Raw genomic sequence first — 72,089 nt, 5'->3', positions numbered from 1 at the left:
AAGTTCCTCGATAGCTAAGACCCTTCATTAAAAATCTTTGTGGTTCTACATAGGAGAGTGCATTTCACATAGTAGGGGGTCAGTAAATTTTTAATAAGTAGAAGAATGAGGCACAGACAAGCCCTTCCCGCCAGTGAGTGGAATCTAATTGAGATGTGATTGAATCCTAAAAGCAAACCCTGGCTGGGTTTCTTGGTAAGAAACTGTGATTTTCTCACTGTGGCTCTCTGGAGGGGCCTGCTTCTCAGGGCTCAGTGTGTGGTCTAGAATCATGTGCACCGACATATTGCAACGCGGTATTTTAATGATGCCTTAGGTAGGAGGCAGCGCTGTCACATATGAAATAGATCGAGAAAGAGACGGCTCTTCCTCTTCCCATTTTGAAAGTTATCAGATATTTTGGAGGAAGATGCAAATATCAGATCCTTTTCAGACACACAGACATGGGCAGAGACACATACGCACACGGAAACGTTGTGTCTTTGCTAAATATAAACTTTTGTAGCGACAGTATCTCAATAATTTTAAAGTGAAAAGATAACGAAGGGGAGCCAAGTCTTTCATAATGAATGCGAGCCTATAGCTTTTAAACAGGGCTAACATATGGGCCACTGATGTGAATGTGAATGCAAATTAGGTATTTTTGATTGCTTGAAATAAAGTCAGCAGAATCAAAGCCTCACACAGCAAATGGTGCAGCTTTAACTACGTCGGTGCCAGGTTGGAAACAAGAGCTCTTAACACATCCTTGTTGGGGGGAAGAAAAGGGCTTTCAGGCTGGCATTTTGGATGGAGGCCTTTCTAGGTAGGACAAGGATAGGGAGTGCCCTTCCCTTGATTGCCATTCTGGTTCTTCTTCTATAAGAGTCTTTCATTTTTACCACACAGAACTAGACTAAAGATCAACTTGGATCTCTAACCTTCCTGATTTATTGTAGGTTGTCACAAATCTTGGGGTGATACGGGGTCTTTGGGGGTATTTTATCCAGCTCCCTTTACCTTCAGGTTGGTAAAGTCTTATGCCCACTGTGATAGGCACTGTCCTGACTGCTGGAGAGCCACAGGGGACTGAAACAGTCACTTTGTTCAAGGAGATTTCTACTGTTGGGAGAAATGAGACCTCCTGTCTCACTCTTGTGTTGTGTGATGCTGTGGTGGAATTGTTCCTAGAATGCAATAGGGGAACAGGTGTGGGCCATCTCCAAAGTGTGTGTGTGTGTTTGTGTGTGTGGGGGGGGGGGACATGGAAGGCTTCCTGAAGGAGTGACTACTGAGATAAACCTGGAAGGATAATGAGCAGCCAACCAGTCAGAGGAAGAGGGACTAGCCTGTGCAGAGATACAGAGGTGAAAGAAGGGCCCATGTAGTGGGACACATAGTTCCCTATGAGGTAAAGGATGAGAAGTGCTGAGTAGGCAACCTGTGTCAGGGGAGCTAGCCCTAATCCCAGCACAAGCTACATGACCTGGTTCCCAAGAGCAGTAGGTACGGGGCCAAGGTCAAGATAAAACCGCTAGGGGGTGGATTGCATGAGCTCAGGAGTTCAAGACCAGCTGGGCAACATGGCGAGAACCCGTGTCTACTAAAAATACAAAAAAGTAGCTGCGTGTGGTGGTGCGTGCCTGTAATCCCACCTATTCAGGTGGCTAAGGCACGAGAATTGCTTGAACCCAGGAAGCAGAGGTTGCAGTGAGCTGAGATTGTGCCACTGCACTCCAGAACTCTTGCCCCCTCTAAAGAATGAAGTGACTGTCAACTAGGGTGGCCCATTAGGGTGCCTGCCCAAGCTCAGGTGGTTAAAAGCTGAGAGTCAGAGCTGGTCAAACAGCCCCTGTCCTCTTGTCCTTTATTCCCAGGCCTGAATTGCAGCCCCCAAAGTTTACCACTAAGAGGGACTAACATTGTAAAAGCAGCCCAACACTTCTGTCCCCTTCTATTACAGTAAATGCAAGATTCTCCCCATCCTACCCTCTAACTCAGGGTTTCTCAACCTTGCTACTATAGATGGTCCCTGCCATAACTATGGTTTAACTTAAGATTTTTAGATTTCACAGTGGTACAAAAGTGATATGAATTTGGTAGAAATTGTATTTCAGGCACTTAAACAATCATCATTCTGTTTTTCACTTTCAGTACAGTATTCAATAAATTATGTGAGATATGCAGCATTTTATTATAAGATAGTCTTTGTGTTATATGATTTTCCTCAACTGTAGGCTAGTGTAAGTGTTCTGAGCACATTTAAGGTAGGCTAGGCTAAACTATGACGTTCAGTTGGTTAGGTGTATTAAATGCATTTTTGACTTACAATATTTTCTACTTATTAATGGATTTATCAGGATGTAACCCCATCATAAGTCAAGGAGGCACTTTATTGACATTTTGGACTGCATACTTTTTTGTGGTGGGATGCTATTCTCTATATTATAGGCTGTTTAACAGCACCCCGACCTTGACACACTAGATGCCAGTGGCACACATACCTCTCCCCCACTGATTGTGACAATCAAAAATGTCTCCAGACATTAGCTGATGTACCCTGGGGGTAAATCATCCCCTGTTGAGAACCCTGGCTCTAGCCAATACATACAGATACACTTTTTGGGGGGCAAATCCTTATTTCTCTGTTCCAGCACTCTGATCTTGATGGGGACTTCTGGGCCTCACAGACCTCTCCTCCTATCCCAACTATGCTTGAGGCTGGATTCCTAGTTTGAGCTGTAGCAACCAGAGAACTTCTGAGGTACTCTGTTGGACCAGGGAGGCTCTCAGTTTCTTCCAGGAGCAACTCTGGATGACATGAGCCTGCTGGTGGCCGTGCTACCAGCGACAGCCTTTACTTCTCCAAGGTAGTCAAGTGATGAGGCAGAGATGTCACAGAGTAAAATTCTAGAGGCATTTGAGAACCTGGTTCTAGTTTCCCTAAGACCCACTTATATTCTCTGCTCATCCTGCAGTTTCTCTCCATGAGCACTACTCTCCCCTTTATACTGAGTTAGTTTGAGTTGAGTTTGTGTCATTTACAACCAAAGCAGACCTAAAGAATACACCATGCCAGGATGAGAAAAGTCCAGTCCAAAGAAAGCCAGATAAGTCAACAAGATGAAGTGAAGTGAGAATGAGATTGTGTTTCTTTCCATGTCTAGAGCACAGTGGGTGGCCCATATCAGGCTGGTTTAGGCATGGCTGCTGGCTGGGGTTCATCTTACCTCCCTGGGACGAGCAAAGAGACAGCAGTGAGACAAATAACCAGGAGTCAATTCTTGAGTGGGATCAGATCTTTAACCCTTTTGCTTATCCCAGTGAAAGTTCCTATTCCCAGAACTCTTACCTAATGAAATGTATGATGATTGGAAGTATCCTTGCTCAAGGATCAAGCAGAAAATACCTAGTCTCCCAAGGATAAATCATACTCACACTGCAATGTAAACTGCTAAGAATTGCTCATGTTAACAGGAGTGCGTACTGAATGAGAAAGGAATAAGAGCTGTGCCACTATGGGGCCTGGTCTGGGATGGCATTCACCTCACAGTATTGAGAAATGATGTCCTCTCTGCTTGGGTGGAGCAATCCTACACGATGGCCCTGCAAAAAAGAGTATGTGAGAGGGAAATTCTAGCACCATTTGGAAGTTGGGATGGGACAGAATTATCTTTTAAAATTCCTGAAAATTGTGCTTCCTAAGTGGCCAACTGTATACAACTATCTCCTAGTGGTCATTGTTCCCCCCCCCCAACTTTTTTTCCTTAGCAATAGGAATGTTTTAACTGAGTCTAAGACCTTCCAACTAGAAACTACATTTCCAAGCAACTCCTGATGGAATTAGGCCAACGAGGTTTGAATACAAGTGATCCTGTAACTTCTGGGTTATCTCCTTAAAGAAGCAGCCGCTTGTCCTGGATCTCTTCTCTGGCTATCTGGGAAAGAGTGATGCTTGGGGCAATTGGAAACTATGTGTTGAAGATGGCAAAGGCATGTGAGAGAGTTACTGCATTTTGAAGTCTCTGGTACAGCAGTTTCACATGTGACCTGTCTAAATGACTTCCTTTTCTCTCTATTGCATTCTGATTCCCTGTGATAATACCCACTGCTGTTCACTCTGGCTGAAGCCAAGGACAAGACATGTCAGTCAATTTGTCAGCCATGCTCAGGTTGCCTGGGAGCCCTGGCTTTAACATTTACAGTGTGACCTGGTGTAAGTTACTTAGTTTCTCTCTGTCTCATTTTCCTCTTCTATGAAATGGGGATGATAGTATTATTTTATAGGGTTGTCATATGAAGCAAATGGGATGGTGTATGTAAAGTGTGTGGTGTAGCCTTTGGAACACAGTAAGCATTAAATAAGCGCTAATTATCATTATTATTAGTAGTAGTGGTGGTGCCTTCACAGCTCTTGCTCAAAAAAAACAGCCCAGGCCCGCTATGCATTGCTATTTGCACTAAGATTGAACAAAAGATGAGGCATGGGATATGGCCTATACATGGACTTGACATGGAAATCAGACCTGTATGGCCTGATTCAAAATGATGATCTATGTGCATTATGTACCCTCTTTTGGCATCTGAACAGAATCACCAAATAAAGTTGCTAGTCAGATGGGCAACTTCATCTTATATCCTATAGATGAATCAGAGAGGTTAAGAGGAAGTAGACAGCAGAGGCTAAAGTACATGTCCTGAGAAAATGAGAAAGAGAGAGAGAGAGAGAGAGCAACCTTGCAGCTTCTATTAAAGGTAGTCCAGGTTCCTGGCCATTTTCCAGTCCCCAGCAGTCCTGGCTGTACTATGGATTCTGTCCTTTGATTTCAGTAAGTGTCCTTTGTGTGACTTTATAATAAATGTCCCCATTTTGAAGCTGACTTGAGGGACTTTCCATTCTAGTCATCAAAAAGTTTCCAAATACAAATTAGTTGCAGACATGTCTCTCTCCACCTCTAAACTATAGACTGTGATCATCTTTAAGTAAAGCATGAAATCACTTTTCTATTACTTATAAAATATTTCAAACATAAAGAAAAATGAAAAATAATGAAGGTGCATTTATGAATCCATACTTAGTTTTAATGATTATTAATTTTGCCGTATTTGCCTCACCATTTTTAAAACATAAATGAGACATTTCAGATGAAACCTTTCAGATACTCCTCCTCAATTCTATTCCCCATTCTCTTCAAAAGTAGCCACTATTTTGAATTTGGTATTTATCATTCACATGTGACGTGTGTGTGTATGTGTACACACATTAATATGTACACACACACATACCCACATATACACACACATATATATGATTTTATTTTGCATTATTTGAAATTTGCAAAATGATATAATTCTGTAACTTCATTAGACAGGTTGAGCATCCCTAATCCATAAATCTGAAATCAGAAATGCTGCCAAATCTGAAACTTTTTGAGTGCCAACTTGACACCACAGGTGGGTGATTCCACTGCTGACCTCATGTGATGGGTTGCAATCAAAACAGTCAAAACTTTGTTTCATGCAAAAAATTATTTAAGATTTTATTTAAAAATTTCCATAAAATTATATAAAACTTTCTTCAGGCTGTGTGTATAATGTGTATGTGAAACACAAATGCATTTTTGTTCTTAGACTTGAGTTCTATCCCCAAGATATCTCAACATGTATATGCAAATTTTTAAAAACCAAAAAAAAATCCAAGGGATATTCAACCTGTATTATGTTTTTGAGAATTATCTATGTAGGTATATAAGACTCTATTTCATTGTATGACTAAATCATAATTTGTCTGTTTTCCTGCCAATCATTTGGGCTCTTCCTAGATATTTTTACTATTATAGAAAATGTTTCAATGAATATTATTGCACATATTTTCTCATAAACATTTTGAGGCTTTCCCTAGGATAGTTGCTTAAAGGTGGATATTAAGTTCTTCCATCTATGAACACGGTATACATCTCCAATTTTAAAATCTTCCATGTCTTTCTGAAGTATTTTATTGTTTTTGTAAAGATTTTTCACATTGTGGCAGTATATGGATAGGCTACTAAAAACCATTCAAATACATTTCCTTTCTGGCTTTCCTCTGTCTTAGACAATGAAAACCAGAAATACTTAACTACTCAGTCTCCCTTACCTAAGAATTATCAAAAGACAGAGTTTGGTCCTTGAGCTGAAAAGCCTTTGGAAGTTTTGAAAACCACAGTGGCAGGTCTGTCTCATATTTTTAAAGTATTACTCTGGCTGCTGTGTTGAGAGTAAACTGTATGTAGGGGACAAGGCATAAAACAGGGAGAACACTTCAGAGGCTTTAGCAATAAACCAGAGCAGGAATAAGGGTGCTGGATCAGAGTGGTAGCAATATAGGTGATAAGAGATAGTCAGATACTCAACATATTTTGAATGTACACCTGATAGGATTGCCTTGTTGTATGTGGGATGTGAGCATTTATGAAAGAAGTTAGTGATGGATGCCAAGCTTCATGTCTTGAGTAACCAGATGGCTGGAGTCATCATTTACTAGAATGGGAAAAACTATAAGGAGAGCCAATGTGAAGGGAATTTAGAAGTTCTCTTCTGGACATATGTTTAAGATGTATCTTGGACATCTAAGTGGAAAGGTCAACTCAAAAATGGGTTTATTAGTCTAGAATTTAGAGGGGAGATCCAGAATCAAGATACAAATTTAATATTTATGAACACAATTGGTACTTGAAGCACAATACTGGAATACATCCATAGGGGCATGAGTATAGACCGAGAAGGAAAGAGTTTCTAGAGCTGAATGCTGTGGCACCCCAACATTAAGAAGTTGATGAGATGAGGAAGAACCAGCAAAGAAACTTTGAAGACTTGGCCAGTGAGATGGAAGGAAAAGCAAGAGAACGGTATATCCTGCAGGTAAAGTGAATAAGTGAAGGTCTTCTCAAAGAAGAGGGAGAGACTGTGTCTAAAGCTGTTGCTGGGACAAGCACATTAAGAGTAGAGAATAAACCACTGCACTTAGCAATGAAGAAGTCACTGATGACGTTAAGAAGAGCAACAAGAGAGAATTATTTTTTATGTGGTAGAAATGATAATACGTTGATACGTCAATAGAGATGATCCAGGGAAGAGGGGGGAAGTGATGTTAAAGGATATTGGGAAGGAAGACAATTTATGGGGCAGGAATAATGGGATGGAATCTAGGGCGCAAACAGAGGGATTGGCTTTAGCTGGAAGCATAAACAGAAAAGACAGCCTGAGAGGCAGGTAACACAGCCACTGATGGGCACAGGCGAGAAGATGGGGGTGGCGAAATCTCTCCTTTAATTGCTTCTACTTCCTCTTTGAAATAGGAAGGTCGGTCAGCAATTAAGAGGGTAAGGGATGATGTGTTAGAGCTCATGCCTGTAATCCCAGTACTTTGGGAGGCCGAGGTGGGCGGATCACGAGGTCAAGAGATCGAGACAATCCTGGCCAACATGGTGAAATCTTGTCTCCACTAAAAATACGAAAATTAGCTGGGTGTGGCGGCACATGCCTGTAGTCTCAGCTACTTGGGAGGCTGAGGCAGGAGAATTGCTCAAACCCAGGAGGCAGAGGTTGCAGTGAGCCGAGATCGTGCCATTGCACTCCAGCCTGGGTGACAGAGCGAGACTCCATCTCAAAAAAAAAAAAAAAAAAAAAAAAAGAATTGCTACTCTCTTCTTTTGATCTGATAAGTTTTTGGAAATGGAAGGCCAAAGTGAACCAAGAAGAATGTTCTCACTGTTCTAACATGACCTGTGCTTTAGGATACTGGAAAGCCTAAATCAGTTTCACAGTTAATTGAGAGGAATTATTTTATAGATTTGTATATCCACTATCCCCATAAGGCCATTTTCTATAATCTACCATTCATTTTCCTTGTACAGATTTCACTCACATACAACCATAATTCATCCCTCACACTCTGCAGTAGGTTTTTAAACACACACACACACACACACACACACAATCATTTTATTCCCCATATTTGCCAGCTGGATGAAAGACTCTTTGAGAGGCAATGTATCATTAAGCACGAGCTTTGTAGTTAATAGACCTGAGTTCAAATACCACTACAGCTAATTACTAGGAGTGTGAATTAAAGAAATTTACCCAACTTCAATGAGGCTCAGTTTTCTCATCTATAAAGTGGGGATAATAGCCACCTCATAATGCATCCATTAAAATTAACAATTATGCATGGAAAGATTTGAGCATACTGTCTGACACAAAATAGTTGCAAATCAATAGCAGCTATTATTATTATTGACCTCACTCATTATACCCTTCAAGCCACACAGCCTCTAGTCACACATGACTACTTGCCAGTTTTGAAACATGCTTTTTCGTGACTCTCTGCTTTTAGCTATGCCTTTCCTTGTACTTTAAACAGCATGCCCTCTTCTCCACCTGGTCAACACCATTGCACAAGTTTGGGCTCAAATGTCACCTCTGTAAATGTCTCACTAAACCAAACTCCCAATTCTGCCAGCTAGAGTTAATTTCTTCTTCCTCTATGTTCCCATGATACTTCGTTTAGGCTGCCTCAGTGGTGCTTATCACATGGTATTTAAATTATCTGTTTGTATGTCTGTTTCACAAACTGGACCCTGAGCTGTTCAGGCACAGCTGTCCACAGTGTCTGGCACACAGTGTATGTGAAATGAATACTCATCGAACGAGTAAGGAGTAGGGAGCTATGTTAAAACCCTCCACCAAGCAGGGTTCCTGGAAGAAATGCGCTTAGTCTAAGAGTCATTCTGTCTCTTATTAAAGCATATGTGTAGATTTCAGGTGGTCTTTGTACATACCCATGCGGCATCTAACCAAGAGTTTTGGAGAAAATGAAGCTCCAGGGCATGTGCCCACTGCCCTCATTTTCTCTTTTTTTTGGTGCTTTCAAGACAAAGCTTGGGTTTCTGAGGAAAAGTTCAAGACAAAAGTTCTCATTGGCTGACAACAGATCACGTATGCATCCTATTTCATTTATAATTTTCTTTCAGCAGCACACAAAGAAGAGAGGGAAGACAGCTGTAGTTAAAGTTAGTATGTTTTAGAAACCAGTTATTCAAATAATCAATATTTACTGAGTACCTATTTTGTGTCCCAAACTATGGCAAGACAATGGTAAGAGCTTTCAGCCCCTGGGTGTCCTGTAGGGTGATGTTTGCACTCGCGGGCATTGGACTAAGACAGACGTGGGTCCAAAGACTGTTTCTTGATCTTCAGTAGCTGTGTGATTGTGAACAAGTGCCATAAGTTATCTCTGTGTGAGGTTTCTCTTCTGTGAAATGAAGTATTGTGAGACGTCAACAGCAGAATGTGTGTAAGGAAACTTGCACAGTGAATGACCTAAATAAGTGGTAGAAAAATAAATAAATAAAATTAAAACAGAAAATACTTATAACCCCATTGAAGTTTGAAAGGTAAAAGTGAACTCAGGGTATCGTCATTAAAGGTCAACTGGTTGCCCCAGAATCTTACAAGGTTGCATTCTTACCATAGTGAATTTATATGATCCAGAAATGTGCTTTTATCAGCACAATGAAAAATCTACATTGTGAAGAATTTATATTGTCCCAACTCACAAGAGCCTAAATAAAAATGAATGAAATGTATTAATTTATACTAAGAAACGTATCCATTAGATGGACTTTAATACTTCATATCATCAGTACACGTGATGAATGAAAATTTAAGAGAAACTGAGTTTTACATAACTGTTTTTCAGCTAAACTAGTTTGTAGCATTCTGCTCTGTTATATATTGCCGTGTAACAAATGACCCCAATGCCTTAACGCGACAATCATTTTATTTTATCTCGGAAATTTATGGGTCAAGAATTTGGGCAGGGCTTGGGTGGGTTATTTCTCTGCTCTGAGTGGCATCAGAGGTCAACCAGTGTCCAGATGTGCAGTCTAGAAGGTCCAAAAGGATTTCTCATACACACCCAGTGCCTTGATGTGGATGGCTGTAAGACTGGTCTCCACTAGGGCTTCCAATCAGAAGGCCCTCATGGAGCCTCCCCTAGATGCTGGTCTCAGGATACTTAGACTTCTTACATGGCTTCCACAGAGAGAGTTCCAAAAACCCTGGGTAGAAGTCCCAGACTATTACCTCTGCTGCACTCACTAGGGCCAGTCTAGAAACAATGGGTGAGAAATCAGATGCCAGCCCTCAAGGGAAGAAGTAGCAAATAATTTGTGGCCATTTGTAATCTACCACACACTCTTTCCCAGAACAAGACTTGCTTTTCCAGTGACCCTAGATTATCCAACAGCTCTTGGCATGAACCCCTCTTCCTTGAACAGTACTCTGACAGGCATTTCCTTTAGAACTTAAGTTTTTGTGTCTGTTTCTGGAACTGACCTTCTAGGCAACACAGTCTATCTATACAGCTGTTACACGGCTGTGGTTTTGTCTTGCTTTGGCCTAATAGCCTATCAATTAGTCTCTTTTAGGTGATTTCATTTACCTATAGATTTTCACAAATCCATTTAGCACCTTAATCAATTTATCTCTTCTATGTTGTACTCACCTTGCCTTTTCACTGCTGAATGAATGGAGGGAAAAGGTAATAAAAAGAGACAGAGAGGAAACAATATCCTCTCACATACCTGAAAATGGCAGTAAAAACAAACAAAGGCATATTGATATTCTAAAGTCTACTGAACACATCTCAAAGCATTCTAATGAATGAGATTAAGAAAGAATTGAAAAACTCACAAAGTTCTCATGAAAGATGTAAGACTTCAGCTAAGTTTAAAGGATGGACAAGAATTTAAATAGACCAAATCGAACTTTCAAGAAGGACAAAATGAACTTTAAATCTTGAATTGAGTCATTTTAAATCAGTAGGTGACTAAGTGATCCTTCTAAATGGTAAACCTGTGCTTTTCACTCCTTGCACAAAGTCTTTCAATGACTTGGGGTCTGCTGGCCTGGAATGCACTGTTCAGAACAGCACTCAGAAACTCTGAATATGCTGTATCTAAGTTGCTTTATCACCTGTTCTCTTTTATGTATTCAAATCTGCAGACACATGAAAATGTTCTCTTTCTTTCCTGTCCTCATAATTTTGGTGTAACGCACTAGTGCCTTCCCCACCCGATCTGAATGGTGAGCCTCTCTTCACCTTCCATAGCAATTCTAACATGAGCTCTCAGATGCAGCTTCTTGCGGGGACTTTCTCCTCTCCTCCCACTGCCTCTTGTTTCTACCACCATCAAATTAGTCATCCAAGTATACTGTAATTAACTGTTTGCATGTCTACCTCACTCACTCATAAAGAGATCCTAGAATAAGGGTCAGCCAACTTTTTCTGGGCCATAAAGTCTCTGTCATGACTATGCAGCTCTGCTGTTGTAGTGCACAAGCAGCCATAAACAGTACCTTGCCACATGGACATGCCTGCGTTTTAATAAAATTTTATTCGTCAGCACTGAAATTTGAATTTTATATGATTTTTACATGCCAATAAATATTATTTTTCCTTTATCTTTTTTCAACTATGTAAATATGTCGAAACCATTCTTAGCTCACGAGCTGTACAAAAACAGACAGTGGGCTGGATTTGGCTCACATGTCATAATTTCCCAGCCCTTGTTCCAGAAATCTGAGATCAGGCCTCTTCCGCTTTGCATCTGTTTTGCCCGTCCAAGTGCTGACACATAGTACGTGTTTATCAAACTTTATTTGAATAAATTAATGAAGAAACGAGAAGGGGCAACAGGAGTAAATAAGTATATCTGCTCTCTCTACGCACAAGATATAGGGCCCAAAATGTTCAGCCTGTTGAGTTACTAGAATATAAACAAAGTATACACACAGCCTAGGACCAGCGTCCTCTAGGATTCTCTTCTCAGTGGGGCCACCAAAATCACTGAAACAGGTCAGAATCAGGTTAGCATCCCCAAAGGAGTCAAAACAAGAAGGCAGTGCCTAGACGTGGAGCTTAGCTGGATGGAAAAGGAGGAAAGTTCATGGGGTCCACGAGCGGACTCAGAGCAGCCCTATCGCAGGATTAAGCCTGGGAGGTTAATGTGATGCATCGGTAGCTGTCATGGCCTTTACTTCTCTCCTACAGCTGCAGACAGTGGTGTCCCGAGTCCTTGAGAGAACAGCTTGGGAAATGAGGCTTATGTGAGATGACAGGAAGAGTCATTGCAGCAGAGGGACGGGACAGAGCAAGAAAAATTGTGAGATGGCTGACATGGTGCCAGGTTGGAGGGAATTTTATAAACCAGGCAGAGGGTGTTAGACATGAAATATTATCAGAGAGGCAAAGCCATGAGAGTTTTTTTATTGGGGTGAAGACATGATTGAAGAAAGTTTTGTTGCCACTTATAGGATTGGAGGGGACAGAAGTGAAAAAAAAAAGAACAAACCTAGAAGTTTCTTAAATAAATTCAGGTGTGACATGATAAACGTTGGCAAGGGAAATGAGAAAAAAAGGGTGACTTTAAGAGAGACTTCAAAGGAACAATCTTTAAGACTGTGCATAGCCTCAGTAGGTAGAGAAAGGTAAACCAAAGCTGATACCAAGATTATATGCTTAGCTGACTGAAAAATGCACCATTTCTGGCCAGGCACGGTGACTCACACCTGTAACCCCAGCACTTTGGGAAGCCAAGGCGGGTGGATCATCTGAGGTCAGGAGTTTAAGACCAGCCTGGGCAACATGGTGAAACTCGTCTCTACTAATAATACAAAAATTAGCCCAGTGTGGTGGCGCGTGCCTGTAATCCCAGCTACTCGGGAGGGTGAGGTATGAGAATCACTCAAACCCAGGACGCAGAGGTTGCAGTGTGCCGAGATCGCACCATTTCACTCCAGCCTGGACAACAGAGCAAGACTTCATCTCAAAAAAATAAAAAGAAAAATGTGTCATTTCTTTCTCAAAAGAGACAGAGGGTAGAGAAGGAAAAGGAAACAAATGTGAGACTGAAGTTTTACCTTTTGCCAGTACAGTTTGAGATGGTCATGATACATTCAAATAGTTATGTCTATCAGGCTGAAAGTTAGAACTTGAATGGAGAGAGGTTTACTGGTGTGCTGATAAATGTTTAACAACTGGCTCTCCAGGAAGGAAAGCACCCTGGTTTATATCATTTGCCAATTCTGCGGTGTAAATGCTTCCACCATGGCTAATTTTATGCTGCCAACCTGAAGTCACTGAATGCAGAGTTGGGAAGAACTGCCTGTGGGGACTGATGGGAGCTGACCCCAGAACAGCACTGGAAGATGATAGGGATGGAGACTTGAAAATCAAAGAAAACATAAAGTCAAGTCCTGCATTTTACGATGATGAAACTGAGACTGGAAATGGGACAGAGAAGAGAGCTGAACTCTTGAAAGCAGTAGGATGGTTTACAGGCAGAAGACCGAAGTGTCAGAGATTTAGCAGCTTGGTGCTGCTGCAAAAACAATTCATTTGAAGATCAGGAAGATTATGATATTTAAGGTAAGAGAAATATAATTCCCAATGATTATCAGTAGATAGAAGAAAGATAATGCTCAGAGGGTTGGTTGCAATTTTCTATTCTACCTAAGTTCTGATTTGCCTATTGTCTGTCATCCTTAGCTGCTAGCACAAATGACTTCAGGTACTAAGGCTCTGAGCTTGTATGCACATTCTATTTGGCTTATTTCTGCAGCAGGTCAAAAGAAGGAAATGAGCCTTATGTGTTCTTATCCAGGCATTCTCAGAGAAGGCTACAAACCCATTACCTCTCACATCCATTCAGAGCACTGTGACACCAGGAGCATGGTGAGAGCTCATCTATTGTCTTTGGGGATCTTAGGGATCTTTTCTTACTTCCTCATCATGACTCCTAAAACCTTATTCTAAAGAGCCTGCCTTGGGAACGCTTGCAGCTTTTACTGCCCCCTAGTGGATATCACACATTACTTCATCCTTAATGGCTTTATCTGCTGAGAGGGATGAGAGGTGTCATCAAGCCCTAGGGTTCAAGGAAAGCCCAATAAATAGCTTTCTCCTGATAACTTAAGCTTCAATAATGCGACGGTTCTCAATAATCTTAGCACTCTGAGTATGCCCAGCATTCCTTTTAGGGAAATACAGGTTCATTCAACTTCGTGGTGTGACACTAGATTGTCCCCCAAAAGTCTTATTTAAGTGTTGTTTTAGCCTCGTTTCTTATTCTAAAGCTTTTTAACCAATTGAGAGCATCGAGAACTTGACTTTAAGAAGGAGGAGGATCTCTTGTTCTATGAGTATTCTATGGGTTTCTTTCCATTTTGTGGAAATAAAAATAATCACAATTTTCTCTTTAAGCTTTTGACCTTTGTGAGATTAGACCCTGTAGTCCATTAATAGATCTCAGACACCAAAGTTGATATGGCCTTCAGAAACTTAAAAAGCCCTATTAAAATTTTAAGTGTACAAAGACTACATTGTTCACCGGGCCCTCTTTGACCTTGCTAAGAAAATGTTTATAGGGAAACATCTGCAGTCTTGTGTGCAAATACTTAGGAGCGTAAATCAAATCTACAGATAACGTCTTTGAAACCCACTTGTAACTCACTCATTCTTTATTGTTGGGTGTTCCTCTCAATTGCTTAATCAGCAGAGTCAATTTACTAGTTACAACTATGATTTTACTTTACTTATGCAATCGGAATTAAATTGGCCTTTTGACTATGACTGTAAGGCTTATTTTATCATACACAAAATACCCATCTTCACATCACCCCAACCCCAACACACACACATATATCTACAAAAGCTTTAAAGGAGAATATAGCCCTTTTCTGAAGGTTTTCTTAGAGATGGGTAGGATGTCAAGGAAGTGATTATACCACACTTTAAATAAAAACCATCTTAACTGCATAGCAGGGTTTCCAGTCTCCTTTCATTCTCAAACTTCCCCTGTCCCTCCATCTCCTCTCTGCTCTCTCACGTTGGTCCTTCTGGCCTCCTCTCTGTTTCTTTCCCTCTCTGCCCATCCTTCTTGCTAAGGTGATCAATCTGGTCTGTTCTTGGATCCTCTCAAAACCTTATTCATATAAAGCACATTTGAGAGAAAAGGTCCTAAATATTTTCACTTTAACTTTTTGTCCTACGATAAAAAAACTTCTTTGTGATGATTATTGTGCAAACACGACAGTTTGCCCTTGGACCAAATTACTGATGTCATCCACATGGAAGTGGCAAATGCTGATGCTTCTCCTCCTCCTTATTTCTTCTCCTCCATACAATGTGTCTCTAGACATTCCTCCGGGAGCCAGCAGAGTGGAATCACTGCATTATCTGTGGACTCTTGTACACAGGCCACTTGGGTGTCTACGCTGAGGATAGTCCTGATCTCACTGGAACTTAGACAGGAAGGAATGCTTCTTTTCAAATTGTTCCTAATACCACTACTCTCTTTCCTCTAAATGAAGACAGCTGTACTAGTGTATTTTCAATTATGGGCCATGACCCATTGGGAGATCATAAAATCAACTTAGTGGGTCACATTGGGAGTTTTTAAAAAATGAAATATAATAGAAGAAAATATCAGGGTGCATCACCTAGGAAGGGTGACTACCGTTTTATGCAACTTTTCAGTCTTAACTAATGCATAGCATATCTCCTACTGTGACCTGGAAGTCAAACATATCTGAAAGTTTGAAAGACACTTTTTCCAGATTTTTTTTTATGTGAAAGTTCAAAAATTGTCTCCAAGTAGACGTGGGTGGGGGAAATTAGGCATTGTCCTGATCTGTCCCTTGTGTGCCTTGTATCAAAGTGAAGTGTCCCTCTGGGTCTTTAAGGGAGACAGTTCTCAAATATTCTCCCTGCAGGCTTTCAGAGGGTGTTCCACTGGGTTAGCTATCGTTACAAAACTTTCTTTTCTGCATCCCACAGGCCTCTCCCTTTAAATCCTGCTTCATATAGAGTCCAGTTCTGTCTCCAATTTTGTTAAACTGGGACTCCCCATTTCTCCCTAGAAAATCTACTAAAGCTTAGCCATCATTACAATCTTCAACAGGGTTATATACTTAACAACTTCAAGTATTGGCTATCTCCTTCTCAAGGGTTAATGAGCTCTGGTGTCCCTGAGGGTGTGTGTGTGTGTGCTTGCCTGAAGGGAGAAAACTCTCCCCTATACAGTGCTTCTCAGACTGTAGCGGAGATGTTGTTATAATGCAGGTTCTGAGTCTGTGGGTCTGGGGTGGAGCCTAAGATTCTGCGTTTCTACCATGCTTTCAGGTGGTACTGATGCTGCTGGTCCTTGGACCATGCTTCAAATAGCAAGGCTTATAGCACATAAACACATTTAGCCACCACTAGAATTAACTTCCCACTTACATCCCCTTCTTCTCTAGTATATGTAAGAGATCCACATCTCTTATGTTAAGACAGCTTGATTCTTTCTTAAGAACTAGTACCTTGACTTTATTATGCTAAGAAGATACAGGCACTCTCCCTCTCCTGAGTCATCACTCATGGGACCAGGACATCTCCAATAATTTAACAATGAAAAGCATCATGCCCAGTCCTCTTTTTCCTGCTCCCTAGAGATGGAGGCTGTGGAGAAGTCTGGCTTTGCCATGCCACATCTATGACCGTTGTACCAATTAGTTCTCATAGGTTAGAATGGCTTGTTAGGCTGTCTTTCAAGTCATCATTTATAATACGCACTCTCACACCCACAAACATGTTAGCATCTCTGAAAACTGGGTGTCTTCCAACTATTGTCAACCAGGTGGCAGGCTTAAAATAGTTGAGATTGCCTGTGCATGAGAACGTCTTATTACTGGTGGGATAATCGAGTAACTTCAATTGTTGAAACTTTCAGTCAACAAAGAAAGCATTCAAAGACCATTTGAGGGGGGAATATTAATCTTGGTAGTTTCCTGAAAACATCCAGTTGAAACCTTCTGGTAAAACTAAGAAACTGTCAAGGTCAAAACTTGCATAATGAATGTCAGTAGCTTCAAAAGAAAATGCTAAAACCAAAAGTGGCATGTTCTTTCAAAGAAACATACATCATTAGCATTCTTGATGATGCAGATGATGATGTTGAGTGGAAAAGTGTTAGCTCAACAGTCCTGAGCTAACAACTGATTCAGAAGACTATAACTATGAAGAGTGTTTCATTCTGTTTCGATTTTTCCTTGCTGTGTACCGAAAAAGGATATATGATTGAAGAAAACTGATGTTTAAATAAGTCTAAAAGAGCTCTCCCAGTATATATACAATAAAAATTCCACCTGGATAAAAAAGCATTTTGTCATAGCTTAGTAAGCAGTTTTTATTTTATCTTAGTGGCACATTAAATACGGTTCTTCCTACATTCAACAGCATCTTAAATTGATGAAACATGGATTTACATTTTGAACCCAGTTTCCTCACTTATGAGATGTCCAGGTCACAAAATATGATAAATCCAGGACCATCATTCACATTTCCTAATTCTTGGCCTATTCCATCCACCTACAATATCAATGTTTGTGCTAAACCATCAAATCTTTAGAGGCAGACATCGTCTTTCATTAAATTTCAGCACAGTGGCTAGCATGTAATGTCATTCAACTAGTATTTGTTGAATACTAGTTGAATGGGTAACAGTATGGGTATCTAAGCACTCAAAGCAAAATGATTTTAGCTTTATAAGAAGTAACGGCCAGTAAGTACCAAACTCAACTGCAGAAAAAGGTGACCATCTCCTTTCTTCCACAACAAATAGAATGTGGCCAAAATCTAGGTCTAGAGGCAGTGACTCGTCCTCCATGAATACATCACTGTTTAATGCCATTTGTATAGTAAGAATAAAGAAAAGATTTAGATCCATCTAAATTTCATTAGCATAGCAAAATGAAAGGAACCTTATTTGTGAAGGATTATTTTCTTTCCATGTGGAAGAACACATTTTTCTTTAATCTGTGCCTGGAATGGCTAAAGATGACAGGATGTACAGCCCCAACTCTAGATAAATTCAAACCAGTACCCGAGACACTCTCTGAGCCTTTTAAGAGGCTCATCAGTGATGGAAATTTGTCACTTTTGCCTAAGGCAATGTCATTGCTCAAGAGAAAGTAAAGCACAAGTGTTAGGTCAAGGGAGTTGTAGACACAGAACACCCACGGGCATAAGAGGTTTCTTCAAAGAAAAGTGTAAGGAGAACTAGGAGTGAAAGTATGCAAATTGCCTTGAAAATGAGATGAGAAAGTCTTTGAGAACTATGCGAAGCCCTTGATAAACCCGGAGCCCTGATGCCTCATTTACATGCCAATTAATTAGAGAACCCTTCTAAAGAAGACAGATAGAAATGTTGGTTTGAAAACAAAAATTGTAGCAGTACTTGGGCCCTTAATTGTAAATTATCAATAAATTTTCTGATCGACCCATATTATACCTATGATATTTCAGCTCAGTTTGGAGAAAAAATTCCTTTCATGGGCAAAGAGAAAACAGAAGTCATCAGTTGACCATCAAGAATAAACCAGAATACCTAACTCAAAAGCATGGTCAGGGCCTGACCTCCCACAGAAAATAGTCACCTAGCCATTCACTTAATCAAATTTGAGAACTGTCTTATCCTCCAGTCCTGGAGTAGGGGTGGGGGGTAATTTTTAATCGTTTTATTATACCTCCTTTCCCAAATGGCTAAGTCATCATTCCGGTGGGGGTAAGAGACTGGTGAAGGCTGGGGAGGAGAGGAACAACAGTTCACTGATCTACAGTAAGAAAATGACCTAAGAGAAACTCCACACTCAGCAGCAACAGGGGCTAAGCCCAGGTATCAGACTTCAAGTCCCAAACTGCTACTCTACTGCCTTTTGATTAAGGAGAGCCCTGGGCAGAGAATGTTCCAGGATAAAGAGTCCTGCAGCAAATCACCCACTTTCATTGGTGTGAACAACTGGACAAAGTTGTCAGAAAGTCTAATCCCTCTCCCGGCTCTGTCTTCAACTAAATATGCAACCTGGGAATATGCAGGTCATGTCTTTGAGTCTCAGTTTCTCCATATTTAAAATGAAGTCATGTGAGATTACAAGACCTTACAGATCCATCATGCTACCATCACTCCAGCTCTCAAAGAGTTCTATTTTAGCCAATAGAAAGAAATACAACTACAAAGCAGAAGCACAAGTTAGGAACTGACAAGTTCCAAAAGGGAGGAATAAATAAATTCTGCATGTATTCAGGGGAAGAAGAAATATTTCAGGAAAGAAGTTCACATGGAGTTTATGGCCTGAGTATCATTTTGGATGAGTAGGATCTGGACTTTCAGAGAAATAGGAGAAACTATTTAAGGCAGAAGGTAGTGCAAAAGAAATTATGAAAACAGGAATGATTTCTGTGACATATAGGAAAGAAAGGACAGGATAAAAAGAGAGAAGGAGAAAACTAAGATATATGAATTTTCTCCTGTATAATAGACTGTGTTAAGAACTTTATATATGTTAACTCACTGAATCTATAGAGCCATAAGAAGTAGTTATTATTAAGCATACTTTATAAATGTAGAAATTAAGGGTCAGAAAAATTAATAATATGGCTGAAGTCTCATAGTGAGTAAACAATTATTAGAGTAATGACATGGATTTGTGTCTGCCAGGCTCCAACCTTCAGGGATAAGCTGGGAGCCGAGCAGAATCCTAACGAATACCCAGGAGTGGCATGATTTGAGAGAGATAGGAATTGGCCATGTGGGTAAGATCTCAGTGTTGGAGATGCAGCCACTTCACTGGAGAAGGGCCACATCTGCCTTGCATGACACGCATCTCTGCAAGCAACACAAGTCCCCAGGGCGTCCTGTCACATTAGGGGATGGGGATGTGGAATGAATGGGAAGGTCTCAATGTGGAAAGAATTCATTTTTGCATTCAGGCTGTGCTTACTCACATGTCAAAGGTGCTTGTATTTTTCACCTCACTTCTTTCTGACTCTCTGGGGAGGCAGTTCAGGAGCTATCAGAATCCCTTGATGGAGGGGAGCCTTGATGAGTGGCCACGGCCACTTCCTTAGTTACTGACAAGCTGGGCACTCTCCAGTTTCCTCTCTTCTCCCTCCCACTCTCTCTCAGATCATCCTCTCATGAGTGTTCATGCCTTCTAATTTGTATAGCACTTAGATTACATAGGATTTCATGAAATGAAGTCATTCCAGCAATTTATCCCCACTTTGCATGTGAGAAAACTGAAGTTCAGAGAGGCTAAGCATTTAGTAATAGTAAATGGCATAGAAAACACAATTAGGAGCTGTGGATGAAATGTGGATGGTTTGTTCAGGAGCTTGAAAGGCAGGGTGATGTGGAGTCACAGGTATATTAGTCCATTCTTACATTGCTATAAAGAACTTCCTGAGACTGGGTAGTTTATAGATAAAAGAGGTTTAATTGACTCACAGTTCTGCAGGCCGTACAGGAGGCATGGCTGAGGAGTCCTCGGGAAACTTACAATCATGGTGGAAGGCAAAGGGGAAGCAAGCATGTCTTCAAATGGCTACAGGAGAGAGAGTTCACATGGCTACAGGAGAGAGGGAGTGAAAGGAGAAGTGCTACACAACCAATCATATCTCATGAGAACTCACTATCACAAGAACAGCAAGGGGGAAATCCACCCCCATGACCCAATCACCTCCCACCAGGCCCCTCCTCCAACACTGAAGATCATAATTCAACATGAGATTTAGGTGAGGACACACAGTCAAACTATATCAACAGGTAAAGCTAAAATTCTTGGTTCGCAGCTCTCTTCTAATATTCGAACACTGTCCTATATAAGAAGGAGTAGATTTGCTTACCCCTCTGTCTCTATGGAGGCACAGGAAGCAATGACTTAGATAAGAGGGAGGGAGATTTCAACTCAATGTAAGGAAGAATTTTTTTAATGTTTTCTGCTTATAGAGGAAATACATGATGATTCAAAATGCAATTTTAAAACAAAGAGAAATAATAATTATTCATAATCCTATAACCTACAGGGAACCATTCAAAATATTTTAGCATATTTCTTTCCAGCAATTTTCAATGAGTATGTATGAGTAAATAATTGAGATGATCCTGTATATAAAATTTTGCATGCTATTTTTTCACTCAACATTATATCATCCTATAAGCATTTTTTAGCTCATTAAAAGCTCTTCATAAACATAATTTAATGACTGCATAATTTTCAATTGTATGGCTGTTTATCACAATTTATTTAACCAATCCCCTATTTTTGGACATTTATGTTGTGCATAATCTTTGGCTATTATGAAATAATGCTTCAGTGAAAATCTCTTGTGTATAAATCTTATTCCACCAGTTTTAGAATTTTATAGGCTAGATTCCTAGGAGTTGAATTACTTAATAAAAAGTGTGATTATCTTTAAGACATTGATACAGATTGCCATTTTCCCTCCATAAAATTTACACGAATTAACCTCCGCATCTTCACTTTTTTTCTCTTATTCAAGACTTAGCACACTTTTGTTTTTATTTTACTTCTTCATTGACTGTTCCTTCTCCATCTTTTTGTTTGCCTTTTCTCTTCTCATTGGCTTCTGACTACTGGCAATCACAGGACTCTCTTTCTGAGCCTCCCTTCTTTCCACTTTCAAGGTATTTTCTCTATGTGAATTGAAACAGTCCCTTGATTTTGAAAATTATATAGAACTCCCAAACTTACATCTTCATCTCCATCACTGACTTTTCACTGCATATTAAACCTACTATAACCAATTCTTACTTGACATCTACAACTGGATGCCTGCCAGATATCTCAAACATAACATGGCCAAACTCTTGATTTTCCTCCAAAACCACCCCAGTCAGCTTCTCTGTAAGCCTTTTCCATCTCAGTAAATGGAAAGCCCATCCACCCAACTGTTCATGATGAGAGTTATCCTTGACTCTTCTCTTCCTTGTACTCACCAAATCTAATCCACCAGCAAGCCCTATCAACCTCTTCTCCAAAAATTATCCTAATTATCCTAATAGGATTCTCTCCTATCCCATCTCTTCCAACCTAATCCAAAATACTATATTCTCTTGCCCTCTCACAGACGTAACTTCCTAGAAGAAGTTCTAATTTTCAATCTTGCTATGCCTACAATTCCTTGTCCACTTAATTGCCATCTTTTTTCTTGCATGCATCCATTCAACAAATATTTTTGAGCATCTACTACATATTAGGTACTCTTCTAGGCATTGGGAGTATATCAGGAAACAAAATAAAGTGTCAGCTCTCAAGTAATTTACATTCTAGTTGGAGAAGACAGACAATACACAAATAAAATATAGAATATAAAAAGGAAAGCTGCAGGGGGAGATCAAATTACTATTTCATTTTTGGTTATCAGGGAAGATCTTTCTAATGAGGAGATATTTTAGCAGAGATGTGAGGGAAGTGAGGGAATGCTCCATAAACTTATCTTGGGAAAGTATATTACAGGTAGAATATACACCAAGTGGTGTGTATACCAGGTACAAAGGCAGGAGCACGTTTGGAATGTTCAAGGGGCCATCCATATTGAATGTCCTTGGGTTGATATGGGATTGTTCAGCTGAGCCAAAGATAAACTGCACAACATCTACAGAATAAGTAAGGAACAGGCTTTATTAGGGAATCTTACAAGTGAGGAGTCCACAGGATTGGAAAAGGCATACAATTTCCTAATCTCTCTTCATCTCATGATGAGGCACGCTGGGGTTTGACACACAACGGGCTTGTCCTCCCATGGAGTGACTCAATTCCCTGGGAAGGTGAGGGTGACCTTCTCAGTGGGAAATAAGTGCTGCTTGGAGGCAAGCAGGTGGGATTTGAGGTGTAAGATGTTTGCTAAAGTTATTTGGGGATCTTGGGGTCCATGAGTATTTGTAGCCCCTCCTGCCAGGGGAAAGAAGCCAACAGACCCAAGGAAAGCTAAGTTTTGGGGAAGCCCCTTCTGCCAGATCAGTGTCATTCCAAACAATTCACTGTGTAGGTCACCCCAAGTGAGCTTCCAGGGCCACCTTTGAATATTCTTGCTTATCAAACCATAGCAGGGAACAAGGAGGCCATTGTTTTGGGAGCAAGAAGGGTGAGGGAGGAGAGTAGTAGATGACAACCAAATGGCAATGGCAGGGGAATATCCTGTCCTGCTTGTAGGCCATTATAAAGATCTACTCACATATGCTACCCGTACTCTTGTCACGAGAGATAACAAGTGCACGCTCTTTTCTAAGGCTTCTAGTGAATGCCTTCAATTTCTCTTAAATTATCCATTTTTTTCTCTGCACTAGATCATGTAACATGTCATTATTTTCCAACTTTGAAAATCCTTCCTTTCTCCAGATCCCATGTCTCCATCCTGCTCCATGCCCTGAGAGTTTTATGGATGGCAACTCTCACTGTGCCCTGCTTTCCGGTTTCCGGTTAAATTTACCCATGGAGATAGAGTTGCCAGATTCAACAATGGCAACACAGTTTGAAATTTCAGACAAATGAGTCATTTGTTTTTTAGTATAAGTATATCCAAATATTGCACTAATATTTAAAAAATTCCTTATTTCTCTGAAATTCAAATTTAACTGGGTGTTCTATATTTTATCTGCTAACCCTACATGAAAGTCACGGAGACTGTAGGGCATGGCAAGTAAGGACTGAGAAGATTTATCTTCTACCACTCTATCCGTGAAGGACTGCAGTGTAATAGCTTCTGGGATCCTCTACCTAGGGCCCCAGCTCCTGTGGGGGAGCCCCTCTCCCAGGGCCACAGCTCTCCATTTTTCTGCCCATTCTGGCTTGGGAGTGACAAAACCTTCTTGCTCTATCTAGTCCCTGTGTGCATTACCATCCCTGTGGTTCCATGAACTCTGTCCACCCCACTGCAAATAGTCTCCCTTCATTAATCTTTCTTTGATTACCCACTTTTAGTATGCTGACTGTTTTCTGCTGGGACACTCAGACATACAGCACTTATTTATTCTCCGCCACTTGAAGTTTCTTCCTGAGGGCCTGGGATGGTGTCTGATTTATTTCCTGAGCCTGGCACTAGTACCCACTCCATAAGTATTTATTGACTGACCAGTTGATTGGCTACAATCCATTCATTCATAAATGTTTATTGAGCCACTGATTCTCAAAGTGTAACCCTTGGACCTTGGATAATTTAAGAAGCATCAGCCGGGAGCTTGATAGAAATACAAAATCTCAGGCCACACTGGGCCTATTGAATCCGAGACCCTGGGGATGAGGCCCAACCATATGTGGTTTAACAAGACTTCCAGGTGATTCTGATTGCTGCTAAATTGGAAAACTATTAGGCTAGGGAATGGGAACATATCAGTGCACAAAAACAACGAGGTCCCCATACTCAGGGTAATTACCAATAGAGCAGACACATCTGCACACATTCGTCTTAATGAGTGACATAGCTGACTGTAAGAGACAACATCTGAATACAATCTACTCCCTTATTCCTGTGAATGGGTGCCCCACGTGATTCATAGTCTGGGGATGTCCTTTGCAGAAAATCCTTGGAAACTTCCAGCAGGCCCTTTTAGAACCTGACCTGAACAAAAACTGAGCTTTGCCAGTTTAGAAAAGCTGAATTCTCTACCCCAAATTAAAGTTTGTCCTAGGCAAGATGGGTACTTGAGATTTTCACAGAAAATACAAGAAAGCCTGAAGAATTGTCCTATAATGTGCACTACTTTCAAATATTCTACCTGGTATTAAAAAAAAAAAAAACCTGAATCAGCATAAACCCTATTTATAATTATACAAGTCTAAAGACCTAACTCCATTTGACATGTAAACACAAAGCATATTTTGCATCATTTATTATACGTTATATTTCTGGTAATGCAAACATTATGCAAATGGAGGTACCTTGTACTTTGTTTTGTTCTCATCTCAAGAGTTATTCATCGTTTCCAAAAATCATATCACCAATGGATGTTTGAGTTGACAACACAACACATCTGTATAGTCACATTTGCAGCTGTCATATTCACCATGATTCTACAAGTAGTGAGAAACATCTGACTACATTATGTCTTCCAGCACTGCATATCCCAAGCTTTAATATGCACCCTGAGTCTCTTGGGAATGTTGTTACAACACAGCTTCTCATTGAGTAAGTCCAGATTGAGGCCTGAGGTTCTGCTTTCCTAACATGTTCCCAGCAGGTGTTGGTGCTGGTCCCTGGGCCACAGTTTGAGTAATGAGGTTCTAGTGTGATCATGCCCCACCATTTGCAGACTGAAATATATATTATTTTATTATGAACTCCTTTCATTTCTCTTTTATATTATAATTTGGATATTATATCAATTTTCTGAGGTTAAACATTTAGTTAAGTTTAATTCTCTATGGATTTTACTTAATAATAAAGAGAACAATATAAAAATTTAATATTAAAAAAGGAGTACAAGTCAGATAGAGATGAAAACTATTGGCTAACCTCTCCAAGGTCATCTCGAGTTGTCCCACCTTTCTGGACAGAACCAATATACATATTACATGTATTGATTGATGTCTCATGTCTCCCTAAAATATATAAAACAAAGCTGTGTCCCTACCACTTTGGGCACAAGTCATCAGGACCTCCTAAGGCTGTGTCACAGGCGTGCATTCTCTCGCATGTTAACCACATGAGTGATTTAGGGATGAGAAGGCAAAAACAATCTCTGCATGGAAATTGTCCTGGAAGAACAGGTTTAGGAACAGGCATGTCCCAGTTTAGAACAGCAAATCTCACAGAGCGCTTTGCTGGGAATTTTGGGGAAAGAAACTTCCTCTGTCTCCTGAGAGTGGGTCCAGGATTTATCCTTCTTTTTTTCTGTGGACATCGAGGAGTGAGGATCTAAGGTCTCAAACTGCAGAAGCCCTGTCACTAACAGCTAGCGGACAAAACTGGCACATGGCGTGGGAAGGGGAGAGACAAGAGAAGCACTGCCAATCGGAGCCATAGTCGCTGGATTAAGCCAGCCCTGGAGCTCACCTACTTGTGTTTGCCTGTGATACGTGTGTCAATAAATGTCCTTTTGTTTAAATCATTTGGAGGTGAAGTTTGTGTGTGAGTGGGGCATCAGAATAGAGTGTCAATTAGATGAAAATGGGTTTGAGAGACAGCAACATATTTTTTATTTCCATAGGATAGGCACTCACCTAAGGAGAGATGATCATTAGAGAATAGAAGAGGCTCAGACTCAAACCACAAACTTGAGACTATGGATAGAGAATAAAAGGGAAAGAGTGGCCTACAATGGGCAAGAGAACCATCAGACTTCTGCCACTGACAGCAGGAAAAATGAATATAAGCCTGAGTTTGTCTTCCTAAGCTCTTGCCAACATAGTGCAATGTTTAGTTTTATTTTTCTCCACTACTGCTTATAACATCTTCCCCAGACTCTAAACTTGCCAAAGCTCTCATGCAAATGGGAATTGTTTTCATGTAAAAATCAATTAATATGCATGAAATGGATTATTTTAGTGTTTGAATTGTATCCCCCCAAAACACATTTTAGAATTCCACGAAGCAGTGTGAATACAAATTTCTCTTTCTTTCTCTCACATGGGGAAAGTCCCTGCTTTAAAAAAAAAATGCCTGTAGTACACATTCAGAATTCACTAAATATTGTGCAGGACAGCTGCTTCTTTTCAGTCTACAAGTATAAAAAAGTGATTGGCCCACATGAGCTTGTGGGCCAGGACCCTGAACAGTGGAGCCGTGGTGAGCCTGAAAACTTCTCTCCACTTCTCCAGGAGAATAAGAAGAATATGAAAGCAGGGAGGATGGTGGACGGGGAGGGTAGGAGCAACAATCTGCGATGCTAGAGACAAGCACAAGGCAAGGCCTTGAGAGACATTGATCTGGCCCAGTCTGAGCAGAAATGTCCTATATGACATTTGTCCATATTACAAAACCACCTCCACAAACAAACATAGTTTAGTTTACTCTTGACAGGTGGCTGCTTCCCCTATGCTTATTATTGCCCTTTATCTGGAATAGCATCCCTCTTATGCCCTGGCATTTTCTCTGGGAGCCCCACTAAGTCCTGAGTGACTAAACGGTGGCACCCTCCACCACACTGAATGGTGGAGATTAGCTCCTTTCTAGAATATAGAATAGAGAATAGTTCCTTTCTAGAATCCCTACTTGCTCCAAACACACACCATGAACCCTCAACATTCCATTGCAAAAGTGTTATATACTTCGTATAGTGTCCCATTCAACCAAATAGATTTTCTGACAAGCCCACTGTGTACACATGCACGCACACACGCACTCACACACACACACATACACATGCACACACACACAGCATCTCATATTTCCCTTGAAAGTGCAGCAATTTATTCTAGGAAGGATCTAATCTGCACATCAAATACCTCACTAGAATTGCTCCCATGTGGACCTCTTGCATTATTTTTTCTCCAAGCAGTAGTTGCACACTTGTGGTCTTCTAGCTGAATTTGGTTGGCAGTCGTGTTTTATTTGTCCCATAAATTGTTTTTTAATGGATATAATTTTAAAATTACAACATTTCAACGTAAAAATCTGTACTGCTTCTTTCTCTTGGAAACTCAAAAGGCCTGCTGACACTGGGCTTCATTCACACATGCCCACCATTGGACATGTTTTGTTGTTTGCCACAGTCCTCACCATTCCCTACAGTCTCCATGACCTAAAGTTAACATAGCATATGCCACTTAGCATCACGTTTGTACTGTTTCTTTTCTTTTTGTAGATAAATATTTCTCTGTACCCAGGGAAAAATGATAAGCAATACACCACATGTTTAAAGAATAATGAGCTTGGGCTTCTTTGTGAGAGTGAAAATTATTCCTGTGTGCTCTAAAGGAAATGCAGTGCCACTTTACTTATTTTTTTAAGTTACCACAGTTCCTATTTGAATTTGCAATCCTTATATATGAGGCACTGACTTTCACACCTATATCTCCATATTACAAAAGGAGCTATAAAATCCCACAAAATAAAACATTTTATTAGCTTCAAAATTAAATGTGGTGTTCAACCTGTTTACAAAGAAGGGGTAGAAACAAGGTTATGGAGTGGGGAAATAAACAGTCATATTCAAGATTATCCCTCCTATAGCTCAGAACCAAGGCTTGCTTTCTGAGAACATGTAATATGTTCTCATTTCACAACTGCATATCCAAATATACTGGTAATTAGAATTCTGAGAATAAAAATATGTAAATCTACTTGCTCTTATGGAGAAAAAAATCTAACACTAAAAAATAATCTAATTGAATGGGAATGGATTTCTTTCTAAAACAATAAATCTAATTCTTTGCTTATATTTAAAGTAATACCAAATTTCAAAATAGCCCTGAAATTTAACAAAAAAAAATGGTAAACATATTTGTCTTTAATTTTTTGCAATGTACTGACTTCAGTTTAAAAGAGAAAAAGTAATTATTATGTTTCATTAGGAATTTTAGCAGCAATTCTTCCATTCAAAACTTATTCATTTGGATTAAGATTATGGAGAACACATCACTTCTTAATGATGGAATGTGACAGTTATTTCTCTAAAAGAATGATCTCATTCAGGCGCATGCTTTCCATTAAATATTTGTTTGTACATTGGCTTTATATTGTTCCTTTCAGTCTCCTTAAATCTTTTTTAGGAGAAGGAAGGGTATTAATTATATGAAAATATATATTGCATCTTCTTTCTAAATGCAGAAGGAAGGAAGCTAAGATTTGAGTTTCCATGAAATGAAGGAAATTCTGTCACATATTCTCATTTAGATAATTTAACTTTTTAAACTCATTTATCAACCATGTTGTAGGGTAAACGCACCTCCTAGCAATACCTTAAGCATACCCTGAGAATGACCCTGTGTGGCAGACACAGCGGAATGTGTGTTCTCAGCTGGGGAATCCAGGAGTGGCCAACCTGGAGATCTGTTCCTCGCCTATGAGGAACGTCTGAGCCCCCCAACATCTGTCCTGTCCCATCCCATCCCAAGGAACACAGGCCATACAGGGGCTCGAGGCCCCGAGTTTGACTTGAATGAAGGATGCCAGGTGGAGGTCGTTATGGGGAGGGTACTGAGTGAAAACATGCTGTATAAACTGCATGCCTGTTGCAAGCCACTGCAGTTCTCCTGCCTAGCCCACCGCTGCTGGGCAGTATTGTTATCCTGCCCAGCCCCTGCCACTGGACTCTCTCCCCTGTATGTAAGCCCCCAATAAAACCCCATGTCTCATTTGCTGGCTCTGGATCTCTTCTTCAGCCTCTTAAACCTGGTGACATTCTGAGTGCAGCCAATCAGGGTTTGACATGACACAGGTGAAATACATATTATTCAGGCTTTTTTCTATGACAAACTTTGCCTTTTAACACCATTAACATTTAGAGGAGCTGAGATTCAATTCCAGGGTCATGTAGATTTCAAACTCTCTAATTTCCACACCATTAAAATAAGATGTTTAAACAGAAAATGTGAATCTTGCCTTCCAATACAATTAATTTGGACATGAAAAATAATGACAAAGAAATGGAGATGCAGATTGAAGCATATATTGATGAAGAAGCAAAAGATTTGGTCCATAATTATTTAAGTACCAATAAATCTGTTATTTAAAATGTTTACTCTTTAATTTGTACTTGGATCTTAAAATGGGAAGTTTCTCAAGGAACCCAGCCTGATATGGGATCCCAACAGGGGGAATTTCAGGAACCTGATAGTAGAAATAGTTTGAAAACAATAACCAGATGCTGGCATGGCCCTGGAAGGAGGCCGCAAGGTACTGACCAGGGACCTCCCCCTCCTCAAAAGGAGAGTCAGCTAGGAGGGCAGGATTCTCTTGAAAAACGGGTCACAGGGATCATCTCTCTTTATCTTTGTGAAGCAGAATTCTCTACCTTCCCTGCACTTTGAAACCACCTGAGAAACTTTAAAAAAATATTGAGGCCCTGCTCCAAGAAATTCTGATTAATTGGGCTGAAGCGTGGCTTGGGTATAACAAGTTTTAAAAGCTCCCTTGTTGATTCTAATGTGCAGCCAGAATTGAGACCTGCTATTAGGAAGGAAGAACACCCCCTCTACCTATATGATCCTTCTTAGCTGGAAAAGCCTTTGTCCTGGCTGGGAAAGGCAGCTGAAAGTAGACCACACTGAAGAACTTTGTTTCCCAGCTTCACGTCAAGATTCAGAAAATCTGAGAGCTGTTAATAATGATTCTCAGCCTGCTATGGGCATCTATCTCTCCTCTGGGGAAGCCCAGTGATCTCATCACTCAATACCTTCTCATCCTGGGTGCAGAGCCTTGCGTCTCAAACTGTGACCCTAGGTCAGCAACATAGGCACCATCTGGGAGCAGGTTAGAGACACAGTCTCAGGTTCCACCCCAGACTTATTGATTGAGAACCTGCATTTCAAGAAGATCCCACATGATTCCAATGCACATTAAAACTTGCAAAGCCTTGTTGTAACTGAACATGTATTCTTTCTTTTTTTATTTGTAAATTATTTAAGGTTGGCAATAAAATCTGCATGCATTAACACAACGCATTAGGAATAAATATGTAAAAATCAAGACAAGAAAAATGCAAATTAGAATGGGGTATTAAGAAAAGAGATAAAAAGTAGTACACAGATAAATGAATCATAAGAAACTTCTGAGTTAAATTATTAAGCACAAATTTGAATCCAAGTTTCCTACACTCCAAAGAGGAAAACAGAGATAGTTCATCTTGCTCAAGGAGAGAGGCAATCATTTATCACGGGGCTTCTTGAGGGGTACTACATGATCTAGTAGAAAATATCTTTAATACACATGCAAGTCAAAGAGATTCTGCACATGTCATTTCCTGAGTGTCTTCACACAGACGTGTTACCTAACACCACCAACTCTTAGTTTCATGATGTCTAAGATAGGAATAACACTTTCAATCCGACAAGGTTGTTTTAAGGACCAAATACAGACTGTAGATGATATATCCCAATTCCTCAGCTTGTGGTCAGAGTAAGTTCACACCTGGTTTTTATTTAAATGAAGTATCTTGGGCCGGGTGCGGTGGCTCACGCCTGTAATCCCAGCACTTTGGGAGGCTGAGGCGGGTGGATCACGAGGTCAGGAGATCAAGACCATCCTGGCTAACATAGTGAAACCCTGTCTCTACTAAAAATACAAAAAATTAGCCGGGCGTGGTAGCGGACGCCTGTAGTCCCAGCTACTCGGGAGGCTGAGGCAGGAGAAATGCGTGAACCCAGGAGGTGGAGCTTGCAGTGAGCTGAGATTGCACCACTGCACTCCAGCCTGGGTGACAGAGCGAGACTCCATCTCAAAAAAAAAAAAAGAAAAGTGTCTTAAAGCATAAGCTCAATATCTAAATCACAGCTTTCTAATTTTCAAAAATAAAGGTGTGGGTCTTCCCCTATCAAATATCAAATCTTGCCATAAACCTATGATAATTAAAACAACACTATATTGGTTCAGCGATAAACACATAGATTAATGAAATATTAGTCATAAAGCACATCAATACCTGAAATAGAAAACAGGAGGCCTTACAAAACAGTAAAGAAAAAGATATTTTATCCCAGAATGATACTGTGACATGCAGAAATACCACAGCACACATTATACAAAAATAAACTCTAATTTAATTTAAAAATTAAATTAAAAAATGTGAAAACTGGAAACAAACCAATCATCCTTTAATAGAAAAATGGATGAAGTAAAATATGTAAATAGTATACAAAGTGTTACATGTATAGACACATATATAGTATATAGAGAGAGGGAGAGAGAGAGATTAAAACAAATGAACTAGATCAAATTCTATTGTATCAAATGAATAACCTTAAAAAGTTAGTGTTGAGTGAAAATGAAGAAGGACACATAAAATATAATATCAATATATATTTCAAACACATCAATATACCATTTATGAACACACACGGGCAGTAAGTGTATAAAAGCACAGATAAGAAGGTTCACACCACCTATAGAAGAGTAGAAAGAGGAAGGAGGGAAGAAGAGAAGGCAATGAAAATGGATTACAAATACTTTAGCTCTATGAGCAACTGTATTGTTTTTCATCTGAGGAAATATGACAAAACTTTCACGTTTATTGAATCTGGGCATCCGATACTGTGGTATTATGATATATATTATTGGTTTTCATCCACGGTACCTGGCTTATAACTCCCACAGCCCTGGTTATTTTTTAAGTGACTACAGCAATAAGCATATCTTTCGTTAAGGTATTTGGCTTTTTGGCTTTGGTTCCTGGAGCAGCTTCAGAGCCATAAAGGTGAAAGAGTCTTTTGTTAAAAAGTTGGGTGCTTTACTCCATAGGAGCAGGCCTCAGAAAACAGTCTCTCTCTCTGAACTTTTCCTGCCCTTCTTTTACCTACTTCTTTTTCTTTTTCTTCCTGAGGCAGGAATCTTCCCTCACTCTTCTTTCTTAGACCATAAAGAAAATCTCTTACCTACCTTCCCTGACTGTAGGTCATAAGACCCTATTTCAGAAGAGGTCCTGCCCCATATCCAGGAGGAAGAAATGCCGCACAGAGAGGTCAAGAAGAATCTGGACAGAGAGGCCCTGCTGGGCTCCCCACTCTGTTAGTGTTTGATGGTACCCTTTGTGTCCAGTCACATCTCCACATGGTTGTCCATGCCTCCATCATGCCTGTCCAATGAAGTCTCCGTAAAAGGCCCAAGAGGACGGGATAGGATGAGCTTCCAGATGGCTTAGCACGTGGAGATGTGGAAGGTGGCGCACCAGGGAGAGCTAGAAGCTCCACGCCCCTCCATGTGCTCTCGTATGCATCATCTCTTCATCTATCTCCTTTGTAATATCTTTTATGATAAACGGATGAATGTGTTATTTTGAAGTTCTGTGAACCACTCTAGCAAATCAGTCAAACCCAAACAGGGGGTTATGGGATCCCCCAGTTTATAGGCAGTCAATTAGAAGCACAGATAAAACAACTTGGGGTTTGAGATTGGCATTGGAAGTGGGGTGCAGTCTTGTGGGACTGAGCCTCAATTTAGGGGACCTGCCATTGTCTCCAGGTAGGTCATGTCAGAAAGGAACCTAATTGGAGCACAGGAGCTGGTGTCTGCTGCAGAAATGATTGCTTTCTTGGTGTGTGGGGGAAACTTTTACTTTGTGGTGTGGGGGCAGAAGAAAAACAGTGTGTTTTTCCTACATATATGTAATAATTTATCATATAATTATATAATATTTATATATTATTTACTACTTATATTATAAATAATATAATTCTAGGTAATCATTTATTATTTACATATATTATTTATATAGTTTATATTATATAATATTTATATATATTATTTCTGCATATATAAACTACTTATTATTTTATTATCTTTTGTATATTTGAAATGGTTCTTTAATAGATAAAAATGTTCTCCACTTCTACACTGCTGGTGGGAATGTAAACTAGTATAGCCACTATGGAAAACAGTGTGGAGATTCATTAAAGAACTTAAAGTAGAACTACCATTTGATCCAGCAATCCCATTACTGGGCATCTACCCAGAGGAAACGAAGTCATTATACGAAAAAGATACTTGAACATGCATGTTTATAGCAGCAAAATTCGCAATTGCAAAAACGGGGAACCAACCCAAATGTCCATCAGTCAATGAGTGGATAAAGAAACTGTGGTATTCTACTCAGCCATAAAAAGGAATGAATTAATGGCATTTGCAGCGACCTGGATGAGATTGGAGACTATTATTCTAAGTGAAGTAACTCAAGAACTGAAAACCAAACATCGTATGTTCTCTCATAAGTGGGAGCCAAGCTATGAAGATGCAAAGGCATAAGAATGACACAATGGACTTTGGAGACTCAGGGGGAAATAGTGGGAAGGGGGTGAGGCATAAAAGACTACAAATAGGGTGCAGTGTATACTGTTCAGGTGATAGGTGCACCAAAGTCTCACAAATCACCACTAAAGATCTTACTCATGTAACCAAACACCACCTGTTCGCCAATAACCTATGGAAATAAAAAATTAAAAAACAAAACAAAAACAACAGCCATGGGAACAACAACAACAAAAAAATGTTCTCCTCTATAGATCTCATATTCCTGTGACAAGTCCACAAGCTTTGGGGTCTTACTCTTTCCAGGAGGTCTGATTAAATCCCTGCAAGGACAGGAAGCAGCGAGCATGCTTCTTTCTCTGGGGAACTCCATGTGACCATTGTCATGGTTGCAGCCACGTGTTGTCCCTGACAGTCCATTGGGCCAATTTGGTGTAGTCCACTTTAGAGTCATGCAACAGAGCCTGAAACTCAAGCTCTGCTTTACCCCAGGAGTCCACAGCTAGGCCACAGCCACTACCACCGTCCTGTCACTCACAATCTGCATGCAGAGGGTGATGCAGAGGACGAACAGGTGCCAGGTCTCCAACCCAAGCTCCTGGCTGCCAGGCACAGCTCGGGTCATCTACTCACACACGTACAGCTCCTCTCCCCAGCTCAGGTCCACATATTCCCAAGGTATGTTCTGGGGCAAGGGTGGGGCATGCTAGTCTGTCTGTCTGTCCATTATCTTAGTATGTGTCCATCTTTCTGACCTTTCTGCATCCCATCCCTCCCTGCATAACCAGAAACACTGTACCTCAAGCATGATGGAAGCCTCTGCTCCCCAGTGTCCTAGGCGCTATCTCAAGTCTTGCTTCCATTTTCTGTCCCACAAGAGGTGACATCTCCTCCAGGAAAAATCCCAGATGGTTATAGTTTGTTAAATGAGAAATCTCAATATTCTCCCAAACTAGAAGAATATACATTAGCCTAACAATTTTGAAAGCTGCCATTCTATATGAAGAAAGCTTTTTTTAGTAGATAAGAATACACGGAAGCATAGAATCTGATAGCAGACCACAGATTTGGTTTCACCCAGCAATATCTAGGTTTCAAGGTCCATTTTGGGGGCCCTCATCCTCTAGCCATCCTTCTCACCTTAATCTTTTCTCACCTGGAAGCTAAAGGGACTTTGGCATCTTAATTGAAGGAAGCTTTGGACTGGCCCACAGAGTTTGGTAACAAGCTCAAGAAGGTCTCTTCTAGTGGAAGCCTGGATGGAAGGCACTAAGCTTCTCTGGCCACAGCCCCCTGTCACTCAGTTCTTCCCTCTGTCTCAGTCCCTTGAATCAGGGAAAAGAAGCCCCTGATGTTGTCCCCAGAGATTGATGCAGTTCCTCAGTGAAGTGGAGGTTTCTGGAGCTTCTGCGCCCTGGAGCATTTGCCACCTTTTTTTCTCTATTTATACTTTCCTACTTATCTTTTCTAAAGCATGTCCATATAGGGTAGTTTTATGATTGAGTCCCTGACCCTCCAGCCTCAGTCCAGACCCTTATGTGAGCAGACTTCTCTTTTCTTCAGCTGAGCCACCTGCTGCATTTCCTTTTCTTATTTGATGCTACTTCTTATTCACGGTTCATTTGCAAACAGACCCAGCCCTTGTTCTGACTTTAGTTCCTTCCTCTCCCAACTCAGGTTTCCTTTGATGACCTCCCACAGCTAACCTCTAGGAAATAATTTTTTAAAATTTGCTAACCACCATTTTGCAAGGGAAAAAGACTATGTATACACAGTCATAAATGTATATGTTTCTTATCACAGCAATTTTCTTACTCACCTATGTATTATTAAATATGTCAAGTGCTGAACACGTAATAAGCCTGTCATTCCTTGTTAACTGGCTGGTATTGGAGCCATCAATGTCAATAGCATGTATAAATATCAGTAATATGGTGGAATGTTAATGAGTCACATACAAATATAGGTAGTATTGTGATCATTTATACTTTGATAGGAAAACAGTATGTGTAAGAATATGGCATAGGCTCTTAATTGCAATTCAATCATTAGAAAGCTTTGGAACATCAAGTGATGTAAGTATCTTCTAAAATGTAATTAGAATGTAGAAAATATTGTTAGTCTCAATGGTATTTAGGTTCCAGGAGACTGGAACTAAATTTGACATTAATTACAGCCATTTCCAAGTGACATGATAAGTTTGAAAGCAAAGTACTTTTTCACAAATCAACTTACCTGAAAAAGTTGTTGTGTTCGTCTGAAGCATTTTGAATGTTTGGTTCCTCAAACCATTGGTAACACTATTTTGACATCACAACATAGCATTATGATTAAGCTTACCAGTTTTGGATGCACATCTGGCTTTGACATTTTCTAGTTATGTGACCTTTGGTAAGTCTCTTAACCTTTGTGCTCCTCACTTCCTCATCTGGAAACTGGTGAAAGCAATAGATCTACCTCCCAGGGTTATTGGGAGGGCAGCTAGTACATGCAAAAGCACTTGGAATAGTGCTGGCAAACAGCACTCAATAAATCACCATAATCATCACCATCATTGCGATTTTCATTTCAAAGGAAGTTACTAAAACATCTCTATATGCAGCTTACCTTCACTATGCACTCTTAGGTACAAGGAGTGGGAATCCAAGCACTGGGAGAAGGGGACGGATAGGAGTAGGGAGGGGTCTCTCTGACCCTGGATTGTGGGCTGGTGTTCAGGGAAAAGCTCCAAGCCTAGGGGGGACCTGGCAGGTAGGGCAGGGAAGGGAGGCCAGAGCTCCCATCCAGAGGAGGAGCCGTGGCTAAGGGTTATTACACATGGAAGACTGCCACCTGGAAGGGACACAGGCTCCCAAGTGTCATTCCTGACATACTAGATACTGGCTTTACAGGTAGCAAGACCAATGCCAAGCCTGACTAGATGGTGGCCCTGAGGTTTTGCTCTATTTTCTGCCTTGGCTATGAAACTTAGCTAAGCTTTGTCCCAGAGACGGAGGCCCAGTTGTAAACAAAACTGTAAGATGATAGAAAATATCATGGATATAACTGTATGCCCTGGTCCCAAACAGACAGGGTGTGAATCTAGGCTTGCCACTTTCTAATAGATAGCTTTTTAAATAGTTGTGAAGATTAAATTAGATAATCTGTTGAAAGTCCTTGACCTAATATCTGTCCTATGGAAGTGTTCATAAATGCTGGCTATTATTACCATTATTATTAAGATGGAATGATGATGATGATGATGATGATGATGAGATGACAATCATCATGATGAAAGAGAAGGACCAAAGGAAAGAAAACAGGAATGAGAGTGTTCCTAGTAATGGAAAAGGAGGTAAAGCTTTAATCAATTTTTTTAATCAAGTAAAATGAACCCCCAAAATAAGTGATTATACTTAAATTGCAATGGGACACAGCTATTGGTTTTGCACAGCCATCTCTTCCAGACACAGGAGCCATATTTCTATGTTGGTTTAGGGGGACCATTTCTTTCCACAACTGCTTAAAGACCTGCTTAGCCACAATAGGATGCAAGTCCACAACAGACTGTGCACTCAGGAAGCAGAATTTAAAACACAAGAAGCAAGGATTTAAATAACAGAGCTGACAGCTCAGTTACATTCCCACACCTTTGGCAGTGTGTGCAGATCTTTGACATTTCACCAAAGCTAAATGTTCCATCTCTAGAACCTGACTCGTTCTTTACTATTTTTATTGTGTTGCAGCTTAAAAAAAATTGTCAATTAAGTTAAACTAAACTGTCGCACAATCAGCTTCTATAATTACCAGCAATGGTTTATGATAGGTTCGAGCAAACAGAGGGTTTGATTTTTTTTTTTTTTTTTTTTTGCCAGAGTTGTAGTTTCTTTTTGTAGAAACAATTATCATAGCAGTGCTTCCCAGCAAAGGGAAAACATAGCCTGAAGCCATTGCATATTTCATTTTCAGTCCAGCAGTTTTAGAGTTCTTGCTTTTCCTATTGACTATTCAATGGGAGGAAAAGACAGCTGAAGATTCTGGGTGTCTCACAAAGCAGGCATCAAGGCCACCAGAAGCTGGACAAAAAGATCGCTGCCCTGTCTGTTCCCAGCTTCTGAACATGCACATTTGTCCACAGGAAGTAAAGGCAGCATTGGGATCTCATGTCAGAACCAAATTAATGCACCCCCTCTCCAGCAACAGATGTCATGATGTGTAAGAATACAAATATAAAATGCATTAGGCATTAAAATACATTTATAAAAATACAAATATAAGGTTAGATTTACCAATATTGTCAATAAATGGCAATATGCCTACAATAACTTGTTGGTAGGGATCACAGGAATGTGTCTGGGTTTAAATCCCTGCTTTGTTGCCTACTGGTTGAACAAGTAACTTTACCTTGTCAAGTCTCAGTTTTCTCATTGTGTCAAATAGGATTACCAGAAGCATTTAGCTCTGAACTATTTTGAAGATTAGACAAGCTAACAATGGGTTTACTCATTTATTCAAAAAATATTTATCGAGCCATTACTATGTGTCATACACTGCTCTAGGTGCTGGGGATACCACAATGAACAAAACAATTAAAACAGTCCGTTAACTTATAGGGGCTTAGAGGACAGTTGTTTAGCAACATACTGGGCACATAATAGGGCTGTGATAAATGTTAGCTGTGACTTTTATATTCGTATTAATTTTTTGTTATATGTGGTTTTGGTTTTGTTATTGGCAGCTATTATGTTTTACACTCACAATGCTATGATATTTTATTATTTCCACTTCACACATGGGAAAACTGAAGATGAGAAAGCCTTTCACAAGGTCACATGGCTAGTTGTCAAAGAGTCAAGTTTCAAATCTAAGGTTATCAGACTTGAGTCCATGTTCTACCTAAGCTCAGGTCACAGTATTATTTCCAACGAGTCCAGGAGCCTAGGTCTCTCATCTGGGATCAGGCCATAGATCTCTCATTCTCTTTGCCTCTGGCTTGATCCTTGAATATATGGAAAATGGTATAATCTTAAATCTCCATTATGCACAGTAATGGATAGCTCAGTGTGATGGACATGATCTTTTTCTTGGAGAAGAAATAAGAGCCATAGGTAGAAATGAAGAAAAGTTATGATTCACTTGATCATAAAAAATAACGTTTTAGCTGGATGTGGTGGCTTACGCCTGTAATCCTAGCACTGTGGGAGGCTGAGGAGGGTGGATCACTTGAGATCAGGAGTTTGAGACCAGCCTGGCCAACATGGTGAAGCCCTGTCTCTACTAAAACTACAAAAATGAGCCGAGCATGGTGGCACACACCTGTAATCCTAGCTCCTCGGGTGGCTAAGGTAGGAGAATTGCTTGAACCTGGGAGGTGGAGGTTGCAGTGAACCGAGACCACACCACTGCACTCCAGCCTGGGCAACAGAGTGAGACTCCGTCTCAAAAAAAATTTTTAATAATTAAAATGAGTAGACTGTGGTCTGGGCTGTGTTTTGCACTACCATAATATCTTCAGAAAATGCAAGGATATCTTATCTTCAGGAAATTCAAGGATAAGCTGAAGAAACATTGAATTAGACTGTTTTTCAGGGGATTTAAATACCCATAAGGGAATTTGGTCCAGATTTTCTGCTTCCCAAATCTAGTCAATCTTAAGAATCTCTCAAAGTGCTTGATAAAAGTGCAGATTCTCTGGTCCCCCTCCCAGAATCTTAGTGTACCTGGAATATTTAATATTTAGCTCGGAGAGCTGTCTGAAGATTGGATAAGCTAATAATGCATTTGTACATTTATTTAACAAATATTTATTGAGCAGTTACTATGTGCCAGGTCCTGTCCTAGGAGCTGAGGTGACAACAATGAACAAGACAAAACAGTCCTTAATTTAAAGGAGTGTAGAGGAAACTTTTATAGCACAGTGCTGGCCACCTAAGTGTGTGATAAATGTTAGCTATGATCTGAATGCTCCTATTCTCCTATTCTTTTATTATTCAGGCTCCTAAGGCTGTGTTTTCAATGGCCATCCCTGGTCTTCTCACGCAGACCATCCTTATGCTAAACCGAAGGGGCAGCTCTAATATATGACCATCTCAGGTCTCAGGAATGGCATTTTGCACAAACACTCAACAAACATTCCTTGGCTGGTTGATTACTGAATATTCCACTAGTATTTATTCACCTGCATCACTGAGATGTAGAAAAGCCAATAGAATGTGGATTTTCATTACCCATCCGCGATCAACTGAGTCAGAATTTCTAGGTAATAGGTCTCCAGGAATACTTTTAACAGCCTTGCTCCCACAGATGGCTGTGATGCCGGGGATAAACTGATATAGGCTAACCTGCCCTGACTTGGTTAGACCTGAGACTTTCCTGGAATTCAGGCTCAGGGGACTCTCTCCATCCGGGAGAACCTTGCTCTCAACTGGGTTGCCCATCAGGGACACTGGCCTGGAGACAAATTCTTATGCTTATTTTTCTCCCCTTCATTTCTGAAACTGCCATCCAGGTGGAGACCAGGGGTAGGGTAGCAGTGGCTCATGCTGGGTTGGGCGCCTGAACTTAATTCACCTTGCTTTTTCTACCATCTTCTCTGCTGTGCTAAGCACCTATTTTAGAAGAATTTCCAAAAAGGTCTCCTAAATGCTCATTTTAAGGTGAGGAGAAAAGCTACAAGAAGTGCACCTTTTTTTTTTTCTTGCTGAAATCAAAACCTGCATTTTCTTTCTCCCCCACTGATTAGAATCTCAGCATTCCACCAAGACAATCTCCAAAAAAGGAAAAGCAAATGAGCAGGGCTGTTTCTGAGGATATGAAATACTTTACAATTAAATAAGGTATAGCCAGGCTTGGGGCTGATCACTGGTGATGGGTAGGTTTCTGAGAGGCTGCAAATGAATTCAGCATGGGACAGTGTTCCAAATGGCTCCTACAAGCTTTCCTTTTATTATTTTTATTTGGTTATGTGCTGACTCTCATCCAGAATTGCACTTAATGCCCTAGTCTGAAGTTGTTGAAATGGCCCCCCATGGCACAGTGTGACAGTGAAAGGATATTGCCTTTGGAAGCTGCTAATGGTCCATGAAAAGGAAACAACAGCAAAACAGGAAAGCCATGCTCCAAAATAATGTCAGATAAAAATATTCACGTCTTCACTTTCCTGTCCATTTACCGGGAGAAAGGCGTGATCCCAGGGGAGACGAGAGTCTCCAAAACAAGCAAATGTAGAAAAAATGCCAGCATCGAGGTTGAAAATATATCCACATTCACATATATATTTTTCTACAGTTCTTAATTGAAAGACAGAATTTACATTTGGAAACCTAACTGAGCTCCAGACTCTAAATGCAGAAGGGAAAGAGACTGAGAGTTGTACTGGCAAGAATGGTGGTCAGGTGTGGGCAGGGGCACTAATTTCTCTACCAGTCTCCATGGGCACTTATGATGTGCCAGGCCATGTGTTAGAAGCTGAGGGTATGAGTAAGATGGGTCTCTGCCCAGAAGGAGCCCACTCTTGTCAGGGAAGAGACACAATGCACGTATTATGGTAGCACAACAATTCAAAACAAAATGCTGGAGCCGCCCAGGAGCATTCTGGATTCAGAGAGACCCTAGCATCAGAGCTTTCACATTGCTAAGAAAAGGTCAAGCCAGGTGTTGGGTGGGAGGTGGGGAATGGCAAGAATGCCCCAGGCAGAGGGAAAGTCAGGTGCAGTGACACAGCATGGGAAAAGGGTTGATGGGATTGGGGAGCCCTGAGAAGGGCAGGGTGGAGGGAACAAGGTCTGCTCATGGGAAGAGGGGCTGGGCAAGGCCCAGGCTGCAGACCCAAGCAGGGGCGGGCAGCAGGGAGACTCAGAGAGGCCTGGTCAGATTCCAGTGACCAATAAACCCTTCACTAACTGACAAGGCCCCAGAGTAATCTCCTCTTGGGACTTAGGATGTGTTTGGCTCTCAGTGTCTGGAGTGTCAGTATGAGAAGGCATCATACATTTTGCCTCGTGGCCTTCAGAACCTGGCCCGCATTATGCATGCCTCCCTCCCCTCCCACCTATACTCTGATAGGAAGAAGAGGAAACATTCCAGACAGAAGCAATCTCTTACTGCAAGAGAATAAGAAGTAATAAGAGTTTTCATCATTTGAAATGCAGCCATGTGGCAATTTTATCCATCCAGAACAACTGACATACAGTAAATACTTAACATGTAGCAGATTCTGCTGTGTTTTTTGATGTCTTGTTATATTAAATCTCTTCAACCACACTATGAGGTAGGTGTGTCTTTCCTTCTCATTCTGTAAAGTAAGGAAATGGAGTCATAGAGAAGTTACATGTGCAGGCCTCATAGCTAGTACATGCTGGAAGTGCATTCCGCCTCTGGGACCTGGAATCTTTATTCTTAACCATTTCAGAACATGATCTCTGTTCAGTTGGAATAGAGTAGAGGAATGAATTGCAAGAAAGCGCAAACATACTCTGAGCAGCTAACTTACTATTTATGTTAATTAAAGAAATTAATGCATTTAGTTCCCTTCCCTCCTCTCTCCCACCCCCTCTCTGCTTGGTGGACCTTTTAATGATTTATATACATCATTTTGTGTTATTTTGGTAAGGGTTAAGAAAGCCTTGTGGCATCAACTCAGGGAGGCCATGGTTTAACAAAGATCAATGGATAGACAGCTCAAATACCCAGTGTTTGTCTGAGTTCTGCTACTGCTAAATATGTAATTTGGTCAAACCAATTGCTTTTCTTTTCCAGATTCCATTCCCTTACCTGTGAAGTGCAGATGGGTGTGTGGTTGCTGAGGTGCTGTCTAGCTTGGACATCTAGGAATTGTATGAGCACCTTTGATTGCCTTGCATCCAGAAACAACTCTGAACCCAGCAGTGTTACTTAGATTTCACAGAAAAGGGAGGCAGAGAGGAAGATGTTAGTCAGGACAAGACCAGAACAAAACAAGCAGCCCTATGTCTAAGTGTTGCTGACCCCGTTCCAGAAGCCAGAATTTCTGCAAACTGATCTTCAGCCCCAGTTCCATACCCACAGACATGGACTCCATATCCTCAGCAAAGCACAACAGGGGAATAATAATAGCTCTGTCACATTTAATCTTCAAAGCAAAACTTTCTCCATTTAGAAAATGAGAAAATTTCAACTCAGGGAGTTTCAGAAACTTTCCCAGGGTATCGCAACTGAAAAACAGTAGAGCCAGCATTTGAACTCAGGCTGCCGGACTCCTTTACTGTGTGTTTGAATCCACGCAGTGCTGCAAGACTTGACTAACTCACCCTGTACACCCATAACTGTCAGACATCAGAGTCCATTAAGAAGCTGGGAATCAATTAATTAACAATTGATTAGAACTGTTACAATGTATTTAGGATGCATTTCTGTATAGGGCTGAGCATACAGAAATTAGCCAGATGTGGTACTTGGTTTCCAGGAACTATTTACAGTAAAAAAGCAAACACTTATGAAATGCGTATGATGTTTTACATGTATTAATTTTTTTAAATAATTGAACAACTCTGTGAGAGAGACAGTATTATGTCCCAATTTTGGAAGACGAGGAAACTAAGAGGTTAATAACTTGCTCAAAGTCACAAAGCTGGTAATCAAAGCCATGCTGGCTGGCTTCAGAGTCATACTCTTCACTGCCACACTGTGCTGCCTACACTTCCTCAACTCAGTGCAAATGGGCAAGTGTTCTGAGCCATGTGACCAGGGACCTATGCTGGCAATCTTCAGGCAATGCCCTGGGACTGTGTTGTGGAGAGAAGCCATGGAACAGCTGTGAACACTGCCGGGCAGAATAACATGGAGAAGTAGAAAGCCTGGAATATAAATAATTCTGAGAAGGCAAGAAGGTCAGAGGAGGAAGTGAAGGAGGGTGAACTGGAAGGCAGGGGTATCCAGGGATGGTTTTCTTAGGGAGGAACACCTCTTCCTTTCCAAGACCACAGCCTTACCTCCATTCTCCTCATCTCCGCTCTACCCTATGCTAACCCCACATGGCTTCCTTTCCCCTTCAGCTCCACCCATGTCAAGGTGACATGCACAGGGCCCCACTGGAGAGTCCAGTTTATTCTGCATCTGCTCAGGAGGGACCATCCTTGGGACCTGAGGATTAGTCAAGGGAAGGAGGGAATTGGCCTACTCTAGGCAAAAGCTAACCCTGACTCCGCTCTGGGGTAGACCCAAGCCTAATCACACACCTTCTGGCTCTTACCTCAATGTTCTTTCCTGAATGTTGAAAAGTCAGGGCAGAGAATTAAGGGTTATTTTTAAAAATCACATAAACAATGCAAAATCAGGAAATAGAAAACATTCATCCCTATCCTTCCTTTAGGGATGCAGGAACCCAGGACTCTGGCAGCTCCATGATCGTCTGAAAGCAACACAGCCACACTTCCATCTAAAACACCTAAGCCCCTTCCCCATCACAAGCTTCCTCTCCTGGGTCGTGTTTCTCAGAAATTTACTCTTTTCTAGACAACAATAAGACTAAAGGGATAAACCAAATCAATTAACTTTTGCTGGTGCCTTAGAGTATTTAAAAGGGAAAAGTCTCCAGGAGATACACGTAAGAATCCAATAATGGAGAATTTAGAACCCAATAAACAGACCTTTGCATGTCCTTCAATAACATCATACCATTTTCTGCTCATTCATTTACAATGACAGCTGGCCGAGGGGAATCATGAGGTGGCCTGCCTTCCCTCCTTCCTTCCTTCCTTCCTTCCTTCCTTTCCCTCCTTCTTCATCTCCCTCAGCTGTATCTCTCTGATTGTCCTTTCCTTCTGCTCATTCCTCCTCCTTTCCCCTGATCCCTCACATAAATACTTACTGAGTGCTAATTTTACGCAAGACTTTGGTATAATAACATAAAATTAACCACATAAATATCCAGCCAGTGTGGGCATTTTGTATGGCAGACCATGTCTAATTGCACATGAAAGCTGCAACATATTGGTAGGAACCATTTTACAACTTAAAAAAATTAGTGGCCAGGCGCGGTGGCTCACACCCGTCATCCCAACACTTTGGGAGGCTGTGGCAAGTGGATCAACTGAGGTCAGGAGTTTGAGACCAGCCTGGCCAACATGGTGAAACCCACCCCCTCCCCCACTCTACTAAAAATGAAAAAATTAGCCAGGCGTGGTGGCACATGCCTGTAATCCCAGCTACTCAGGAGGCTGAGGCAGGAGAATTGCTTGAGCCTGGGAGGTGGAGGTTGCAGTGAGCTGAGATCATGCCATTGCACTCCAGCCTGGGCAACACAGAAAGACTCTGTCCCCCCCCCCCCCAAAAAAAGTATGACTGTCCATAATGGATAATCACAAATCATGTATTTTCTTTCTCTCTTCAGTTATAGACTAGAGTTGGTATGATTAAAAAATATATACAGGCATACCTCAGACATATTTAGGCTTTGATTCCAGACCACTGCAATAAAGTGAATAATGCAATAAAGTGAGTCACACAACTTTTTTGTTCCCCAGTGCATATAAAAATTATATTTACACTATACTATAAATGTGCAATAACATTATGTCTAAAAACAATATGCATGCCTTAATTTAAAAACACTTATTGCTAAAAAATGCTAATGATCACTTCAGTCTTCAGCAAGCCAAAATTTTTTTTTGCTGGTGGAGGGTCTTACCTCCATGTTGATGGCTACTGACTGATTACTAAAGATTGGGGTGGCTGTGGCAATTCTGAAAAATATAAGACAACAATTAAGTTTGCTGCATTGATTTATTCTTCTTCCCATGAAAGATTTCTCTGTAGCATGTGATGCTGTTTCATAGCATTTTACCAACAGTAGAACTTTTTCCAAACTTGGATTCAATCCTCTGAAACCCTGCCACTGCTTTGTCAACTAAGTTTACAGAATATTCTAAATTCTTTGTTGTCATTTCAACAATGTTCACAGCATCTTCATCAGGAGTAGATTTTATCTCAAGAAACCACTTTCTCTGCTCATCCATAAGAAGCAACTCCTCATACATTCAATTTTTATCATGAGATTGCACAATTTAGTCACATCTTCAGGCTCTATTTCTAATTCTAATTGTCTTGCTATTTCCACCACATCTGTAATTACTTCCTTCACTGACATCTTGAACCCCTTAAAGTCATTCATGAGGGTTGGAATCAGCTTCTTCCAAAGTCCCATTAATGTTGATCTATTGACTTCCTCCCATAAATCACAAATGTTCTTAATGGTGTCTAGAATGGTGAATCCTTCCCAGAAGGTCTTCAATTTACTTTGTCTAGATCCATCAGAAGAATCACTACCTATGGCAGTGATAGCCTTAATCTGGTTTTTAGATGATGATATTTGAAAGTCAAAACTACTCCTTGACATGGGCTGCATGTTTTTAGGTATGAAAACATTAATCTCCTTGTACATCTCAATCAGAGCTCTTGGGTGACCAAGTACATTGTCAATAAGAAGTAATATTTTGAAAAATATCTTTTTTCTAACGGTATGTCTCAATGGTGGGCTTAAAATACTAAGTAAATCATGTTCTAAACAGATATACTGTCATCCAGGCTTTGTTCCATTTAGAGAACAAGGGCAAAGTAGATTTAGCATAATTCGTAAGGACCCTAGGATTTTTGAAATAATAAATGAGCACTGACTTCAATTTAAAGTCACCCAGCTGCACTAGCTCCTAACAAGAAAATGAGCCTGTCCTTTGAAGCTTTGAAGTCAAGCATTGATTTCTCTTCTCTGGCTATGAAAGTCCTAGATGGCATCTTCTTCCAATAGGGGGCTATTTTGTCTACATTTAAAATCCGTTGTTTACTGGAGCCATCTTTATCAATTATTTTAGCTAGATCATCTGGATAACTTGCTACAGTTTCTGCATCAGCCCTTGCTGCTTCACTTTGCACTTTCATGTTGGGGACATGGCTTCTTTCCTTAAACATTAGGCACCAATATTTGCTAGTTCCAAACTTTTCTTCTGCAGCTTCCTCAACTTCTCTCAGCCTTCACAGAATTGAAGAATTGAAGAGAGTTAGAGCCTTACTCTGGATTAGGCTTTGGCTTAAAGGAATGTCATGGCTGGTTTTCATCTTCCACCCAGACCACTCACTTTCTCGCTATAAATGATAAGGCTGTTTTGCTTTCTTATCATATGAATGATCATTGAATAATCTCTGAATCACCGTTGGCTAATTCTTCTCTTTCCTTTAAGAATAGCACAGGCTCACAGCCAAAGAGTTCTATGGTTCAGTCCTGTAGAATCCAAGAGGCCCAACAGCCTTCCTTCATTCTGTCCTATGTTCTCTGTCCCCTTTAGTTCAAACTGATAGCATCTCAGCAAGTATAATCCCATCTCTGTTCCTAGCTTCTGCTGAGATGGCTGTCAGTTCATGATTTGCAGTCATGGTCTCTTTCTCAACTGGTTTTCAGTTACACTCTTAGTGTTATCTTCATAACGAACTTTCTCATTTTTTTTGCAATATGGATAGACTGAGAATTTTCCAAATCTGCAAGTTCTGGTTCCTATTTGTTTAACAATTTATTCTTCCATTCCTCTCTCTCTCTCTTCTGGCATTTTGCTATAAGTAGTAAGGGGGATCCAAATCACACCTCCAGTACTTTGCTTAAAAATGCTTTGAAATCTCTCCAGCTATTCAATTATACTACTCACAAGTTCTACCTGCCACAAAACACTAAAATAAAATTCAGCCAAGTTCTTTGCCACTATCTAAGAATCCCAGTTTCTCTACTCCGATAACCTGTTCCTCATTTCTGTCTGAGTCCTCACTGGAATGTCTATATTCCACCATTCTAGTCATGTTTATCCATGTGTTCTCTGAAAAGATGGAAGCTTTGTCTACAGCTCTTCTCTTTTCTTTCTGAGCCTTCATCAGAATTACCTTTAAAGTCCATATTTCTACCAACAGTCCCATCATAGCAATGGCTTTTTCTAGAATGGACCTCAAAACTTGTCCAGCCTATGGCCATCACCTAGTTCCAAAGGTGCTTTCATGTGTTTAGATATTTGTTAACAGTAGCACCCACTTCTCAGTACCAAAATCTGTCTTAGTCTGCTCAGGCTGCCATCACAAAAGACCATAGTGTGGGTGGCTTAAACAACAGAAATTGTTTCTCTCAGTTCTGGAGGCTGGGAAGTCCCAAATCAATTTGCTGGTCAGTTTGGTTTCTGGCGAAGTCGCTCTTCCTGGCTCGCAGTTGGCCACCTTCTTGCTTTGTTTTCATATGCCTTTCCTCTGTGTTTACGAAGAAAAAAAGAGAGAAATATCTCTCTCTTACTCTTCTCATATAAGTCTTATAAGACTTATAATCCTATCAGATTAGAGTCCCATTCTTATAATCTCATTTAATACTAATTATCTCCTAAAGATTCTATCTCTAAATACAGTCACATTGGGAATTAAGGGTTCAACATTTTTGACATTACAGATTTGGGGGTCACAATGCAGTCCATCCACTTAGTTTGGCTGTCCTTTGAAGAAAATAACTCTTTAACTGTCTACATTACATGTTGCCTAGAAATAAAAGACTTATTTTCCAGTGTAACTATAACTCAGAAGTTTTCAACCTTGAATATCCTTAAACTTTCTCTTGTTCCTCATACAACAACAATAATAATAAAATAATAATAATACATTTGGGAGGAAAAAATATTACCCTAAGAGATATCTTTGTTTACTGAGCAGTAATTTCCCAACAGAAATTAATTCCAAGCAAATTTACATTTTACATTTAAAGAAGATATAAATAATTCATATTTTCATATCATCAGCACTGTGCATTTCCTACACTGGGGTACCTGTAATTTTTTCAGTTTGTCTGTTCTAAATTTTGGTTCCATAGCTCATTATCACATTGTTTGTGCTTCTGTTCCAAGGTGGAAATTTAATAGTCTTCAATAGAATTATGTTCAATTAAAATGTATTCAGTTTTACCATTCAAAACCTTTTTAGTTTCTAATTTAATTGTTGTAGGCTTCATTTTTAGGTACCATTGACATACCTTATTTGCTCACTGCACTCACACAAATACCAAACCTTCTAAGTAAATGAAATCCATGACAACTAAGGGTGTGCCTGAGCTACTTCTCCCTGTGTACAATATGACTCATTCATGCCAGACTCTTGGAAGGAACTGATTCAGCAAAATTTTCTTCTAGTAACTTCAACATTTTGATTTTACTGTCTCCTTAATGGGCTGCACTGTGTAGGAAATTGAGCAGATTTTTTTTCCAACTCCTGTTGCTTTTTTGAAAAGCTCATGTCTATTTATATTACGGTGCTACATTCAGCATCAGTCTGCATATTACATATTCATGACCTATATCTAGATAGATTTATAAGCAAGAGCCCAGGGAATACCAAGCTGTAAACTGCGTAAACCTCACTGGTTTCTTCACTAAACTTCGCAAATTGTAGAGTGTGGGTTTTGTCAGGGAAGTCATCTAAAAGTTGCAAGAAGTATTCTATCTACTGTTTACAGTAATTTCACTTGAAAGGATATGTGACATGTTTCAAGTAATAAAAAAAGTCAAACAGCTGACATAAAAGGTAAGATGTAAAATTTTACATCAAATCTCACCTACTACACCTAAATAATAATGAAAATGTAAGTGCTATTTATAGTCATCTATGTTTCAATTGATAATTCAGGGAAGCAAACATATTACTTTCATGGCTCTTTAGAGGCTGGTAAGGCCCTGAGACCTCCTCTGAGGTCTCCAAGAGAACAACATATAAGACAGGGAAGAATGCATATTCAGAATTTCTCTATTATAGCAAAGACCTCTTTGATCATCTCCATCCCCCTTGGATTTTGTCCACCTCTGTTGATGGGTAAAAACGAATGAGAAAAAGAGATGTCGGAGGATGAGTGGTGGGAGAATTCTAGGGTAACAGCAAAAAGTCTATGGAAGAATGTGATGATGGCTGTGGCCTTGGGATTGGGGATCAGGGAACGTGCCTCACCTATTTACTCAATGCACCAAAACCCACAGAACTGGCCTTCTCACCATACCCACAAACCTCATTATTAATTCAGTGATTTCCTTGACTCCTTGCTGCTGTTGCTTGAGCAAGCATGAGTTTCTCTCCATGGGGTCCCTGGATCTTTGGTTCTTGCTAAGTTGTCATTTTATTTGAAAGGATCAAGAGCCCACAATTTATGTGAATATAAATATAATCCTTTGAAAATATGGGGGGATGGGGTTCAAGCACTAATAGTTCCATTTTCTTAATCCAAAAAGGAAAACGACTGTAATTAGGCTGAGATGTCTGCCAAGTTTCAGCCTGGAGGGACTATTTTGGCCAAGATATAAACCCCTGAGAATAGAGGCTTATAATGGACGCATCAAATCACACTTAACTATGGCAGAACAAGTAGCTGTTTTGTAATGCAATCACTCAATGATTGTGCCTTATGTTAGCATTTTAATTAAAATAAAGAATACTTCCCTTTTTATTGTCTATCACCCTCTTCTCAGATATTACCAGATAAGACCATTAGGTTAGCAAAAAAAAACCTGCAAAATACAAAAACAGAAATGAAATATCAACTTTATCATACCCCTTTCCACAAGATACATCCACAAAGACAGGTTGGGAGGCAAAAAACACATAAGATGATCCTCAAGAAAGACCCAGGTTTGGATATATTCATCCCTGAGTATATTCAGTTTGAACCTCAAATTCCACTAGGGACATAGGGAATTTCATTTTTAGGGAACTTGAGTGTAGTTTAATTAATTATAGACACAAAGCACTAACTGGAACCTTAATGACTTGAGAGAAAGAATTCACCTCCCAATGAGCCTAACCTCCTCTCAGGGAAAATTTACACACAGGGAAAATCAAAATGATTATTAAATGAAATTACTCAATGCAGTCAGAAACAGCAGCCATGCCATGGATTTTATATTCTAGCCCATAGAGACTTCCAATGCAAACTGGCACCCAGCTTGAGCTCCAAGTCGAGCTTAGATGAAAGCTCATAACAGCAGGAAAGCTTACCCTGAAAAGTAACCATATCTAGGTATCCAGGGGTAATTGACATGTGTTATGAGCAGGAAGCTATTCAAAATATTTATTATCCAGGACCCTGCATGAACCTACCAAGACAGTCATGAACAACTCTAAAGGGATGGTAGAAAGTACTGGCTGCACATCAGCCTCGGTTATATGGAAAGTAGACTGTGGCTGCAGGGAATGTACTCAGGCTTCAGAAAGTGAGACTTTAAGAAATAGAGACCACAGGTCAAGAGGAAGAGGAGAGATGCTTGTGCCTCTCCCCACCAATCTGTTCCCTGCCCTGGAGTTGTAGGGCCTGCATCTGTGAAAGGACGAGACATCAATCATCCTCTGCACTTCTTGCAGTATTCTTCAAGGCGGCTGGAGGATAACCCCTGACCTCTTCCCTCTCCCAGTCTTCCCACATTCATATCGGGACTGGAAATTCCAGAAAACAGTAAGATAGCAAAAGGAGTTGAGGAAGAAGTGATGGTGGCCCAGTGCATTCTAGGAAATGTCCCTCCACACAAAGTATTCAGCCAGAGGCACAAACAAGAAGAACTTTAGGAAGAGGATGTGAGAGAAATTATTCGTATATTTTATTTTTAAAAAGCTAAACAAGCCAGGAAAATGAATGAGGTATACCTCTAAGTAGCAAAGAGAAACATTAAGTGAAAGTCTGAAAACACAGGGAAATAGAATAAGAACCAAGTACAGCACCCTGCCTTCCAGCTGAGACCTGAGACTGCAATGTGATCCCCACAGGGTAGACAGAGGGAGGGACCAAGCGTAGCCCACTCACCTCGATTGCTGCCAGACACTGAGTTGAAACGGATCTAGTTTATGCAATGAAAACAGAGTACACTCAACAAAGGGCCTTTAAAACTAATCGTGTACAAAGAAAATAGGAAAGCAGGTGCAAGACTCTGTTCACTGAAAAAGATGTGCCTCAAATCGGAAATAGTCTTTTTTTCCTGAAATGGGTATCAACAAGAGTGCAAGAAGATGCAACCGTTATGCGTCAAAATAAAATGGTCATAAGAAGGGAATAGACTGAGAGGAAAAAACAGGTTGAGATGAAAATGGGCAAGAATGGGGAGGACTGCAGTGACATTTAATTCAAATGTAAAAATTAAACCCATATTTTAAGCAGAATGCCCACAACTGATACTCTGAAAAATTGCATCAGTGATACTAATGTTCATTGCTTACATTTATTTACCAGTAACTCGTTAATTGTAAAGCATTATTCTAAAGACTTTACTTGTATTACCCACACATCAGTTTCATGAAATAGAAACTACAGTATCCCCATTTATACATAAGGAAACTGAGGCACAGGAGGCACACAATCACAAACCTGGTGAATGATGAAGTCAGGATTTCAGTCTGACTTGAGATTTCAGTCATGTGTTCTTCATATGTTCTCTCTGAATCCAAAGGAAAAGATGAAGATGAAAGAAGACAGAAAACATAAAGGAGAAAAAGAACAAAACCAATGTGCACATAAATTTGTATTCCTAAAGAAGATACCAGCACATAGGAGGCAAAACAATACCATAGAGCAGGGAGAATGTTTTCCAGGCTAAATAAAGGCCTTGATGTGCAGAATATAAAAACTAACACTGTTTTAAACAATGCCAGTGAACGAGACCATCACCTAGACATATCCTAGCAAAATCTATAAACTTTAAGATTTTTAAATGTCTGTGAACATCTAGTAAAAAACTCTTAAAGTGAGTATATTAGTCATCTCAAGCTGCCATAACAATATACCACACACTGAGTGTCTTAAACAACAGAAATGTATTTTCTCTTAGTCCTGAAGACTGGGAAGTCCATGACCAAGTGCTGCCCAGTTCAGTCCCTGGTGAGGACTCTTCCTGGTTTCATATGATTGTCTCTTCATTGTGTCCTCACAAGGTAGAGAGAGAGCTCCAGTGCCCCTTCCTCTTCTTATAAGGACACCAGCCCTATCAGATTAAAGCCCACCTTTATTACCTCATTTAACCTTTATTGCCTTTTCATAGGCACTGCTTCCAAATACAGCCAGTTGAAAGTTAGAGCTTCAACAGATGATTTGGGGGGGACATAAACATTCACTCCATGAGAGTGACTGAGCTTATGTTTCTCCTCTGTATCTACAAACATGAAAAGAAACAAAACTCCAAGCTAACTTCATATTTAATGGAGAAAAACAAAATGTTTTTCCCTCAAGGCCAGGAACAAGGTAAAGCTGTCACTTTTGTCATTTCTATTCAACATTGTCTTAGAGATTCTAGTCAGGGAAGCCAATCAAGATAAAGAAATAAAAGGCATCCGGATTGGAAGCGAATACGTAAAATTATCTCTATATGCATGACATGGTTTTATATATATATAAAATCCTAAAAAATAGACAAAAAAAAATTAGAACTAATAAGTGAGTCCAGCAATTTGGCAGTAAGCAATATCAATATGCAAGTACCAATTGTGTTTATGTACAGCAGCAATGAAAAATATGAAAATGAAATTAAGAAATAATCCTTAAGAAACTATTAACAAATAATTTATAGTAGAAAAAATATACTAACTAGGAATAAATTGACAAAAGAAATATAGGAATTAAAATTATCAAACATTGGTGAAAGAAATCAAAGAAGATCTAAATAGAAATACATCCTGGGATCATGGATAAGAAGACTTAACATTGTTAAGATGGCAAACCCCATCTCTTCAAATTGAGCTAGAGATTCAACACAATTTCTATCAAAATTTCTATTAGAATTTTCCTGTGTTTCCTGTTAAAAATTGGTAAACATATCCTAAAGTCCAAATGAAAATGCAAGAGACCCAGAATACCCAAAACAATCTTGAAAAAAAGAAACTGTTGGAGAAATCGTACTCACGTATTTCAAAACCTACTATAAAACTATAAAAATCAAGACAGTATGGAAATGGTATAACAATAGACATACAATCCATGGAATAGAACTAAGAGTTCAGAAATGAACCCTCACATTTACGGTCAACTGATTTTCAACAAAGGTGTCAAAACAATTCAATGGGAAAAAAAATCTGTCTTTTCAACAAACGGTAGTGGGACAACTTGATATTCACATACAAAATAATAAATTCGGATCCAGATCTCACACTGTAAATGAGATTAACTCAAAATGGATTATAGACCTAAATGTAAGAGGTAGAACTATAAAACTCCTAGAAGAAAACATAAAAGTAAGTCTTTGTGACCTTGAGTTAGGCAACAGTTTCTTAGTCACAACGCCACATGTTTAAATGACAATAGAAAAAATAAGGACAAAGCAGACTTCATCAAAACTAAAAACCTTTGTGCATCAAATAACACCATCAAGAAACTGAAAAAAAACCCTCACAGAATGAGATAAAATGTCTGCAAATCATATATCTGACAAGTGACTTGTTTCCAGAATACGTAAAGAACTCTTAAAATTCAACAATTAAGAAAACAAGTAATCCAATAAAAAATGGGCAAAGGATCTGAGTAAACATTTCTCCAAAGATGGTACACAAATGGCTAAAAAACACATAAAAATATGGTCCACATTATTAGTCATTAAGGAAGTGAAAATAAAAACTACAATGAGATATTACTTCATACCCACTAGGATAGCTATAATAAAAAGACAGACAATAACCAGTTTTGACAAGAACATGGAGGAATGAGAACTTATAGACTGCTGGCAGGAATATAAAATGGAGCACCACTTTGGAAAACAGCTTATCAATTTCCTAAAAGGTTAAACATAGAGTTATGCAATGGCCCAGCAATTCCACTCCTAGCTGTTTTCCCAAGATAAATGAAAAGATACGTTTACTCAAAATTTGCACATGAAGATTCATAACATATTCATAATATATCCAAAAAAGAAATAAACCAAACATCTAGCAACAGTATGGGGATAGATGAAATGTCCATATAATGGAACATTATTCAGCCACAAAAAGGAATGAAGTACTGATCCATGCTACATACAACAGTCCCCAACCTTTTTGGCACCCGGGACCAGTTTTGTGGAAGACAGTTTTTCCACGGACATGGAGGGGAGTAGCGGGGGAATGGTTTCAGGAGGAAGCTGTTTCATCTCAGGATCATTAGGCATTAGATTCTCATAAGGAGTGCCCAACCTAGATCCCTTGCATGTGCAGTTCACAATAGGGTTCCCACTCCTACGAGAATCTGATGGCAGGGCTGATCTGACAGGAGGCAGAGCTCAGGGCACGTTTCAGATCAGGCCTCCATTACAATGTGGTAAGGCCGCACTCACTTCCTGCTTTGTGGCCCGGATCTTAGCAGGTCATGGACCAGTACAGGGGTTGGGGACCCCGTGCTACAACATGGATGAACCCTGAAAACATGCTAAGTAAAAGAAGCCAGACACAAAAAGTCATATATTGTATGATTCTATTTATACAAAATGTCTAGAATAAGCAAATCCATAGAGACAGAAAGCAGATTCGCGGTTGTCAGGGGCGGAGAAGAGAGGAAATGAGAGTAACTACTAATGTGCATGAATGTGGATAGGATTTCCTTTTGGGGTCATGAACACGTTCTAAAATTGATCGCTGTGTGGGGTGCACAACTCCACGAATATACTAAAAACCACTAAAATGTATACTGGAAATGAGTGAATGTTATGGTATGTAAAATACATCTTAATAAAGCTTTAAAAATAGCTACAGTGCAGTGGCTCATGCCTGTAATCCCAGCATTTTAGGAGGCCGAGGCGGGTGGATCACCTGAGGTCAGGAATTCGAGACCAGCATGGCCAACATGGTGAAACCCTGTCTCTACTAAAATATACAAAAATAAGCCAGGCGTGGTGGCAGGCGACAATCCCAGCTACTTGGGAGGAGAAACATTTGAACTCGGGAGGCGGAGGTTGCAGTGAGCCGAGATCAAGCCACAGCACTCAAACCTGGGGAATAAGAGCGAGACTTCTCTCAAAAAAAAAAAAAAAAAAAAAAGCTACAGGGTTTTGAAAGAGAAAGTTTAAGATCCAAGGCAAATGTGTACTTTCACGTGTGAAAGCCATTGAAAAACAGTCTCAGATACACAAGGGATTAAAAATGTACTATTTAAAAAATGCTAATTGAAGACATATTTACACTAAACTAGGAAGGGGATCACAAGACAGAGAATGTGGCAAAACTATATTTGCCTATTCAATACCCGTTTTCTCTTTCTAATTAACAAATGGAACTTCAGTTGTGTTAGGATTGGCCACGTGTGCCTCTAAAAGCCACCAGTCTTCTTGTAACTGGGTGCGTATGGGAAATGCATTAGTATGCATTTCCTTTTAGGGTCACCAACACCTTCTAAAATAGATTGTGGTGATGGGTACGAGTTCTGTGAATGCATAAAAAAACCACTGAACTGCATAATGGAGAATATTATATTCTAGATCTAAACTTCAAATATTAGAACAGACTAGCTAGTCGAAGTGCAAGTATAACAAAAGGGAAATTTAGGAATTAGTAACTACTCTTAAATAATGGGATATTAAAGATATTCCATGTTTGAATCTTATAAGGAAAACACAAGAATTTTTTCAGCAAACGTTAAGTTAATACTAGTAGAAATAAAAAAGAGGAGAGAAGAAAAAAGGTAAAGAAATTATCCTCTATATAATACTAAAGTATTCAAAAAAAAAAAGAAAAGCATGATGAGAAAATTAAAATGAAGTAAGATCTGTTGGGTTTGGAAAAGAAGAGCTGGGAAACTCCAGCGCATTAGAGCTTAGATAGGTAGGAAGTGACATGACTGAAGTGTTGTTTTAGGAAGATTAAACAAATGCATTTGCTAAAATTATAAATTGACACATTTCAAACTCGGTAAAAAAAAATCATATGTTATTTCCAAAAAACATATTGAGGCAGGTGAGAGTTAGTTGGCTAATCTAGTCCTCCTCTGCATCCTCTACTACAGAGTCTAGAACAGATAAATACTTATTTTCCAGCCTTCTTTGCAGCTAGATGTGATCATGTGATACAGTTCCAGCCAATGAGATGAAAGTATGGGGTGTCTGGGAAACTTTTTGCTTTTCAGACAAAAGGAACTGACATAGCTGGAGCTACTCCGACCCTTTACTCCTGACTTGGAAATCATTGTGTTGTCTTGAGCTGCAGAAGACATCTTGTAAGCATGAGGCAACAAAGCAACGTGCTAAAGATAGCACTAGGAAAGAAAGTGAGTACAACCTCTAAAACTCTTAAAAATGCCAAAAAAAAAAAAAAAGAGAGAGAGAGAGAAAAAGCTAGAAAAGCAAAAGAACACATACTTACTAAGTTATGCTTAGTTCTGATTTCTGAACTTGTAGCTAAAAGCTTTCCTAGCTGATATTTACAATACTCATAAAATAAAGTGACAGAAAAAGTTTAAAAGTAATACATGATGTGAAGATAAGCAATAGCATTAACACAAAAGGACATGTTCCTGTGTTAATAGAAGACAAACTAGAATGAACCAGAAAAGTAGAATCAAGAGGGCCTTGTTATGCTGATAAAGGACAAATGTTACAGTGGTGATACAATGACCATAAACCTCTAGGGAACAAATAAAATTGCATTGAAATATGCAATTTTCATATTGAAATCAGAAAAATATTTTATTGAAAATATTGAAATCAGAATATTGATTTCAGAATATTGAAATATTCTGAATATTGAATATTGAAATCACAAAAATATTTTATAAAAATGTAACAATGGTGGCAATTTTTTAAAAACTGGTATCTGAACAAAATAATTACTAAAGTCTATTTTTAAAGCATCTATGTTGGAGAATACCTTACAAGCTGGATTAGGGAAGACCTTTCTAAAATGACCCAGAAGCTAAAAACTCTAAAGTGTAAGAAAAATGTTTGACTACAATGAAGAAAACATTTTTCTTTAGCCGCAAACACCACAGGCAGAATAGAAAGTTAAGCAACTAATTGGAAAATGCTACGAAATAAATGTCAAAGGTTTAGTATTTTTATTCCCTAAAAAACTCTTAAGAATCAGCAGGGAAAAAGCAAATAACTCAATAGAAAAAAAAGGACAAGTCTGGGTGCGCTGGTTCGTGCATGTAATCCCAGAGCTTCAGGAGGCAGAGGCAGGCAGATTGCTTGAGTCCAGGAGACCAGCCTGGGAAACGTAGCAAGACCCCTTCTCTACAAAAAATACAAAAATTAGCAAGCCATGGTAAAGCATGCCTGTAGTCCCAGCTACTCTGGAGGCTGAGGTAGGAAGATCGTTTGAGCCTAGGAGGTTGAGGCTGCAGTGAGCCGCGACTGTGCCACTGCATTCTAGCCAGGGCAACAGAGCAAGACCCTGTCTCAATAAAAAAAAGAAAAGAAAAATGAGGACAAATATCATAAACAGGCAATGCCTAAAGAAACAGATAAAAACATAAGTATATAAAAATATGTTCAGTGAAAAAATAAATATGCATTTAAACAATAATGAGTTACTATTTTTTTATACTGGCAAATATTAGATTGTCCCTACGTTTTATTTGTGAGTGTGACAGAGAGAGTCACTTGCATTTTCTCTTTAGTGATGGGCCTTGGAGTCACCCTTGAAGCCAGGTGTGGTCATGTGACTAAGTTCTGTCCAATGAGCTGGAACCAGGAGTGCTGTGTGGGGCTACTGGGAAGTACACTTAAAGAAAATGCCTCAGTGAGGAGCAGCAGCATTCTGGGTACTTCATGTCTCCTCCTTTGTCCTGTGACTTGAAGACAAAAGCTAGAGATTCAGGAGCCCATCTTGAACAATGAGATGACCTGAGAATGGAAACCAGATGTTGGAAGAGCAGAGCAGAGAGACAGTGGGAATCTGGTTGTCTGGTTGGTTTGGAGTCTACAACAGCCTAGACTGCTTTCTTTCCTGTCTCTGTACCCAAGGTCCAACTCAATCCCTAAGAGCTATACCAAAGGTGGTGAAGACTAAACTGGTGGAGGAGACCTTGGTGACATGTCAGAGAATTGTAAATGTGCTTGGACTTTGGCCCAAAGAATTTTACTTTTGGAAAGCTATTTAAAACAAATAATTAGGCAAATGTACCAATATATAGATATAATAACACACTCATTGGAGCATTATTTTCATAACGAAAATTTTGTTAAGAAAAAAATGAATGTGGATATTTTCTTTACTCTTGTATCATAATATTTAGTGCAAACCCTGATATTTAAAAGTTTCTTATTTATTTATTTTCTATTATTATTTTTGTAGAGACAGAGTCTTGCTCTGTCATCTAGGCTAGAGTGCAGTGGCATTATCATAACTCACTGCAACCTCTAATTTGTGGGCTCAAGCAATCCTCCCATCTCAGCCTCCAGAGTAGCTAGGACTATAGGTGCCTGCCATCATGCCCAGCTATTTTTTTTGTTAAATTTTTGTAGAGATGGGATCTCACTATGTTTCCCAGGGTGGTCTTGAACTCCTGGCCTCAAGTAATCCTCCTGCCTCAGCTTCCCAAAGTGCTGGGATTACAGGCACAGGCCACCATGCTGGGCCTAAAACTTTCTTAAAGTTTGCTGAATAAGTGAATGATTAAAAGATTGCTTAAATAAACCATGACATATTCACCTAATAGAATGATATGTAATGGTTATAAACTTTAAATACTGACACTTAAAGATGTCCACAATGTTTTTCATTAAAAAAGATTGTAGTCTAGAATGTGTGCATCTTTATATAGTACACATTTCTATAGCACTTTAATTTCATAAAAACAAGCACATATTTCTATTACCAGAAAAAAGATATTCCCATTTTATAAAAAAGTAAATATATTTCAAATTTTGTGCCATCAGTGAATTTTCCTTAACATTCAAAAATTCTAATCACATAAAAGTCTATAAATAAAATCTCAACATCAAAAAGAAAATTTATGAAATATTCATTTTGGCTACTATGCAACAAAATATAAAACAAAAGAATTACTTGGAATTCTATTTTTTTTAGTCTCATAAATAATGTGGGTCTGAGAAACAATTAAAACAAGAAAGGCTGGACATGGTTGCTCACGCCTATAATCCCAGTACTTTGGGAGGCCAAGGCAGGCAGATCACTTGAGGTCAGGAGTTGGAGACCAGCCTGGCCAACATGGTGAAATCCCATCTCTACTAAAAATAAAAATTAGCCAGGCATGGTGGCGGGCACCTGTAGTTCCAGCTGCTCAGGAGACTGAGGCAGGAGAATTGCTTGAACCCAGGAGGCAGAGGTTGCAGTGAGCCAAGATCGCACCATTGCATTCCAGCTTGGGAAGCAGAGCAAGACTCCATCTAAAAAACAATTTTTTTTAATTAAAACAAGATATTTTAGAAATTGATGACATTGGGACCAAGTCTTAGGAGAATTAAGAAGATGGCGTAGCCAAAGAACTGTGCTCAGTGTCCTGAATGCTTTTATTGAACTATGAAAACAAGAACAAACAAATTAAGTATGGAAAGTAGGAGGTTGAGGACAGCAAAGACAAAAGTAGACAATTAAACAAAACAACGGTAGAGTTGAATACATTAATCTAACAATTGTTTCTTTGCAAAGACCAATAAAATAAGCAATTCTAACATGTAAAAATGATAAAGAAAAAACAAATATTTTAAACATTTTAGACTTAGAATATAACATACAGGCAAGAGAATATAACAACAGTTAAGTAAACTGAGACACAATAAAATTTTAAAGAGTTTATTTGAGCAAATGTTCATGAATCCATAGCTCCAAACAAGAAGTGGTTTGGGAGCTCCATTAAAGGAACACAAGGGGGAAGGTTTTATAGAATAAGCACAGAAGTAAAGCAAAGAAAATATTTGGTTACAGTTATGCAATTGCCTTCTTTGGTTTATCCCATTGGAAAGTCCCTAGCTATATTAGTTTGTTGTTTGTTTCTGATTGGTTGAGCTCCAGTTCTGTTTGTTTGTTGTTGTTGTTTTAATATTGTGTAGGCATTTGCAAGAAACAGCTCCAGTTAAGTTTCACTTATGTTTGTAAAAGCAAGGTTGAGGTCATTTATGAGACTCAACTGGCTTTGTCTGCTCAGGGCTTCTTCAGGCCTGGTCTTCACTTTAACACAACTATAAGTGAATATAGCTATAATTCTTTAAGACTAAATTCAAAAATATAAATAAAGTGAATAAATTTTTTAGGAAAATATAGATTGCCAAATCTAACTGAAGAAGAGGAAGAAAATGTGAATATACCAATAATCATGGACAAAATTGAAAATATATTCCAAGAATTACTCAGCCCAGATGGTTTTACAGGCGAGACTATAGACTGTCAGAAATAGATGAATTTTATACAATTTAAAATTCTAGGGCATAGCAAGAGATGGAATTCCTCAAGTGCTGTTAGTAAGTTAGCAAAACTTTGATACTAACACATGGTTTTACCATAAAGTTTCATAAAACCGAAGGTAAACATCACTTGTTAATATATTAATAGATGTAAAAAGACTAAATAAAACATTAAAAAATATGAGTATATATATCATGGCCAAGAAATAGTTCAGCCAGAAACTTGAGGGATTCAACATTATGAAATTGATTTAGTCCATGATAATAATAGCCAAATGAAAAAAGCATATAATCATCTTGGAAAATGGCCTAAGCATGCATCCTTGTTTTAAAAAGAAAAAAATGATGAAAGAAATTTCTAAGTAAATAAGATCAAAAGAACACTTTTCACACATGGCAAAACTCTAGAGTGTTAATGGCCAATGATTTTCACTGTCTGCTCATTCCTATCAGTTAGTGGTAGCTGGGCGGGTAGAGCTGGTTGGAGACTGATGCATCAACAGCATCTAAGTTCTGCAGAAAGAGTTCTGAGAGTGAGTCCTGGTTTCCGTCATTAGTGGAAGGCTGTGAAGAGGCAGCATATACTTCATGAATGCCATGAAATCAAGAACACGACAAGAATGTTCATTTTCGGCTGGGCGCAGTGGATCACGCCTGTAATCCCAGCACTTTGGGAGGCCGAGGTGGGCGGATCAAGAGGTCAGGAGATCGAGACCATCCTGGCTAACACAGTGAGACCCCATCTCTCCTAAAAACACAAAAAATTAGCCGGCGTGGTGGCACACGCCTGTAGTCCCACCTACTTGGGAGGCTGAGGCAGGAGAATCACTTGAACCTGGGAGGCGGAGGTTGTAGTGAGCCAAGATTGCACCACTGCACTCCAGCCTGGGCAACAGAGCAAGGCTCAATCTCAAAAACAAAAAAAAAAAAGAATGTTCATTTTCATATTATTGTTCAACATTTTCTGAAAGTTCTAGCAAATATGGTATAACAACTGTTGGAAAGGAGGAAAAATATGTTACCGTTATTTCTACTGATGCTGCCTAGCTTGAGTGAAATCTGGGTCATGGTAAGTAAAGAACTCCATTGGCGGCAATTCATAGAGCAGGGCAATGTGGTTAAAACAACAGCGTGAACCTGCAGCAATGAGTCCCACCCTGCCCATCCTCTCCCTTTTGTGCTTGCCCATGCCCTTTGGGAATGAAGCACCACCAGCACCAGTGTGACCCCAGAACATCACTGTTGGAGTATATTTCCAAGGAACTATGGGAACTTATAAGGCATGAGGAATATCCAAAAAATTAGAAAGCAATGTATTGGTATAGGAAGAATAAGAAACTTGCTAACATCACTTTACTTTTGTGCCAATCACCTGTAATATACGGAGTCTTTTAAAAAGGAAAATAAAGAAAAAGAAAACCAACCTTCCATCCTTTTCTGCTATATAGTCACATCATTTACTGGCAAAACTTAATGTATGTACTTTCCAGTGAATGGAGCCCAGAAATTGCTCACACCAAAGACAATCAAATTAGTATTATTATAATCATATTATCCTTGAGAAAATAAAAGTAGGATAACAGTTTTGATCTCTGCTTTTGCTAAATAAAGACTTTTCACATAATCTGTGCTAAAATGTGTTGAACACTGAGTTATTATCTGAATAGAGCTCTATTTGGCAACTGGTTTAATCAACTGTTTCACAATTTGTCATACATTTATGCCAGTTAATTTGGTTGTCTGACAATGGGAAATTTGCTTTTAAAGATTGTGATTACTACATGGCATCACCCTTCTGACTTCTAAATTAAATACCACAAATTTTAATGATAATGCCCAGTCTGCCTATAAATGAACACACAAATAAGTAGTTAAATAAATATTCCTAGCTTTCCAGAGGGAAGGAAAGAAAAACAAGTATAGGCCGGGCATGGAGTTTTGCACCTGTTATACTAACACTTTGTGGGCTGAGGCAGAAGAATTGCTTGAGCAAAGGAGTTCAAGACCAGCCTGGGCAACAAAGTAAAACTCTGTCTCTACAAAAAATACAAAAATAATTAGCTGGCCATAGTGGTGCATGCCTGTAGTCCCAGCTACTAGGGAGACCGAGGTGGGAGGATCGGTTGAGCCCAGAATTTCGAGGATGCAGTGAGCTATAATCATGTCACTGCACTCCAGCCTGCATGACAGAGTGAGAGCCTGACTCTAGAAAAAGAGAAAAGAAAAAGAAAAACAAATCTCTTTCCCTCATCAGCAGCTTTCAGTTCATCATAATCACAAGGTAGTATTTTCACAGTTGCTTTTGGATGTGACCCTTGACAATTATTTGCATGACCTATTTTCAAATGCATTTCTAAATGCCCTGCATGCATAAATTGATTTTTAACATTCTGTTTCTGTAAGAATTTCAAAAACTACATTGAGAAGACAGAAAACCTTGGTGCAAAGGAAAGCTAAAGAATCATAGTATTCCTAGTTCACATTAAGTGGTTCAAGTTGATGCTCTTAATGTAAGGAGTGTAGAATATAACATTGTCAAAGGATACAAAGATTCATTTAGACAGGCGGAACTCATTTTTGAGATCTATTGCACAGCAGCGTGACTATAATTAATAACAATATATTGTATATTTCAAAATTGCTGAGAATAAATTTTAAATTTCTCACCACAAGAAATGATGGGTAAATGTCAACCTAAATAACAAGCAGAGAGGGAGACTCTCAAAAAGAAAATGCTATTTATTCAGGGATAGGTATTACAATAGGAATATGCATGCCATAGTCAACTATGTGTATATTCAGGGAGCTAAAAGAACACAAAGGTTTTTAAAAGAGAAAAGGGGAAGAAAACATAGTTGTTTTAAGATAATTATCCTTGGCTACAAGAATCAATGACAAGGGTTGTGGCCGGTCCGTGGTTGGAAAGGCAGTTGCTGGGCAGACGTCCTTGAATAAGTGTATTTTTGTGTAAGGTTTCAATGGCCTTTGCACAAAGTTGTGGTTTTTGCTGAGCCTTTTGTGATAGTTCTTGTTATGAGGCATTTGTGTACGAGAACCCACTATTCTTGGTTTTCCTCAGCTCTATTTGTCAGGGTTTTTAACATAAGACACATTATTTTGATTCCGACAACTTTCACAGTGAGGTGATGCATATGTTAATTAACTCAATTATTCCATGTTGTATACATATATGAAAACATCACATTTTACCCCAGAAATATATATACAAATTATGATTTGCAAACTAAAATAATAAAACATTTTAATAAAAAAATAAAATAAACGGCAAGATTGGTTAAGAAGGCAGACTTGAGAAGCAGAATTCAGCTCAGCCACTTAATAGCTAAGTGAACAAACACCGTAAAGTTATTTAGCCTCTTTATATCTCAGTTTTCTCATCTAATGATTAAAACAGCACACTGCTCTTGAGGTTGTTAGAAAGAAGGCAGTACGTAAAGCGCTTAGAACAGTGCCTAGCCCACAAATGTGAGGTGCTATTTTTATGTGGATTATCTTATTTCATTCTTACAGCAGAACTAAGATGCAGCCATGAAGTTCTTTGTTTCACAGTTGAGGAAAAGTTAAAGGTTAAATGATCATCAGAAGCCACACAGCCTCAAGGGGGCTAGATTCAAACCCAGGCAGCTCTTTTCAGAGCCTGGGACTTATGAGTTACAGGCACAGACTGTAGAAAAGAGGTCTTGATATTAAGACCATTGAGGGGGAAGCTTGAGAGTATTTCCCAAACTCATCCACCTGGGAATGGAAATCACAAACTCTTTCCTTTATAATTAACTCACAATCTTCCCTGGCCATAGGCAATTCAACCAGAATTTATTAAGCAAAGTCTTTGTGCCAGACCTTGTGCTAGATGTTGAGGTTAATAAAAAGAGAGAAATAGAGAATCTGCCCTGAGGGAGCTCAGTCTATGGAAGAGACAGACATACAAAAAAAAAAAAATTAAGACTATAACATCATGTAATAAACTAGATTATAGAACTATGTATGCCTAGCCATTGTTACATTGATGAGGAGTCAGGGAAGATTTTATAGAGGAAACAGCATTTGGATTGAGTTTGAACACGAGGAGGCTCTGAGGCATGAAAATCCCCATGTGCTTGCGCCCCTGTAGGGGCGTAGATGGCAGTGAGTGGATTGATTGAAAAACTTAGGCTAAACAGATCAGGGTCAGGATATGAGGAGTTATAAATGCCATAACCGAGAGTCAGAACTTTATTTCAGACACAATGAAGAGGTATTCAAAGCTGTTGTTGTTTAAGACAGGGAAGTAAAATGGAAAAGTCCTGTAATTTAAAATAAGAACAAAAGAAACGGAAGCCTATATCAGCAGTGAGGACCAAAAAGAAGAGCCTGGAGGCAAGGCCAAGGGTTAGGAAACAACCTCTCTTAGCAGTGGAGGTGAGGAAAATCTCTCTTCTCGCCATCCTAGAATCTTTTTCTTTTTTTTTTGAGATGGAGTCTCGCTCTGTCGCCCAGGCTGGAGTGCAGTGGTGCAATCTCAGCTCACGGCAAGCTCCGTCTCCCGGGTTCACACCATTCTCCTGACTCAGGCTCCCTAGTAGCTGGGACTACAGGTGCCCGCCACCACACCCGGCTAATTTTTTTTTTTTTTTTTTTTTTTGTATTTTTAGTAGAGACAGGATTTCACCATGTTAGCCAGGATGGTCTCGATCTCCTGACCTCGTGATCTGCCCGCCTCGGCCTTCCAAAGTGCTGGGATTACAGGTGTGAGCCACCACGCCCGGCCTAACCATCCTAGAATCTTTTGTGAGAACCCTGCTGAAGAGAAGGACCTCCAATGACCAACTGCCTCCATGAGGCCTGGGGTACACCACTTGCCTTCCTCCTTGAGGCCTTTGGGGTGGACTCAGCCAGAAGAAGCCAGAAGAGGCAAGTTCATTCCATTTGAAGTACCCCTTCTATTTACAGCCATTGTGTGAGAGAACAGGCTTAGAGCAAAGAGGCTTGTGTCCTGTATAACCTCAAATATGAAAAGCCCGTTACCAGATTTCATCCCAACCTTATATTCCTGAGATTAAACTCTCCACGTTTCTTTAACTTTTCCTCAAAATTTTGTTGTGTTAATTTTATCATTTTTCTCTGAACAGATAACAAGTATTAAAAATTCTTCTATATTTGGAAGCTTAAAAGCTTCCCTGAGTCCCTGCAGGGTCCCTGCAGGGTCAGTAGAAGAAAGAACCTCAGAGCTTGAAGACAAGGCTTTAAAATTAACCCAATACAACAAAGACAAAAAAGAAACATTTTAAAAACATGAGCAAAGCCTCCAAGAAGTTTGGGACTATGTGAAACAACCAAACCTAAGAATAATTGGTGCTCCTGAGGAAGAAGAGATATCTATGAGTTTGGAAAAATTATTTGAGGAAATAATCGAGGAAAACTTCCCTGGCCTTGCTAGAGATCTAGATATCCAAACACAAGAAGCTCAAAAAAACACCTGGAAAAGTTATTGCAAAAAGATCATCACCAAGGCACATAGTCATCAGGTTATCTAAAGTCAAGACAAAGGAAAGAATCTTAACAGCTGTGAGGCAAAAGAATCAGGTAACCTATAAAGGAAAACCTATAAGATTAACAGCACATTTTGCAGCAGAAACTCTACAAACTAAAGGGATTGGGGCTCTATCTTTAGCCTCCTTAAACAAAACAATTATCAGCCAAGAATTTTGTATCTACCAAAACTAAGCTTCATAAATGAAGGAAAGATAGTCTTTTTCAGACAAACAAATGCTGAGAGAATTCTCCACTACCAAGTCAGCACTACAAGAACTGCTAAAAGGAGTTTTAAATCTTGACACAAAACCTCAAAATACACCAAAATAGAACCTCCTTGCAGTATAAATATCACAAAGCCTATAAAACATAACACAATGAAAAAAAAACCCAAGATATTCAGGCAACAACTATCACGATGAATAGATTAGTACCTCACATCTCAATACTAATGTTGAACGTAAATGGCCTAAATGCTCCACTTAAAAGATACGAAATGGAAGAATGGATAAAAATTCACCCACCAACTATCTGCTGTCTTCAAGAGACTCACCTACCACCTAAAGATTCACATAAACTTAAGGTAAAGGGGTGGAAAAAGATATTCTATGCAAATGGACACCAAAAGCAGGCAGGAGTAGATATTCTTAGACAAAACAGACTTTAAAAAAACAACAGTTTAAAAAGACAAAGAAGGATACTGTATAGTGATAAAAGGACTAGTCCAACAGGAAAATATTCCAATCCTGAATATATATGCACCTAACACTGGAGCTCCCTAATTTATAAAACAATTACTACTAGACCTGAGAAATGAGATAGATAGCAACACAGTGATGGTGGAGGACTTCAATACTCCACTGACACCACTAGACGGGTCATCAAGACAGAAAGTCAACAAAGAAACAATGGACTTAAACTATACCCTACAACAAATATTTAACAGATATTTACAGAACATTCTACTCAACAACTGCAGAATATACATTCTATTCATCAGCACATGGAACATTCTTCAAGATAGACCATATGATAGGCCACAAAACAAGCCTCAATAAATTCAAGAATATTGAAATTATATTAAGTACTGCCTCAGACAACAGTGGAATAAAATTGGAAATCAACTCCAAAAGGAAGCCTGAAATCCATGCAAATACATTGAAGTTAAATAATCTGTTCCTGAATGATCATTGGTTCAACAATGAAGTCAAGATGGAATTTTAAAATTCTTTGAACTGAATGATAATAGTGACACAACCTATGAAAACCTCTGGAATACAGCAAAAACAGTGCTAAGAGGTAAATTCATAACATCAAATGCCTACATCAAAAAGTCTGAAAGAGCACAAATGGGCAATCTAAGGTCACACTTCAAGGAACTAGAGAAACAAAAACAAATCAAGCCCAAACCCAGCAGAAGAGAAGAAATAACAAAGATCAGAGCAGAACTAAATGAAATTGAAACAAAAAAAATACAAAAGATAAATGAAACAAAAAGTTTGTTATTTGAAAAGATAAACAAAACTGATAGACTATCAGTAAGAGTAACCAAGAAAAGAAGAGAGAAGATCCAAATAAGCTCAATGAGAAACAAAACGGGAGATATTACATCTGATACCATAGAAATACTGACGATCATCCAAGACTACTATCAACACCTTTATGCACACAAGCTAGAAAACCTAGAGGAGATGGAGAAATTCCTGGTAATAAACCACCCTCCTAGATTAAATCAAGAAGAAATAGAAACTCTGAGCAAATCAATAACAAGCAGTGAGATTAAAATGGTAATAAAAAATTGCCAACAAAAATGTTTAGGATCAGATAGATTCACAGCTGCATTCTATCAGACATTCGAAGAAAAATTCCTACCAATGTTATTGAAACTATTCCAAAAGATAAAGAGGGAATGCTCCCTAAATCATTCTGTGAAGCCAGTATCACCCTAATACCAAAACCAGAAAAAGACCTAACAAAAAAAGAAAACTACAGACCAATATCCCTGATGAACATAGATGCAATAATCCTCAACAAAATATGAGCCAACTGAATCCAATAGCATATCAAAAAGATAATCCACCATGATCAAGTGGGTTTCATACCAGGGATGCAGGGATGGTTTAACATGCACAAGTCAATAAATGTGATACACCACATAAACAGAATTAAAAACCAAAATCACATGATCATCTCTGTAGACACAGAGAAAGCATTTGACAAAATCCAGCATCTCTTTTTTATTAAAACACTCAGCAAAATTGGCATAGAAGTGACATAACTTAAGGTAATAAAAGCTATCTATGACAAAACCACAGCCAACATTATATTGAATGGGGAAAAGTTGAAAGCACCCCCCCAAGAACTGCAACAAGACAAGGATGCCCACTTTGACCACTTCTATTTAACATACGACTGGAAGTCCTAGCCAGAGCAATCAGACAAGGGAAAGAGATAAAAGGCATCAAGATCAGTGAAGAGGAAGTCAAACAGTCACTGTTTGCTGATAATATGATCACATACCTAGAAAATCCTAAGGACTCCTCTGAAAGACTCCTAGATCTCATAAATGAATTCAATAAAGTTTCAGAATACAAAATCAATGTGCACAAATCATTAGCATTGCTATACACCAACAGCAACCAAGCTGAGAATCAAATAAATAACTCAATCCCTTTATCTCAATCCCTTTTACAATAGCTGCAAAAAATAAAATAAAATTCTTAAGAATATACCTAACCAAGAAGGTGAAAGACCTCTACAAGGTCACCTACAAAACACTGTTGAAGGACAACATAAACAAATGGAAACACATCTCATATTAACGGATGAGTAGAATCAATATTGTGAAAATGACCATACAGCCAAAAGCAATCTACAAATTCAATGCAATTCCCATCAAAATACTATCTAATTGGCTGAGCGCAGTGGCTCACGCCTGTAATCCCAACACTTTGGAGGCTGAGGCGGCCAGATCACAAAGTCAGGAGTTCGAGACCAGCCTCGCCAACATGGTGAAACCCCATCTCTACTAAAAATACAAAAATTAGCTGGGCGTGGTGGCAGGCACCTGTAATCCCAGCTACTCGGGAGGCTGAGGCAGGACAATTGTTTGAACCTGGGAGGCAGAGATTGCAGTGAGCCGAGATTGTGCCACTGCACTCCAGCCTGGGTGACAGAGCAAGATTCCATCTCAGAAAAAAAAAAAAAAATCCAATTAAGCCCTATTCATTTATCTTATTTTGTTGCACTATATATATACAGTATTCAATGGTGTATATGTGTATATATATACTTACATATGTATCTATATGTATGTGTGTGTATATATACACACACATATACACACATATACACACATATGTGTGTATACACACATACACACATATGTGTGTATACACACATACACACATATGTGTGTATACACACACATACACACATACACACATATGTGTGTATACACACATACACACATACACACATATGTGTGTATACACACATACACACATACACACATATGTGTGTATACACACATACACACATACACACATATGTGTGTATACACACATACACACATACACACATATGTGTGTATACACACATACACACATACACACATATGTGTGTATACACACATACACACATACACACATATGTGTGTATACACACATACACACATACACACATATGTGTGTATACACACATACACACATACACACATATGTGTGTATACACACATACACACATACACACATATACACACATACATACGCACATGTGTGTATGTATATGTGTATATATGTGTGTATATATACATATACACATATACACGTATGTATATATACATATACACATATACACGTATGTATATATACATATACACATATACACGTATGTATATATACATATACACATATACACGCATGTATATATACATATACACATATACACGTATGTATATATACATATACACATATACACGTATGTATATATACATATACACATATACACGTATGTATATATACACATATACACATATACATGTATATATACACATATACACATATACGCATATACATATATACACATATACATATACATATATACATACATATACATATATACACATATGTATGTGTATATACATATATACACATATGTGTATATGTATATACATACGTGTATATGTATATGTATATACATATATATGTGTGTATATGTGTGTATATATATACACACATATACACACATACACACACACACACACACACACACACCATGGAATACTACTCAGCCATAAAAAGGAAAAAAATAATGGCATTCACAGCAACCTGGATGGAGTTGTTAGGGATTATCATTCTAAGTGAAGTAACGTGGGAATGAGAAAAACAAACATGTATATTTTCACTTATAAGTGGTAGCTAAGCAATGAGGATGCAAATGCATAAGAATGAGGCAATGGGCTTTGAGAACTCAGGTGGAAGGGTGGGAGCAGGGGTGAGGGATGAAAGACTACACACTGAGTACAGTGTACACTGCTCATGTGATGGGTGCACCAAAATCTCAGAAATCACCACTAAAGAACTTATCCATGTAACCAAACACCACCTGTTCCCCAAAAACCTATTGAAAAATCAAAATAAAGAAAAGTAAAACAGAAAAAGTTAGGCAAAACCCAACAAATAAGTCTAAATACATGAGAGTTTATTAATCATATTCTTAAAATGACATAAATGAGAGACAGACAAATAGAGAGAGGGAAAAAAATAGATGGCAAGCCCTCTCAAGAGGAACTAGACCTTGAAATTTAGAATGTAGAGGCTTGTTACGTGTCACTCAGGATGTAAAAGGTAACCTGGGTTCACACCACCAGATCAGCCTGGGTAAGAGTTCCTTTTTCTCTGGCTCCACCTTTACCCATTTCTCAAGTGGAAACTTGAGCACCATCTTGAAGACCTCCATACTGGGTCTGGGGATGGGTCCTTCTTTGTAGTCCATGCATCTATCATGCCATCTCCTTGTCCTCCAGCCACTGAGTGACACCTGCTGTGAGCAGGACCCAGAGCTCCTGAAGCATTCTGTCCCCCAGGTCTCTTACGGCACATCACCATGTCCAAAACTCTCACCATCACAAGGCCCATGTATGGAAAGCGTCCTTTATCTCCCTATGCCACACCTACATACATGAGCTGCCACACAGCGCTGGCTCCTGCTCACAGCATCTAAAGTTCTTGGTAAAACCAGTTTTCTGTTTTTTGTTTGTTTGTTTTTTGTTTTCACAGAGTCTCGTTCTGTCACCCAGGCTGGAGTGCAGTGGCGTGATCTCGGCTCGCTGCAACCTCCACCTCCGGGGTTCAAGTGATTCTCCTGCCTCAGCCTCCCAAGTAGCTGGGGCTACAGGCACATGCCACCACACCTGGCTAATTTTTTGTATTTTTAGTAGAGACGAGATTTCACCGTGTTAGCCAGGATGGTCTCAATCTCCTGACCTCGTC

The 72,089-nt window shown here is 39.4% G+C and overlaps 1 long non-coding RNA gene across 1 annotated transcript; it reads left to right on the top strand.

Moving 5' to 3' along the window:
* The first annotated feature begins 36,096 nt into the window (after positions 1-36,096).
* LOC134758859 (uncharacterized) lies at positions 36,097-43,220 on the top strand. The gene is made up of 4 exons (XR_010134520.1): positions 36,097-36,151; positions 40,482-40,575; positions 41,804-42,008; positions 42,497-43,220. It is a non-coding gene; the product is annotated as an uncharacterized lncRNA (long non-coding RNA).
* Positions 43,221-72,089: the final 28,869 nt, after the last annotated feature.

This window comes from Gorilla gorilla, chromosome 6 (assembly GCF_029281585.2).
Source record: "Gorilla gorilla gorilla isolate KB3781 chromosome 6, NHGRI_mGorGor1-v2.1_pri, whole genome shotgun sequence".
Lineage (NCBI taxonomy): Eukaryota > Metazoa > Chordata > Mammalia > Primates > Hominidae > Gorilla > Gorilla gorilla.
Note: the sequence above shows the minus strand (reverse complement) of the source record. Positions and strands in the feature narration are given on the sequence as shown.